Source organism: Amborella trichopoda, chromosome 3, assembly GCF_054954075.1.
Source record: "Amborella trichopoda isolate Santa Cruz 75 chromosome 3, AtrichopodaSantaCruz75HAP2 v2.0, whole genome shotgun sequence".
Classification (NCBI taxonomy): Eukaryota; Viridiplantae; Streptophyta; class Magnoliopsida; order Amborellales; family Amborellaceae; genus Amborella; species Amborella trichopoda.
The window spans coordinates 13351904-13423992 of NC_142338.1; the positions used below are offsets into that span (position 1 = coordinate 13351904).

The 72089-nt window shown below is 36.7% G+C and overlaps 3 protein-coding genes across 6 annotated transcripts; 1 reads left to right on the forward strand and 2 right to left on the reverse strand.

Moving 5' to 3' along the window:
* The first annotated feature begins 1696 nt into the window (after positions 1-1696).
* Positions 1697-27431, forward strand: LOC18430750 (Aldolase superfamily protein). 3 transcript variants are annotated; one of them, XM_006840893.4, is made up of 13 exons: positions 1697-1814; positions 1924-2041; positions 2238-2316; positions 2757-2832; positions 3015-3098; positions 3179-3283; positions 8868-8948; positions 9062-9126; positions 22337-22406; positions 22499-22576; positions 26612-26709; positions 26795-26930; positions 27019-27431. In XM_006840893.4, the coding sequence occupies exons 1-13, from the start codon at positions 1764-1766 to the stop codon at positions 27163-27165; spliced, it is 1188 nt and encodes a 395-aa protein (XP_006840956.1). In that variant the 5' UTR covers positions 1697-1763; the 3' UTR covers positions 27166-27431. The 3 variants fall into 3 exon arrangements, 2 of the variants coding, with proteins under 2 accessions (XP_006840956.1, XP_088719637.1); XR_016053085.1 differs by lacking the exons at positions 22337-22406; positions 22499-22576; positions 26612-26709; positions 26795-26930; positions 27019-27431 and having other exon boundaries at positions 8449-8948; XM_088863511.1 differs by lacking the exons at positions 1697-1814; positions 1924-2041; positions 2238-2316; ... (3 more) ...; positions 8868-8948; positions 9062-9126 and adding an exon at positions 15475-16568.
* A 7371-nt stretch (positions 27432-34802) lies between these two features.
* LOC18430757 (DUF641 family protein (DUF641)) lies at positions 34803-37131 on the reverse strand. The gene has a single exon (XM_006840894.4). The coding sequence runs from the start codon at positions 36966-36968 to the stop codon at positions 35595-35597; it is 1374 nt and encodes a 457-aa protein (XP_006840957.1). The 5' UTR covers positions 36969-37131; the 3' UTR covers positions 34803-35594.
* Positions 37132-60034: 22903 nt separating this feature from the next.
* Positions 60035-66136, reverse strand: LOC18430752 (monocopper oxidase-like protein SKU5). 2 transcript variants are annotated; one of them, XM_006840896.4, is made up of 9 exons: positions 65833-66136; positions 64846-64955; positions 64373-64643; positions 64127-64265; positions 63202-63568; positions 61839-62204; positions 61259-61337; positions 60618-60817; positions 60035-60492 (listed from the first exon to the last, which is right to left on the reverse strand). In XM_006840896.4, exons 1-9 carry the CDS (start codon positions 65971-65973, stop codon positions 60381-60383), a joined length of 1785 nt encoding a protein of 594 aa, XP_006840959.1. In that variant the 5' UTR covers positions 65974-66136; the 3' UTR covers positions 60035-60380. The 2 variants fall into 2 exon arrangements, with proteins under 2 accessions (XP_006840959.1, XP_020520874.1); XM_020665215.2 differs by having other exon boundaries at positions 64355-64643.
* Positions 66137-72089: the final 5953 nt, after the last annotated feature.

Below are 72089 nucleotides of genomic sequence, written 5' to 3' on the forward strand. Positions count from 1 at the left end.
AATGTTGAAAAAATCTCATTGATCATCTCGACATTGAGTTGTACTAATATGAAAAAATAAAAATTTGAGTCCCAAATATAGTACATATTGCGATACATTATTTAGACTGTCCATTTTCAAAATTTTCATATATTTATAAATCTATTTGGTTTTAACTATTTTTGAAGTTTAAAATTTTATAATTAGATATAAAAATAGATTTTGAGATAGTCCTAAATTTTTTTTTGCCAAGATTACATGTTATGATAAAATTTGGAGGTGCGTCTTAATTGGATTGTTTAAAGGTTGCAACCTACACAAACCGTACCCAAAAATGTTTATCTTGTAATACGGTCTTTTGAATTATTCATTTTAAGTGCTCGGAGTTCTACTAGCCATTCCAAGGTTTGTGCCTCCAAAAACTTCATTTTCTAAGAGGATTTGGAGGAGCTGTTCTACGGAATATAGTAAGTGCCACGGCCCCATGACATCAAATCCAAAAGTAAGTGAAAAAAATAAAAGATAATAGGAAAAATATACAATGAAAACATTTATCTTTGGTGCAATGTGGTCATAATTAGCGTTGATCATTTGATGTAAAATTAGATAGTTGTATTTATTTATTGACCAAGCTCAAACTTTAAAATAAATTTTCTCAAACTTTTGTGAGACACCCAAGCTATTAGATTTCACATCGGATGGTTGTAAGTAATTGCGATATCCTTGTATCATAGGTAAATGATCTCATTGTATACAAACCCAAGATAATAAGGCATAGGCTTTATGACAAAAAAAAGAAGAAGTAAAGCCTTACTTAAAATTCACTGAAAATTATAGTTTGGGTGTGAAAAAACTTTCAAATTGATTACCTTAACTTTGATCATTATTGTTGTGAAAAAAAAAGAAAGGATTTCAACTCCAAAAATAGTGTATATTGTAACATGTAATCTAGACGATCTATTTTCAAGTGTTCACATATCCGCAAGATCTGTACTATATTTTGAGCTACAAACTTTACAATAAGTGGTGAAAATAAATTTTACAGGCATCATAAAATTTTTCTATACTCGAAGTGTTTATTGGATGAGGTTTGGAAGTGAAGCTTTGTTTTTTTTTTTTATGGTGTGATTTGTAGAAGGTCGAGGCCCTCAACAATCAAAAGCACCCTTTCAAATAGTATTCAAAGATGTAGTTTCAGTACTAGAAATTTTTGGATGACCTTAAAATTTATTTTCATCTTTAACTATAAAAACTTAAAAACTTTTGAAAATTGATGGTCTAGAAAATGAATTACAAGATGAACTATTTTCAAAACTTGAAAATCCATTTTTTTTCATGTTCATACATCTTGAGGTCGAGATAATCTATTTAAAAATTTTTGCTCACCAAAACAACATTTTCTAATAAATTTTTGAAGTGCGCCGTAATTGGATTGTTTAGAGCCTCACCCTTATATAATTAGTTAAATAATTTTTAAGGCCCAGGCCTTAAAGAAACTGCATCTAACCAAAGCATGGAATTAAGCCGCACCCAAGGCGATGAACACGAAGTCCTCCTATTTTTTATCTCTCCTCTCACTGGGCACTACAACCCCTCTTCGACATCATCGCCTCGACCGCACACACCTGCTACATTGCAATTACAATTGCATTACCCGTGAGGCAATCTCGTAATTTATTCACAAATCTTGGGCTTTATTCAAACATCTTCCTTTGAGTTTAGTTTTGAGTTGCAGTAATTGTACTTGCACATTTATATTTCTCCCTGTTTGTTTCATCATATCAATGGCTTCTTCTTTCTCCCTGTCCAAGCCTCCTCCTCCTTTCTTTACTCAGGTTTCTCTTCCTATTTTCCATTTTCATTGAAGTTTTCAGTTTTTTTCAAGCTGTATCTTTTCAAACTCAGTTAGTGACATTTGCCTTGGTTTATATTTTATCCATCAAGGATTGGAGATGCTGCAGAGTTGGTCTTCAGATCTCTGTAGCTCCCCCATTGAAGTTGCAGAAGGCATTTCCCACCACCATTGTCTCCTCTTCTAACAATGTTTCCTCCTTGGAAACTGGTATGGTACCCTCTGCTGTTTTTTGCATGATTATTCACAAATAATCAGGTCTCTTATGTCTTAACGGGATTTTCTTTAACTTACCTTTCTGGTTTTATCAGAAGCTCGTTTTTTTTTTTTTTCCTGATCCATTTTCGGATTCCTTCGGATCATTTCTTAGTTTTCTGTTTTGTGTTCGAATTGGTTGGTTGTACAGCCCCAGGCACAGAACTTGATGCTGTCTCAACTTTCAGTGAGATTGTACCAGACACTGTCGTATTTGATGACTTTGAAAGGTAATCTTATGTGATTCGACTTCTATTGCTACAGCCATGATGGTTATCTGCTAGAATTGGTTTGCTGTTCTTGCTGGATCAATAAATAAGATTGAAATCTCCTATTGTTATTTGTTATTGTTATTATTTGATTGTTTCCTAGAGACCTGGAAAAGATGTTTGTTATTTATCCATGGAGCAGTAAATGCCCCAGGTCGTCTTGAAAAATTTACACTTTGGTCTTCCAATAATTTTAGTGTCTGTATATGCATGCATAGCTGAATTTGGTCTTCTTTTTTTCTTTGAGGTAAGTCAACCTAGAAGGTCCTATATCCGTGTTTCTTTCATAAAAATTTGGTCGCATCACAGCATTTAGCTGTCACTTGGAATGGTACAGTTTGATGAATTAGGTCTGCATAATCTATGGATCTAGGAAAAATTATTTGCTTTGTGGAATGTAGGTTTCCACCAACAGCTGCAACAGTTAGCTCTTCGCTTCTTCTTGGCATTTGCAGCCTCCCAGACACAAAATTCAAGGTTCAATATCATAATTTTTGTAGTTGAATATGCATAACGTTGGTTGGCCAGGGTTCTTTTTACAAAAATTCAAGGTTCAAAATGATTTCTCCTGTAATTTGAATGAATAGGATGGATTGTATTCTTTTTGTGCGAATTTCATTCTCTGAAGAAGCTGAGGTTTCAAGAATTTGCATATGCAGAGTGCCATAGAAACTGCACTTGCTGACGGAGAATGCTGCACCAAAGAGAATCCTGATGATCGTTTAGCATGCTTCTACAATAAGGTCTGCTTATGTTCCTGGAGAACTATTCTCTGGTTCCAGGAAACTAATGTTATAGGTTGAACTGTCTCCTATTTTTGCAGGCTCTCGTAAATGTAGGGGCAGACCTTGCAAAAGCAGTACCTGGTCGAGTTTCAACTGAAGTGGATGCCCGTCTAGCTTATGATACCCATGGCATAATTAGAAAGGTATTGGCGGACATGATTTCTTTGTTACATGGATACTTTTGTTTGACACGTAAATAGATTATTCTTCTTGTTTATTAACCATTGCTTACATTGTTATGGAGACTTAATCTTCTTTTTTGTTGTGTGAACTTTGAAAATGCCTATAGACTCCTAAAATATATATGAGTTCAGTCAATTAGGGTATAATTGACCATATCTAAATACTCATCATGAAATGGAAGATCAGTAATTTTTCATTTTGGATTTGTTTGTCTTTTCATAATATAGCTATATCACCAAATCTTCTTCATGGCAGGAGTTTGACACCTGTGCCAATGTCAAATGCTGATACATGTTCCTTGTCCATGCAGCATAGCATTATTTGTAATATACTAGTTTGCTAATTCTTTTCATAGTTAATGGCCCACAAATTAGCTTACTCTTGTTATGTAAAGAAATCAAATAAACTAATTCACTCTGGCCCTATTTCTTGGGTCTATTTTACCTTGATTTGTGCTATGCATGAACCTTCATCAATATCATTTATTCATTGCATTTTATACTAGACTAGTTGTATATGCAAGTATTCTCTAAATGTTTACTGCACATACTCTGCTTGCAAAGGCTTTGCTACAATCATTGTCTATCTTTATACCAACAGGCACAAACTCTGTCAGGAGATTTCATTTATAGCATCTGATTGTGGCAGTTTATATAAAACCACTCCTGGATTGATAGATACAAATGTCTTCTAAATACTCTTCCAATGATTGCTTACAATGCTCACTTCTCTTTGAACCATGTGCTATGTGCTAAATCTGGCATAGTGTTGCATAGTTCTTTCTAACTGAGAAAATGACTGTGTCTAGCTACATTTTAGATGTTTGCAAGTTCTTGAATCTTGTGTTTGATTGTTAACAAAACACCTTTCATTGAATGAAGACAAGAATTTGATCGCATTACAACATCTATACAAGAAAATAATACAAGATAAACCAAAAATATTTGGCAAAAAAAAATGAAGAAAGGAAAGGGTGAAAGTTGGAAGAGATGTGGAAAGAGGAGAGTGGAAAGAAAGATCGCCAATGAGTAGACCTTCTTGACAATGGAAAGGAGTCTTCAATGACTAAGGACTCCCTCCCCATGTCTGTGTGAATCTGATTGTTGTTCACCTTTCTAAGGCTAATTGTTGTTTTCGCCAACTTTTGTTACTCCCATTGTTCCAAACAACGCTGGGTGGGGGCATCGAGGCTGCCCAGTGCCTATGCGGGCGCCTAAGCGGACCCGGGTAGAATAAAAAGCATCGGAGATCCAACTGTTTTAGGGTTAGATTCTATGTAAAAACTAAAAAATGCATGTTGAGACATATATCACATTAAGAATAGTAGGAATAGGGTTGAGGTTCAGGTGTTAGCACCACTCAGCTACTAGTATTGGTTTCCATTCCTACCAATGTTAACCCCTTTCGAAAACTATTAACAGTTTCAAAAATTTCTAGGCCACTACTAGCAGTTAATGTTAAAAAAAAAACAACAACAGCACATTAAGAATAATCCATCCATAGTCCATTATTCTATGTTCAAACTTCGACATAGACCATGTGCTGCTGTTGTTGTTTTTTTTTTAACTAATTAACTACAAATTTACAATTGATATAGTATTATTAATTACTAACTAGTAACTACTAATACAAATTAGTAAACTGTAAATTAATAGACTAATCTAAATTACCATCTCAAAAGTATTCCAGTTCCGCTCATAGCCGGATGGGGTAGTGGTTAGGCTCAAGATCCGAATGGGCCAAATTTTGAAAAAACGCTAGGCGGTCGGCCTGGCGCCCAGAACCTCAAGCGCGCTGTAGTACAAATTCTTTAGATATATACATATATGTGTTATCCAAACGTACATATATGCATATATTTGTGTCAATTTTGTGATTTATTGCATTTAAAAATATTATAACATACTTTTTTATATTCAAACATGTGATATATCGCATGTTGGGAATAAACTTGTTCAAAATTTCGAATTTCAAACCATACAAAATTTTGAAAAATTTAAAAGTCTAATAGGCTATGTATTAGTAATAGTCTCCAACTCTGCATATGAGAAAATAATTCCCATGAGAAAAAAAATTATGAAGCTTTTTCAAACCACAAAAATTACTTTTGATTATCAGAAATACGTATAGCTAAGAGATTAAGGGTTTATGCAAGTGTTCTTTTAACTTTGGGAGGTTGAAAATAACCCCCATAACTATTTAAACCTTTTTGGGGGGTCAAAATTACCCCTTTTTCCTTTTTGGGCATCCTTAAAAGAAAAAAAAGGCCCATGTCTCTAGGTGCCCTCCTGGGCTACCACTCAGGTATGGCTGCCCAAAATTGGGTGCCCAAGTCTAGGCGTGTGGCCAGAGGTGTCTTGGGCGTCTTGACGCTTGACAGACCATTTTTTAGAACATTGGAATGGCCTACTTTTGTAAGTTTGGAGCATTACACCATGTTGGCTCCACCACTTAGCTGCAAATTGATTATGAATTGCAATTATACATGAAATTTGAAAAACAAACAACAAACATGAAACTTGAACTTGAGGACTGGGTTAAGAACATACTTGGATCAATTTTGGTCCTTTGTCTCACTGCCATTGGACTCCCAAATGACTTCAATGCGTACTTGTAACTTATTAGCTCATCAACAAATATAATGTCTTGGATATCTTGATTATGGCCTAGCACATCCAGACACTTATTAAATCCAGTCATAATTATGTGATTTGTGCGTATATCCCTATCAGCATAATTAAAAGCTGGGTTCAAAAAATAACCAGGTACATGTAATGGTTGATGTAGTTGGCACATAGCAGCTCACATCATCGTCCAAATTACGAGCAATCTCTCTCTAGCAACTTTTTATTGCCTCATATATGTAGCCTATGGAGGGCTTGTCATTGTTAACCATGCAAAGGACTTTAACAAGAGGAAAAAATACCTTAAGAGCGCCCTTCACCCCTCGCAAAAAAACCTTAAACATGACAATATCTCTCACCTTCTTCCCTTTCTGATCCCTAGCCTACTTGTATGCTCTCTAATCATTAGAGGTAAACATTTGCTTCAACTAGACTCTCCTCGAATATATGCTATCTAGACATACTTACCAGGTAGCAAATCTTGTAACCCCAAGCCTCACAATCACCTTCTTTTTTGTAAATTTGCGCATCATGTTGAAGGTGAGGGTGTGGCTATAAATAAAGCCGTAATTGACCTAGCCTTCTTAATTGTACCTGGAATCTCGTTCAAGCCGCCAATAGCCTCAAGCATGATGTCTATACAATGTGTTGCACTTGGTGTCCAACATATATTAGGCTAGGCTATGCGCAACAAATTAGCAGCAACAACATTAGGAGCAGCATTATCTATGACTACTACCTGTATAACGTGCTGCTCCCCAACCTCCTTGATGCCCATCTCCATCATTTTAAATATGTAATGGGCATCATGGCTACTTCCTTCTTGATTCTATTCTCTATGGTTGTTTGCTTCTTTGTTTTCTATCTTGCAACCTCATGGTCGGGCTTGGGCAAAAAAGAATCCATAGGTCCCCCCAACCCGAGGCCTCTTACTCCCCACCCCCAGAACCAACTACGTCTCTTTTTTCTTTCCCGTTAGTATGGGACATAGCATGCTACTCCACCTCTTCACTCCCCTCCTGATCACTATCATCATCATCATAATTAACATGAACCCCACCCATACCTTAGTTCTGCTATGCATGCCTCTCTTTCGTCTTTTTTCTTCTTTACTGTACTCATATAATTTTTTATCTCCTCCTTAATCGCATCCAAAAATTTTTACACTGGGCAACATGCCCTTGATACCGGCAAGATGTTTCTTGAACCAGTTTATACCCCCATTTGTATCCTTCTCACAATAATTGAATCTTATGCAATTTTTATCAAAAGGATTCGGGTTATAGCCATGTTTCCAACTTGGATCACCACTTCAATTAGATCCCGGAGAAGACATCTCAAATTAATCTAAGCAATCTAAAAAAAAATAAAATTCACTATCCTTGATTGCTCGATCTTCAAATTTCCATATTTGAGATGTTTTCCAATCTCAAAATCTTCTAAGAAACCCTCTAATAGTCCTAAAAATCTCCAAAACTAAGTCTAAACTCAAAAGGTGATGTTTGGATCGATTTCTCATTACTATGAGAAACCCTTCAATCCTATGGAAATCACATTAGTGCCAATTTTTTTGATGTTTCTCTCTCTAAAGTGGTTCAAATGGGGTTTTGGTTGCATATGAACCTAAACCCCATTTTGTAGAAGCTTAAATTTAGCAAAAAAAAACCTAAAATGCCCCTCAATGAGAAGTATTTTTGTTGGCGATGGGCTCCTGCCTAGGAGGGGTCCCAAGCGCCTAGGTGGCCGCCCAGGGACTCCTTGACTAGGATGCCATCTCCTATGCTCCCCTGGCCCACCTAGGTGGTCGCCTAAGCGATAGGCATATCGTTTTTTGAAACACTGGTTTCCCCAAATTCAATAGACCCTGGACGCCTATCTCCTTATGATGATCGTTTTAGTCAACCTACCTCTTACTGATCGGAGAACTGATAGAAACCTGATTTGTTTGAGCTGTAGAAGATATTGAATTGGGACCCAGCCCTAACACACTCTCCTAAACATTACACAATTCTTTGTTTTCATGAAGAAAGGCTAATTGTTCTTCACGTCCAATTTTGGTTTCCATGAGTCAGTGTGGCTTGGACATATCTCTTTGCTGTGATGTTTATTCAACGTGTGGATTTAGTTGGAAGAATATCTCAGTTGAACATGATCTCATTGGCTTGATGGCAATATGACCACCGACTCTGAGGTTATGAAAACTTTGGTTCGGTGGCCTGGAATTCTCCTAAAGCATGTGAAGCTTTCAACACTATATAAACTGCTTCTAAATTCACTATTATTTGGCCATTCCATGGATGCTATTTTGGTCAACATTCTTACCATTCCTTTGGTGTTGCTGTTATGGCAGCATCCTATGTACGCACTCACTTCCTGGTTTCATTTAAGAATTTTTGATTAAGATTTTCAAATCTTTGGCAGTTTTTTAGTAGGATGGAGTTAAGAGTTTATGCTCTGAAGTTCCATGTCCTTTGATCAATATGGGCCTCCCTTTGCACCAGGTTTGAATTTGACGTACATGCCTGTGCATTGAGGATTCTTGAAGCGCTCCTTGCCAAGCTAACCTTTGTAAGCAGATGATGTCATGGAACAGAATTTGAAAATGGGGCTTTGTACCTCCTGCAGTGTAAATTATTTCAGGAAGTAGAAAACCTGGTATGAGATGATTTTTAGGCATTATAGCTGTCCAGTGCATGCCTTTTCTGTGATAATGGTTTCCTTGCATAGCAGCCTCAACATCATAATTTCTTTGAAGCATCTGGTGCCATCAGCGTGACAAATTTAAACACACATGTATAGTGTCTAAATATGCATGGCTAATTCCAGTTTCACATGCTTTCTCCATGAAAGTGAGCGCTGTGAATATGTACGACACAAAGTCCTGTTCTGATACGTTGATCTATGGGCAATATTGTCTTAGGTGCATGAGCTTTTGAAGCTATACAATGAAGTAGAAGTTCCTCAGGAACGCTTACTGTTCAAAATTCCTTCAACCTGGCAAGTAAGCTACTTGGGCACTGAAGTCATCTGAGCTGTATCTTTATTATTTTCTTTATGATAAGTTTAGCACAGTGTGCTTTTCTAATATCAAATTTGTTTCTTTTCTTGTTGTAGGGCATAGAGGCTTCAAGATTGCTAGAATCAGAAGGCATATTGACCCACTTGACTTTTGTTTACAGGTACGTAGACTTGTGAACTACCAAATGGTTGTAGTTCATTAATTTGGCTTGTTTCCCAAAACCATTGCACTTTATTTTTGCATACCTATCTGAAGGTCCATGAATTGAAACATTAATTGAGGTGAACTAGTTAGTGGTCTACCAAGAGATTCTGCTCAAGGATGAATACCATGTATCTTGAAACATCCATTAATGGTCAAAGAAGACATTTTGGATATATATATATACATACATACATACACATACCAGAAGAGAAAAATAGAATTTGAAATTGGGAATCCAAGCTGTATATATCTAGGACTTTGTGCTAGGTATCTGACATCCATCTAGAATTTTCCATTAGAGTTTTCATGTTCTTATCAATATGTTTTGCTTATTTACTGTGAATGTGTCTGTTTCATTGTCTCAACCATGGAGAAGAAAAACTGTCATGTTTTAGCAAACCTTTAATAAGTAAATGTTTATCTAATTTTGTGTAGTAGGATAAAAAGGTTTTCCCAGACATACTGTTCTGCTTCCGTGGTCCATTCTTGCCTGAGAGAAAAAATGATCAATACATGGGCGATGGGTGAATCTCATGGAGACAGAATTATCATATTCCTTGTTGAAGAATGTTAATGTTAAACATGTCCAATATGGTAAGGGCTGGTTTTCTGGGTATAAACCTGTTCCGGAACTTTTTTGGTGTGAATATTATCTCTATTCTTGCTAGTAAGATGTCTCTAGGATAGGCTAGGGTGTTAATTCAGTTTTTTTGGCATTTGACCTGGTTTTAACAACCATGACCTGTTTGGTCATGCAAGGGCACTTGAACAACCATCTCCATTACTTACCATTATTTAGGGCCTGTTTGACAACTCGAAGCTGCCTAGGAATTGGAAATTGGGACTTTTGGAAGCTGGAATTTTTGTCTCGATCTGACAAATGCAATGTTTGATAACTTATCAGGAATTCTACATTGTCTAGGAACCTGTGCTTGATAACTTGGAATTCTAGAAACCAGGAGACCAGGAAATTAACCGCTTTTAAGCAATGTTTAAAAAAACGGACCGCCCGGAGCCTAGGTGCCCAAAAAAAATTTTCTGCACGCCTGGACCTGGGCGCCCCAACACGGGCGGCTGTACCTGGGCGGGCGCCCATCGCCCAGCACAGTTTACAAAATTTTTTTTTAACTTCGCCCAAAGGGGCAAAGGGGGTCATTTTTGACCCCCAAGTTTGTATAAAATAAGTTTAGGGGTTTATTTTCAACCCCAAACTGAAAAAAACAAGAAACCCTCAATCTTAAACTTATTTATGAGAATCTAAAGCAATTGTTGAGAATAAAAAATACTTCTTGTGGATTGAAAAAGTTTTTTTGTCTGATTGAAATTATTTTTAGGGTGCTATTGGTGGTATTAGAAGACTTTTAAGTTGATTCGTAGCTTGACTGAGATAGCCAACATCGAAGATCAGAGATTGGGTAGAAAAGGTCAGTCTGTAATCTTTATTTGAGATTTATTTTTTCAATTTGAGATGTCTTATGCGGGGTCTACTAGGGGTGGAGATCTGAGATGGAAATATTGTGTTAACCCGGATAAGAATGACAGAAATAAAATTATGTGTAATTTCTGTGGACATGTTTCTAATACCGACATAAGTAGATTTAAGAAACATCTTGCCAGTATTGGAGGTGATGGCGCCCCATGTAAGAAAGTCGTAGATCTTGTAAAGAAAGAAATTTTGGAGCACATTGAAGCTGAAAAGAGTAAAAAAGTTGCAAAAAAAAAAGGATATAGCAGAATTAAAGTCAGGGGTTCATATTTTTTATGATAATATTGAAACTGAAGAAGACGATGATGAAGAGGGGGAAGAAGAGGTAGCCATGGTTGGTACTCAGAGCTCTAAGACCAAGAGGGCTTTTGGGTCTAAGAAGGCTCGTATGAGAGGGCCTATAGATAGTTTCTTTACACCTAGTCTTGAGACAGTAATTGAGAAAGGCAAGGGAAAGGGGAAAAAATAGGTGACAATTGAAAATAGGTTTAAAAAGGAAGATAGAGCCAGGGTGATTCAGTATATTGCTCGGTGGTTTTACCATGCGGGCATTTCTTTTAACACTGCTAGTTTGAATAGCTTCCATACAATGTTGGAAGCAATTGGGCAATTTGGGCCAAGTTTGAAGCTCCAACTCCTTGTGAGATTGGAGAGCCACTACTAAAGAAAGAAGTCGAGTACACTAATGAATATCTCAAGACTCATAAGGAGGGATGGACTAAATTTGGGGTTTCTTTGATGATAGATATGTGGAGTGATAGGAGGAGTAACATGAATTTATTAGTAAATTGTCCCACGAATACAATTTTTTTGCGCTCAATCGATGCTTCCAATGATGTTCATGGTGCGCATTATATATTTTATTTCATTGATAAGGGTATTGAGGAGGTTGGGGAGGAACATGTAATTCAAGTGGTCACAGATAATGCTGCTCCCAATCTAACTGTAGGTCATTTGCTTCGACAAAAGAGGCCTCGCATATTTTGGACTCCTTGCGCTGCACATTGCGTAGATCTTATGCTTGAGGCAATTGATGAATTGCTTCCTATTAAAGGAATTATTTGAAGGCTAAGGAGGTTACAATCTTCATATACAGTCACATACTTACCCTTAGCATGATGCGCAAGTTTACAAAAAAGAGAGAGCTAGTGAGGCTTGACGTCACTAGATTTGCCACTGCCTACTTTAGTCTACAGAGCATGTATAAGAGGAGGAGTCTACAGAGCATGTATAAGAGGAGGATCGCATTAAGGTTTATGTTTGCTTCAGAGGAGTGGAGTAGGTGTAAGTGGTTTAGAGATGCCTTGGGAAAGAAGACACGAGATATTATTCTTTCGAAATATTTTTGGCATGGGGTGAAGCATGCGATATTAGTATTTTTTCCCTTGGTGAAGGTCTTGCGCTAGGTTGATGCTGATAAGCCCTCCATGGGCTTTATATATGATGCAATGGAAAGGGCTAAGAATGAGATTGTAGAGAATTTGGGCGATGATGCAGCGAAGTATGCCCCAATTTGGGAGATTATAGATGATAAATGGGATAGGCAGCTCCATAGACCATTGCATGCAGCAGGGTACTACTTGAACCTCAAATTCTTTTATGCAAATGCAGATATTGAGTTAAAAGGGGTTATGGATGGTTTTAATGAGTGCCTTGAGAAATTAGTTCCTGATCCAAATATCCAAGATAAGATATCAATTGAAGAGCTAATTTCGTACAAGTGTTATTTGATGTCATTTGGGAAAGATATGGCATATCTTTCCCAAATACTTTAATACTTTATTGCACCATCTTGGTTTGGGCTTTAGACATTTGGAGTTTGAACGATTTTTATTTAGTTATGTGTTTTGTAATTTTTTTGCCTTTTTGGACTATTTCGCTGTGTGGTTTACTGGTTTTTCTATAGTTTTGGAAGTCAGTTTGTTGGTGACTTGGAGAGTTGGAGACTTGGAATCTTGGATGTTATTATGGTTTATTTTATGGATATGGAATATGCCAATATGGAGAATTTCTGAATTTGAGAGTTAGGAGACCTTACAGTAGTCTATTAGACTTTTAAATGTTTTGTATGGTTCAAATTTTGAAATAAATTACAAATTTTGACACAAATATATGCATATATGTGCATTTGAATAACAAATATATAAAAAAAAACTAAGAATTTGCACCACAGGGCGCCCAAGGTTTTGGGTGCCCGCCTAGGCACTGGGCCTTGGGCGCTAGGCCGGCCGCCTAGGGGCCACCTAGCATTTTTTGGAACCTTGCTTTTAAGCATTCAATGAAATTTTATTAATGAGATGGGGAAGTTTGTTAATGGATGATATTTTGAAATCATGACTTGTCCACGGTAGGTCTAACAAATTCGATGGTTTAGATCACCTAAAAAAGAAAAAATGATGTGGTTGAAGGCTACAATATGGATGGTTGAGTGCATGTATGATTATTTTAGTTCTATTATTGTAATTTTTTTTTCTTTACATCAGATTGAGCTAAAATTTTAGACATCTATTCTTCTCAGCCTCATGCACTTGTAAAAAGTACACAAATTATTTCAAAAAATAAAATGGTCGAAATACCCCTTAAACTATGAGGGGCATTTTGGTCATTTTATTTTGTTTGAATTATTATTTTTTTACTTTTTAGGGATGTGCTAGAACAAAGTGTGCACACACTCTCGATTTGATAATGGAAAAAAGAAAAAGAAAATACCATGGATGAAGACAAGGCCAACCTTTTTTAAATGACCAAATAGTCCACATTGTAGTTCACCTAAAAGGATACCAATCTCAACCGTCCAATCTTGATCAAATGATTGAGAGCATGCCAATATTTGAATTTTATCTTTTGTATATACTTGAGATTGAGTTGAAACTTAAGGAGTCCATTCTTTATGGTTTTTTATAAACCCACAAAAAATATAACTTTTTTTTGAAAAACTAAAATGATCAAAATACTCCTAAAACTTTGAGGGGTATTTATTTCTTTATATATTTTTTTTATAAAATGCGCCCTAATCGGCCCCATTAACTCTCCAAATTTCATGTTGATATGAGTTAAGAAAATGAAATAAAAAAGTATATCCAAATAATTGGAAAAAGATGCTACAGTTTGTACGCCTCATCCCAGCCTTTGTCTTCTATGGGGGGTGCATGGAAGGCCGAATATCTTATTTTTGGGGGAGATAGTATTTGGTTTGTAGCCATTAAAGCCCGTGAGAGCATATAAACATGATAAATATAGTGAATTGTGCCCTTTGGTGGGAGTGTATGTTGGTTGAGTGACTCACGTTTATACGGTCTATTGCCCTGGTCTTGTCCAAAGCCATTTTTTCTTTCCTTGGGCATAGGCACTACCGTCGAGGGTTTCATGAGGATTATCTGTTATTGAGGTCGAAAAGATGCCTAGGGATGGTTTGTAGGCCATGAGAGTTTCGTGGTCTCCTGTGTGCAATTGTAGGCCTAAGAGCGAGGGCAAAAAATCCTCAACAAACTTCTGCATAGAATGTATATGTGACACCTGCATTCTAGGAAGCAACTTTGTAGAGGGATAATGGAAAAGTCTTTATTGTTAGAGAAAATAATGGAAAAGTTTTTAGAAAATATTTTGTGAGAATATTTTGTGGAAGAAGAGAATATTTTGTACTTCAGAAAATATTATTATGATTTCAAAAATAATAGCTAAGTTCTCCAAAGAGTGATTTAGGATAACAACTTAACTTTCTGGACATTATAAGGAGTAAAGCACTTAACAACTATATGATTCTTCGTTCCACCTATCTGCCAAACAGCGGCCAGCATCTGAAGCGAAAGATGATCTCGCTGAAGGAGAGGTAGCAAACTACAGCCCTGATTAGAATGAAAATTAATTCTTCCACCTCAACCTCCACGTTCTCTATCTCTTCCTCCACGATTTGAATTCCAGCATGTATTACTGGTTGAATTACTGTTTGACAATAAATCAGGATTAGAATCGAGAATCTGTAGTAGAAGGCTTTTCCGGTGAGGGTTTAAGATTGAATAGCACTCATAACAATAATGATGCAAATTCACTGAACAAGGAAATTGAGTCTTCTTCATCACAAACAGCTTCAGAATCATCTCCTAAACCTCTCAAAGCATATTGGGCCTTGTCCCTTTAACTCAGAGGATCTTGCACCATAGCAAGCTGATCACAAAGGGTTTGACCTTGTTATAGAATTCTGAGACTAGCATATGTTATTTCTTTTACAAGCATGAAGCTCACTTTGAAGATGCATAATTAGGGCTTTTGCTTCTTGGGAAAGTTAATCATGAAGGGCCTCCCGTAATGCTGCAGCAATTGGTAAATTAATTACTTGAGGAATAAGTTCCTCTGAAAGAGTAGAACAAATCCAGCTGATAAGGTTTTGGTCCTCACTTACTCAATCATCATAATCAGGGTTGGATTGGGCAACTTTCTTAGTTGTTCCATCTTCACGAATCTGTTCCTTTGTAGAAACTCAACTAGAGGCTTTGATGATCAATCAAATTTTCCCCAGTAACCACTGGCCCCTTATAAAGTTACAACTAAGCACTTCTGAGTAAAATAGTTTGAGGCATTAAGTTCAATAGGAAGGTGCTGAGGACTAGAAATACCAATAGAAGTGCAAGAAGACGAAAAGACGATTGACAGAATAAGACAGAGCCAGGGTGCAAGAAATTTAATGGAAGAAGAAAGAAGAGAAATAAACCAGCAGTTAAGTTTTAATGAGCAAGAGAGAGAAAAACATTTAGGGTTTTGGACTAGATTTTGAGAACCGAGAAGGAGAACAACAAATAGGTTTTCTTTTTTTGAAAATTAAGAAATAGGTTGTGAGCATAGTATTATGGATTTTAGATGAGATCTAGGGAGTTAACCCCGATTAGTTGGGAAAAGGCTTTGACGATGATGATGAGATGAGATCTAGGATTTTATATTGGATAAAGAGATAATCAAGAGTCTCTGAAATATGAGCCTTCGAAAGAAAGAAAAGTACTATGAACACTAGAATGAATAGTAGCATGAACATCAACCTGAACAGTAGCTGTACACTAGAATGAAGAGTAGCATGACCAGTAGGTGGCCCCGATGTAGAGGAAATATGAAAGAAAGAGTAGGGCTTAGGAAGGGAGAATGAGGATGATGAAAGAGGGTAAAGATGAAGAAAGAAAGATTAGGGTTTAGAAGAGAGAGAATGAATCGTCAAGGAGGAGGAAATATGGGTACCTTGATTAAAGTTGACCACGCTAAGAGCATATTCAAACCTTGCTCTGATATCATGAAAACAAAGAAAATAAGAGAGAACAGAGGAACACACTGTTCTCCCATGAAACACATGCTTGGGCAATGCCCTAATTCTTGTATAAGTACAGATTTGGGCTTATACATTACAGCAGATGACTTACAATATATAAATCATTTAAAGGACCCACAAATTACAGAACTTCCCTTCATTGCATTCTAACAGTCCAGTGTGCTCATTTTCATCATGATCGATATTAGAAGTGGGTAACATCATCCCAATAAGACCTGGGGATGAGTTGAAACCACTTTAAAAACCCGAGAAGGTTTGTATGGTTGGAAGGTGATGCATTTGGACTTTCCAACACCCCTAATACCTTCATCCGGTGTCCGGGTGATGAACCAAGTTCTTAGACCTTTTATCGGATAAAATTTTGGTTGTTTATTTTATGATATTTGAATTTATAGTTTTACCTTGGAAGAGCATCTTGTTCATGTGACCCGAGTGTTAGAAGAGTTGAGGAGAGGAAAGTTGTATATGAACTTGAAAAATGTTCTTCACTCATGAAAGAACTGGTCTTTTTGAGATTTATGGTGTTGGCAGATGGGATGAAAGTCACCAAGAGGAGGTGTGGCTCATCGTTGGGAGGCGTGCATCAAAAATCCTTACCAAGGTGCTTAGCTTTCATGAATTAGTGATATTGTATCAGCACTTTCTTCATAATTTTAGCATCTTAATTACCTTGTTACTAATTGTATGAGGAAGGAGATTGTCACGACCCCGCTCCATGCTGTCCCCACCGGACCCACAGAGGGCCAGGCCCGGGCCTGCCAGAGGACCATAGGGCGTGGGGCCACAACCACAGGTTGTGAGTGCCACTTTGGTTGGAGTGCTTTCAACACCTTGAAAAAGGAGTTTTCGGTATCAAGCTAGCCACAAAAGAAATGAAAACAAAACACAATATACATAACCATAGTCTGCTGGACAAACAAGTCCCAAAATACATACAACAGTCCAAAATAGTATATATAGGTCTAAGGCACAAAAGGCCCAACATCAAGACATATTACTAAATCAAAATGGACTATATGGCCAGACTGCCAACCAAAATATACACTGCGGAATAGAGCTTCAATAGAAAGGGGGGTAAGGGGCCCTAAACACGACCACCAGGACACCACTCCAATCATGGCTGGCTATCACTTTATATGGAGGAAAAATTAACAGAGTGAGCTGTAAAGCCCAGTAAATAAGATCTAGGTGCTGTGTTTTCATGCTTACAAATATTCTGTCATGTCCATAATCAGGGTTTTATGTAAGTCTTACAAAACATTGACTCGTGTCAAATTCATATTTAAACAAACGTGTCATGCATGATTTATTTCATGGTGGAGTAATAACTAACCAGATATGATTGTAATAAGAAGTCCATCAAATCATCTAGGCATGACCATCAGGCCAATCAAATTTTGATGCTTAGAGCCTCTACCATCACAACCAGGAGAGAAGCACCACCAATGGGTAAATCCATTGTGTAGTACCTCACACACGCACACAACCCCATTGCAATGTGGTTCAGAAATTGATAGGCACTGGCCTTGTAAGACATTGCCCTCTCATATTCCCTTCTTGTGAGAGAGCGCTACACTACCAAAGGGGTCCCAATGAGTAGTGTCTCACCTAAGTTTTTGAGGGAGCGACCACCCAAACACACACACTCCTAACTCTTATCCTATCATTGAGAGCAGGGAAAAAATCACAGCTGCCGGTACAAATATCTCATCAAATCATAACAGGAGCATGTCTCCATGCACACATATCTTATCAGAAGCATGTTACCATGCATAGATCATATAACAGAAGTGTGTCTCCATGCACTCATATCTTATCATAAGCATGTTACCATGCATAGATCATACAACAGAAGCGTGTCACCATGCACACATATCTTATCAGAAGTATGTTACCATGCATAGATCATATACCAGAAGTGTGTCCCCATACACTCATATCTTATCGAAAGCATGCCACAAGTGTCATATCAGAATCATATTAGAAACATATTGTCATACACAGATCACATAATAGAGGCATATCATGAATAATTAGTGGCATGTTACATACACATTCTTATCGAGAGGGATTTCGCCTAATTGACAAGAGTCATGCTTCTTATGCACGCAAATCATATTAGAGGCATGTCATACATAATATGTATCGTCTCGGAGATGTGTCAGGTACAATAAGTGGCATCTCACTTATGCACATGCACTATATCAAGATGGGACGAGAGTGGGGTCCAATCTTGCTAAATTTTATGGATTTCCAAAGTGAGCACAATGTGCTTATTTGGGCATAATTTTCAACCTACCCAACATTAAATTATGGGACTTGTTCTCAGATAAAATAGACTCAAATTATACAACTTTTGTTCAAAAAGAAACACGAAATTATTGACCTAAGTGGGTCGATTCACTTGATCCTCAGGGAGTGAACTTTCTGCTTTGCACTGGTTTGCAGCAGAAACCACAAACCTCTAGTAAAAAAGCCCTAACATTCGGAATATGTGGAATTTACTCATGAGGTATAGCTTTGTGAAAACTAGTCTCATAAATGCATAACTTTCATTTAGGAAGTAACACCAAAAAATGGACCGAGGTTGGTCAAACTATATGATTCTTTAGGGGGTAACTTTTGTTCTATGCAGTAGAAACTACAGAAGACATTCTACTAGAAAAACGACCGTAACTCTCAGATTATAGAGAGTTTTATCATGATCCCAAAACCAAAATTAATCTAGGCTCATTTATCTAACATTTCAAAGTTGTTTCATCACATTCTAGTAAATTTTGGGAATTCAAAAGCTTCACACAAACATGTCAAATCCCTGGATTTTCAATTCACAGATTTGGCATGCTTCAACAAATACTTAATAGCTTTCTAATGACATGAGATATGAACAAGTGTCTTTTCCATGTAGAAAGACATTCAACATCCTATTGATCCACCAAGATTCATGGTCTAATGCAAGGTTTAAGGCACCCTAACAATCACTCAAACTAGGACCACAATTTTGGGAATCAAAATAACCTTTAACAAAATTTTAATAAGCATGCACCCACACACACACACACACATTTGAATTTCACATTTGAATTTTAAAGAAACATGTATTAACATAAGCATGAAACCATGGAAATCTAAATCTACTTACCTTGCTCCAATCAAAGTTCCCAAGATGAAATGTTCTGCAAGCTCCACTTCGGTTGCCAAGCTTCAAATGGATTCGGTTCAAGCTTCAAAGGTTTGAGGCTTATGGGGTTAATGGGCTTAGTGGGGTTTAATGGCTAAGGGAGAAGAAGAAGAACAAGGAGGAAAGAGGGGTACATGAGGGACTGAAGGGGTGAGGAGAGAGAGTGAAACCTAATTTATGAGTAGATGGGGGGGTATATATATGCATGGGAGAGCATGGTAGCATGTGGGTAGGGGTCATGTAACTTATGTGTGTATAATATCTAATCTTGTAGTTATGTGAATATGTGTGTCATGGCATGTATTATGTGTTCATGTGGTCATAGTTCATATCTTAATATCTTCATATAATCATATATTTTTATGCCATGGAGTCATGCATGGGGAACACAATGATGGAGGTGGAAGTATTCATGTGTCACATGGTACTCAAGTGAATATGCACGAGGAGAGAGATGGCATGCATGAGCATGCATAAAGAGAGAGCATGTGAGAGAAGAGAGTGCATGTGTGTAATCATTGTGTGGGGTGGGGGGGCATGCATGCTGTAATTATGTGTATCGGCATTGGGATGGGATTCGTGTACATAAGAGTGTGTGCATGCATGGGGCATGCGTGCACGGCGTATCAGGATGTGCGCGGAAAAAAAAATAATTTCAGTGTACGGATCATGACTTTCTAACGGTAGCTCGGATCTGAGTGATTTTCGTACTGTCGGAAAGCTCGCGATCCCTGCAATAATACGGTACCACGCAAAACTCCAGACATAGGTTATTCAGCTAATCAAAAAAAGAAATCTGAGGTAAGCATTAGTAGGAAACGATTCAGGATGTAAACAGAATCAACGATTAGAAAAGTCCCGGACCTTACAGTGACCTTCCAATGAACGACCGAACCTGAGCTCAGCTTCCATCTCATTAACAGAAAACATGACAGAAGCCCTGGTATTGGCATTGCCTGATTTTTCCCAAGGCGTTCAAGGTTGAATGCGATCGATGCCTTGCATAGTGGGTATTTTTGCTGCCCTGCCCTCAACCAAGAAGGCCAACCAATAACATTTTTCAGCAGGAAGTTATGCAAGGGAGAAGCACAATACTCTCAATCTACCATGCTGAGTTTCATGCAGTCACGCAAGCGCTAAGATTTTAGTGCCACTGCCTAATCCAATGAGAGTTTGTACTCTATTCTAACCACGACAATCTCAATTTCTTATTGCACAATGAGAGCTTAATGTGCATGCAAAATGGGTCTCTTATTTACAGGAATTTGCATCAGTGCTTAGTCACAAGTCAAGCATTCAAAACTGAGTGGCAGATGCACCTGGCTGACGTGCATCATTGCTTGCTGCAATGTCCATCAAGGTGCTCAGGTTTGAGGTGCTAAAGGAACTTTATGAAGATGATACACATTTTGGACCTATATTCACCAATTGTAAAGAAAACCCAGGAAAAATGAATGTTGAATATTCAAGATGAGTTCGTCTTCCAAGGCTCCAAGTTATGTAACCCCTAGAGCTTTATGTGAGAAAGCTTGATAAAAGAGCTGAATAGTGAAGGACATCTTGGATGTAGCAAGACATTGCCAATGGTAACGCAGCAGTATCATTGGCCTAAGTTACGTTATGGTGCGCTTTGATTCCTAGTATGATGCTTTGTATGTATGTCAAATGGCCAAAGGACACAAGATGCCGTGTTATACATGCCTCCCTAACTGGTCCTAATAGCACCATGAGAAGATGTCTGAATAGATATTCTACTTGATTTCCCACTCACCTAGAGGGAGATATGAATTATGTTCTAGTAGTTGTCAACCAATTTTCCGAATTGGCCCTTTTTCTTACATGCAAAAATACTAAGTATGCGTCAGATGTAAGTCTTTATTTTAAGGAGGCTGTGGGGTTGCATGGCATTTCAAAGACTACTACTTCAGATTGCAATGTGAAATTCATGTGTCAATTGTAGAGTTCTTTTGTGGGGTATCTTGGGGACCTGACTCCATTACAGTAGTGCCTACCCCCCACACACCAATGGGCAGACAGACGTAGCGTACCAACGTCCTTGAAACTTGTGTACTGAAACAATGGGAGTGCAATCTCATGCTGAGTTTGCCCATAACTCTTTTAACCACTGGAAGTCACCATTTGAGCATGGATGAGGATGTTGACACCTTCTCAGAACATATGCAAGAGGGGCATACATAGGTCCATGCAAATATACTTATGAGCTATGAAGGCTACAAGGCTGTAGTTCATCCAAAAACTCTCATCTTTTCTTTCAAGTAAGACCTTCATCTTTCTAAGCCTCTCTCTCTCTCTAACACTTCTCTTTGCATTTCGTTTGTTCAGACGATTTGAAGAGCCTATTGTTAGGGCTTGAAGAATGGGGAGAGGCTTAAAGAACAGGGAAAAACAGAGAGAGAGAGAGAGAGAGGGGGGGGGGGGGGGGGGGGGAGGGTGGGAGGTGGTATCTAATAGACTAGAAGAGCCTAAAGACAGGCATTGCTCTTTTCCCATTGGTGTGATTTAGATAGGAAAGGAGGTGCCTCTCCAGTAGTGTGATGGTGTGATTTAGAGAGAGAAAGGGAGGTGCCTCTCCCATGTGATCTAGAGAGAGAGAGGAGGCACCTGATTTAAGAGAGATTTTTTTGCTTAGAAAGAGACTTAAAACCTCCCTAGAACAGCAACTAGTATGTAAAAGCTGAAACAAATGAAAAACGCAACAGACAGGGGCTGAAATAGCCTCAAGTACTGGTGGATTGTTCTAATCCATGCGTTCTGCTATAGGGAATTGCTGGTTCTTGTCAACCAGCGATTCCCTTGTAGTCTCAGCTGGTTCCTGATATATTTAGGGAACCTGCTCGGTACTGAACGATTCATGTGTTGGATCTGGTGATTCCGATCTGATGGCATTTTTTAACGTTGATGAAAGCTAACTGCTTTGAACTAATCAACAATTATGACTATGGACACAAACTTGAGTAAGTACAAGTCATTCATGCTCTTTAAAATGCGGTGCGCTCGTCAAGGCTTCTAGACAGTTCTAAAATAGTCAACATGGCTCCAGCATATTGGCATTTCTATTTGGATTGCTGCTATGACTGAATTTAGTACTCTCATCTTCATCCTGTTTCCTTGTGTAAGATATCTTTATGGTCACCTTTATTGTGGATGAATTTCCTTTTGCCCTGCAGCTTTCCTCAAGCAGCAGCTGCAGCCCAAGCTGGTGCGTCAGTAATCCAAATCTTTGTTGGCCGTCTCAGAGTAACTTCTTCCTTTCCTTAACATTGAATGAAGTTCAGAGTCCTTATATAGAAGTGAAGGGATGGACCTTGATATGATATTCAATTTCGCAGGACTGGGCACGCAATCATTCTGGTGATGCTGAGGTTGAAGCTGCATGCCTAAAAGGAGAAGATCCTGGAATTTCACTGGTTAGTCCTTTAAATCTTCTTCATAATTATTGTCCATCTCTATTTGTTTGTTGATGATCATTTATACAAGATCTGAAACTTGCAAGGAATGGGGTTGAGGTCAAGGTGGTAGCACCACCTGTGACTCAGCTACCAGTCTCGGCTTCCATTCCTATCCATACTAACCCCTTTCGTAAAATACTAACGGTTTCAAAAATTGCTAACCCTCTACTAACAGTTCACAAAAAAAAAAGATCTGAAACTTTCGGGAAAGGGTGATTACTTTGAATTCTGTTGCTCCATATGCCTTTATGTGGATGACTTTCATCTTCTTTTGAGTGTTTGGAGTAAAAAACTTCTTAGTTATTGAACCTATTGAATTATTGGTCCTCATACCCCTAGCTTATTCGCTGACACACTTTCTTAACCGGGGGTCACTCTTTCTGTCTAACTGACAATATACCTAGCTGTGGCCCTCTTCTGTATGTATTTGAATTTGTTGACGTACAGTCAACATTGCTTTACTTATTGAGAGGCTAGTGTTGTTCTTCTGAAGCATATTTAATTCAAAGATCATAGGCCTGCTTCCATTTGTAGTGGCTCTGGTGCAGCCTTATTTCGCTTGAGACCATTATATATTTGGTGATCAACCAAAACGAACACATTCATCAGGATGCAACCTGAGGGATCACATCATACATTGGTCCCATGAGACACACATAAACACATGCACATGTACACACATACCCACCCTCAGACACGTACATACACTCATACAGCATACATACATATATGAAAATCCATAAGCCAAGGGCCTGACCACAAAAAAGGAGTCTATACTGTAGCTACAGGGCAGAGGGCCTTTGGGGCCTCGTTTGACCCCAAAACTTGCGATCAATCTTTAAAAAAAAGAAAAAAGTAATTTAAATTCCCTGAAAGTGCTTCAATGGAGTCTACCTCAAATAGCGAATGCAGACCATCATTTTGATGGGCATTGAGGTCTAGGGTTTTAAGAGCTCAGAATCGTTTTGTTTTAGTAAATTGATGACAAGGTGAAATCGAGTTTGTACTGAAAATTTTCATTTGGTAAAAAGCCCCATATGTTTTGGCCACTTGGCCTACACTTTGCTAATAGCTGCTTAGAAGTTGGGCATAAAATTCTTTTTTCCCACAGACTGACATACAAGAAAAAGATTATGTGATCTAGCCCAACGATATAATGAGGCGGTCCAGCCCAGAAATAAATGGGGAAATTTTTTTGGAACTGCAAATTCTCTGATCTTCTTCGATTCACCTTCATAACAATTTAAAAAAAAAAAAAAAAAATTCTTTTAAGCTCTTGAAAAGTACATGCATCATCCCTCAAAATTCAGAGATAGTCTTGTAGGGCCAATTGATTTGGAGCTTTCTAAATATCCAAATTATTATTATTCCCAATTATTATTATTATTTAAGGGAGTTTATCTTGAGAGTTACTAAAGTTGATATGGAAATTTAAGATTAAAAAAAAAAAACTCTGAGTTATGTGTTTGATGGCCTCGACCATGTGTTTTAGATGGTTGGGCTGACTGGTTGGGCTGACCATGTAATTGGTCCGGTCCCCCAACTGGTGAGGATTTGGTCCAATCAAAATCGGTTGAATCAATTGGATTGGATTCAAACATAATAGAGAAAAAGTGAGAGTAATAACTGAAAAATCAAATATATTACAAAAATCTTGCCCAATCTAGTCTAATTGGTCAAAACCGGTTCAACCGTCCAAAACCAATTAGACATTGGTTTTGATTAATTTGCAAGTCCAGTTTTTACTTTGGACCGGATCAACCAAAGCATTATTGGTAGTATGACCGGTCAAATCGGTTGGTCAAGTCAGATCTTGATACTATATGTATGTATGTATACTTTTTTATTAGGCTACTCCATTTGTTTATTTGGCTACTCCATCTCATGGAGTATTTTTCTAACCTATTGAACACATTACCCATACACTTACATTTCAATACAAAAGGTTTTTGAGCAAGGGCACTTTTTGTTATTAGCGAAGAGTAGGATTGATATTTAGAAGAGAATAATGGCATTGTGTTAGTTGCTAGAAAGCAATTGACGCTCTATATAAGTGATGTCAGTCCTTAATAGTTAATAAATGCTTCTATTTCTACTAAATAATTTCTAGTTTTCCCTTTATTGATAATTTTAAAATACCCTTAGACAAAAAGGTGCTATAATATGGAGCAAGGATAACAATTGTCAGAAAACATTGAGTACGTTATGCACACACCCACACATGTGCATGCATGTAGGGTATTGTTTACATAAGCCATCAATCTTAACAATCAAAGTGAGGCACACCTCCAAACCCTACCAAAAGATGCAGTTTCGATGCTAAAAACCTCTATGATGGATTGAAAATCTATTTCCACCCCTAATTATAAAATTTAAAGCTTCAAAAAAAGTGCAGATTCAACATATATATAAACTTTTAAAAATATTGAAAATGGACAGTCGATACATGAGACTATTTTTTGGACTTTATATCCTTTTTCTCCATATCCATAACCCCTCAAGGTCAAGATGATCAGTTTGAGGGTTTGCAAGTGTAGGGACATGTTGGAACAACATTTTTTTATTAGTTTTTGAGGTGCGGCTTACTTTTACAGTATATGGTGCCTTATATAAATGGGAGTCTATATTGCCAGTGTTTCCTTTGGTACAAGAAGGTCATAATCACCCGTAGATGTTAAATGTCAAATCTGACAGCTACGGGTATGCCACAAAGTTTGAGGAAATGCTTTTTGGACTTTGAACCCAACTAACAGCACATCCTCTGTTGCCGGATTTCACATCTAACAGCTAAGGTGATCGATCTTCTTGTGCCAGAAGTAAATGGTCTTATTATATACTCTCTCTCTCTTTATATATATATATTTCGGGGGTATTTTGGTCAATTTATTTCATGTAAAATATTTTTTTGATATTTTTCGAAGATTCAACTATTTTTGATGAACACATTCCTAAAATTTCAAGTGATTTGGATTTGTAGAAAATAAAATAAAATTCAAACACTACCGGACATCTGTGATCGTCAGATCAGCCCAATTTCAATCTGGATCGTTAGGCTCATATGTTCATATGAGCTAGTGCGCTAATCCTTGCTTTTTCCTATATATATATATATATATATATATGCATGAAGCCTTTACTAGTGTATTCAAGTCACAAGACCCTAATATTTCTTGGGTTTCTTCAAGCCTAAATGCAACTTGGCAGGCAAATGGGACGCTCTCTCTTTTTAGATTTCTATCCTGGAGATTAATTAAAGCAATCTCTTTTTTGCCTAATGTTTTTACATTTCCAGATTCAAACCTTGTTCTCTTTTGTGATGTTTGAACCTTCCATTGTGTCTTGACGACAATATCATCATGTCATTAAGTACAATCTCTCTTGACACAAAACACTCTAAAAGCACCATCGGTTCTCCTCCAAAAATAAAAGGATTTGGAGCTACTAAAAAGCTCTAAGTCTGATTGATCTACTGTCTCATTGAAATGAGGTTTAAATTAGATTTTGAGCGGGTGTTTGAGATAGAGCATTTTTGGGCTCCAAATCCAATTTTCTTTAGAAGATTTTTATGTACGAAAGTAGGCGAAAGATGGAGCTTTTGGGGTCCCCAACCATCCAGAAACATGGTTAAAGGTAAATGAAATGTGGTCAAACGGTTTCAGGTGTTACTGTGGTTATACCAAACCATTTTTGCTTTATGTTTGCTGGCATGTGGCATGTGAAAGTGAAATATCTATAAAAATCTAGACTGATAAAAAGTTATTCTGGTTAAATGCTCCCATAAACTGATTCACATCAGCTCAGCTAAACATTTTTTGAATTAGAATAATTGCTTTATGAGATCTGTAGATGCTTCTCACAGTCATTACAGTACGTGTGTTGTTTTTCCCAATGTCGTACTTCTAATGGATCCAGTATGCTATACACTCCCATCTTTTATCTCATAGGCAAAGAGATGTCAGCAACATCCTAATTGCTGAGTTTTAAGACCTGCAGGTAACCAAGGCATACAATTACATTCAAAAGCATGGCTATAAATCCAAGTTGATGGCTGCTGCAGTTCGTAATAAGCAGGACTTATTCAGCCTACTGGGGTAGGACCTCTCTCTCTCTCAAATGGGGCTCTGAAGATATTGCCAATTTTGTAGTCCTCGGGCTTGACATACTATTTTTTCTCAGGGTTGATTACCTCATCATACCATTGAAGATATTGCTGTCTCTAAAGGATTCTGTCACCTCACCTGAAGAGAAATACTCGTACATAAGGAGGCTATCACCTAGTGCAGCTGCGACCTTTAGTTTCAATGAAGAGGAGGTATGGAACCAACCAGAGTCATAATATGTTAATTATCAGAGAGAGAGAGAGAGAACCTTAGAAATCTAGTGATTTTTTTTCTATGCAGCTTGTGAAATGGGACCAGTTGAGCTTTGCATCAGCGATGGGGCCCGCAGCTGAAGAGCTTCTGGGTGTTGGACTTGAAGGATATGTCAATCAAACTCGTCGGGTGGAGGAATTATTTGGTAAGATTTGGCCTCCACCTAATGTTTGAAGTTCTTGCCAAGTCATGGAAACACTCATTATGGTTAGTGTTTGATCCATCATATAGAGTCAGTCCTAGAAATAAAGAGAGTGCTTTGTAGGTGGTACATTTTAGCAAAGGTTCAATTTAGTCTCATAAACTTCAGCTACATTTGGTTGTCGAGTAGGGTTCCTGAAGATTGATTTGAAACTAGTTCGTTCTCTCTCTCTCTTAGATTGGGCTGTGCTAATCACCCTATAATTTGGGCTTCATATATATACTCTTTTTGGTTCTCACACCCTAGTGAAGTGCATGCAGCCATAAATGATCTTTGAACTCGAGGATAGCTTCCCCCCTCTTGCCCCCAATTTGGATGCAGATGTATGTTTTGATCAAAATGTGGTTGCCTCACCAGTAAATTCTATCAATGCCTTATATTTTACCCACAATGCTATCCCAACAGCACCAGTCCATGTTTTGAACGGGCGTATGAATAAGCAGTGAAGTTTAACGGACGTTTTTTGGCCGGGATCCGATGGCATTTTGTTGACCATATTTCTTTCATTTGGAAAATTTGAACATTTACATGAAGGAAGAGCTACTCACATATCCACAACTTGCAACCACACATTTATCTACACCAGGGGACTAAAGCATGGAGAAATTCACCGTCATGCCCCCCCAAAATTAACGTTCTTATGAAAATCTGGGTTTTTTTTGAACGGTTATGCACTCCTCTCCCCCTTCCCCCACCTTTATTTTTTTCTGTTTTTTTTCAAAATGCCTTCACTTTGGAGTTTGGAGCTTTAAGTGAGAAGAGAATTCTTAGCTTCATATCTTCGATCTTGAAGATCGAAAGTTGAGACTTGAAGTGATGATTTCAAGTTTCAAGATATAGAGCTACTAAGACTTAAAAGAATTGAGAAAATGTGGACATTAGACTTTTGAGGTTTGAAGTCTGTACTCGTTGAGATGACTTTAAATCTTGAAGAATGACTTAAACCATAAAGGCCCAAAGTCGATTTCAGATCTTGACGAATGACTTAAACCATGAAGGCCCTAAGTCATAATGAAACCTTGATTTAGACCTTGGAGGTTCAATGTCATAGTAAAAAAAACTTTGACTTCGGACCATTAAAAAAATTGGTCGGAACTTCGGACCTTGCAAGAAACAAGAATTTGGGGTTGGTGTCTATTCCGTGAGTAATTGCATTTCCCAGGTATCCTTGTCAATCATAGCACACATATAAAAGCCCAAAAAAAGGCCATAATGACACTCCTTTTAAAATGCCAAACACCTGAGTGAGAAAGGGTCTTTTAGAAACACAACTAGCTTCCGTATAAACATGCTATTAATTAGCTAGGGTTTGGAAATTTAAGCGTTCTTTCAAAAAATAAAATGAAACCTTCTTCCAAAAAGAACCTTCGAAGACGACAAAATTATGATTTACGGACGAGTCTAAAATAATTGATTAGGAGATTTATTAGAATGATTCGACGAACAGTTTCCTTCTAAATCTCACTTGTACAATTACCGTAATAGTTCTATGAGACAAGGTCCAACATGACATGTGCGAACCCATCCCCACCATCCATAGCATACCATGGATGGTGGAGATAGACGGTTTGAAATATCTTAGAGAGAATTTTATGGATGTTCAGTTATGGTAGAATGGGATTCTCAAAACGTAATTAATTGGTGCAATAAAGTTGTTAAACCAACTTGGAGATTTTATTCAATTTGGGCAGAAATGTTGGATTTATATCAAGGGTTCATCATCTCTTTTTATCATGTTTATCGGGAAGCAAAGATGATGGTTTGGCTAAGCTTAGGGGTGGTTTGGACTCCTCTACTATAGCTTAGCAGATGACCTTATTCATGTATAACTTTGTTGTAATTCTCTTTGATTAATAAACTTCGTTACATTGTTAAAATAAACTAAAATTGTAAGCCCATCCGTGTTTGACAGATTGCAGTGAACTTTTACGGGGATGCGAATTGCTATAGCGGAGACGAGATGGGGTTGAGAGAATCCAAAAGTGGGTAGAAAGTCTTAGGTTCCTTAATGCTTCATATCCATTCCATTACATTAAGGTTTTTTTTTACCTCTGCTCCTCCCAGTCGTCCCACTTACTGTGAGGAGTATTCCGGATATGTTTATCCGGATAATCCAACCTTCATGGCGAGGAATGGAAAGAAAAGCCTGCACCAAAATTTTAGGCACAAATGCCAGTCAACTTCCTCGAGTCCAGCAGCACTCCCCAATTCTTATTGGAGCATATTTATATGAATCTTCATCAACAACATTTTCATCAGAGCATTTTTCCAACTACTTGATGTCGGCATATAGATATAAATATGCACTAAAAATAAATAGCAATAAGTGTGGTAGATTGTGCAAATGGTGGTGGCAGAGCATTATCTGTTAGGATCAGCTGTGATGTAAAGTGCTAGTTACAAAATATGGCGTGGATAGTACTGGAATGTGAATTAACAAAAGTAATGGAAGGGAAAATATTTCTTTTTTTTGGAGAGATATTTATGCCTTCAAACAAGTAGTGAGTCGCAATATTAGGTGGCTGGCAGGCTAGAGGATTTTGATATGTTTTTGACATCCTAAGTGGTCGGACGATTTGCCTTTAAAATATGCTTATCCCATTTTATTTGAAAAAATCACCACTCCCCAAGCTACGGTTGCAGACTTAGTGGAAGTAAGAGGCGATAAGGTTAGTTGGAATATATTTATCAACCATTTATCAACATGTTGAAGGACCTTGATCAAATAGTTATTAGACAACATCGTGAGGATGAATTGGTGTGGGAAAGAAAAAATGATGGACAATTTTCTATCAAATCTGTTTATAAAATTCTCTTTCATGATAGAGTGCGGTGGAATTTTCTTAAGATTAAGCAGATTTGGAGATGACCTATTTCTCATAAAATGCAAGTCTTCCTATGGTTAGCGGCTCAAGATAGAATTCTTAATGTGGATAATCTCATTAAGAGGGGGAAGATAATTATGAATGTTTGCGTAATGTGCAAGGAGGATGGCGAGTCTAGGGCGCACTTGTTTATATATTGCTCGTTCGTATCCAAAATATGGTGGTGGTGTTTTCAATTGATGGGGATAAATTTAACCCTATAACAATATGTGTTGGATCCGGTTGTTCAATTGGAAGTGCCATTACCAAAAATTGGAGGATATATTTGAAAAATTCTACAGGGAGTTATTTTGTGGGACGTGTAGCTGGAGAGGAACCGAAGAACTTTTGAAAGAGTGGCTTGCAGTTTCGAAAGAGTGTTGATTAACATCAAACTTTTTCTCCGGTCTTGGATGTCAGTTAATAAGGAAGGGAGGAGTATATCTAAAACTGATGTTATGATTAATCTCTCTAATCTTTTTCAACTGGATGTGCCTAGAAATAAACTTTGTTTGAGATGGAAGTCCCCAAACCACGGAATCCTTAAGTTAAATTTTGATGTTAGGTCTATGGGTAACCCAGACCCAGCTGATTTTGGTGGAGTGGTCCGTGATTGGCTAGAAAATGTAATTCTTACTTTTTCTGGTCCTTGTGGTGTTACCACGAAGAATCATGCTAAATTATCTGCATTTATGTTTGGCTTGAAGGTTATAGTGGCCAAAACCTTTGACACAGGGTTTATTATTGAAGGGGACTCGTTGAATGTTATAAAATGATGTAAAGAAAAAACAACGATTCCCTTGGCAACTCAAGCTGATCGGCCTGCAAATCTTCGACTTAATGTTAGGTTTAACGGTGTCACTAGAATATGTGTATGGAAAGGCTAATGTTTTGGCTGATTCGTTGGCTAAAAGGGGAGTTGAGTTGGAAGCTCCGGTGGTTGCTGATGATTTTAAATCTTTGATGTAATTGGTTTCTATTATTAATAAATCTTGAACTTTGTCAAAAAATAAGTGTGGTAGATAGTGGTGCTAATGTGTTTAAGTCTCAAATGATTGAACAAGGTGAAAGGAAAATTTCCCTGCCGTATTTTGACCTCATCCAATCTCCTAAGTAAAGGTTTTGGAAACTCGAATTCCCACCCTTGTGCACGGAAATTGGAACGAGAAGATGATATTTCTAAAAGATAAAAGTTTATATAAGATTGAAACCTTAAAATATAACTAAAAAATCCATTCAAACGATTGTTATGGTGTTGGAAAACCCCTAAATCGATCATCTTGATATCAAGATGTGTAAATATTAAAAATAAATAAAAATTCAAGTTCTAAAAATAGTGCATCTTGCAACATTATATCTGGCCTGTCTATTTTCAAGATTTTTATATATTTATAGATCTCCTTGCTTTGAACTATTTTTTGAGTTGAAAATGTTATAATTACAAATGAAAAAACAGATTCTCAGGCCATCCTAAAAAAATTTTACACCAAAATTATATCTTATGATAAAATTTGGAGGTGTGCCTTACTTTGATTGTTTAAGGTTGCAACTTACAACCACACCCTTTCTTTTCGACTGACAGCCAAGAGGGGGAATACGTGAAATATGATGGTTGATTCAGATTTGAGAGCCACACTAGCCATAATTTTGACAAAAAAATGAACATGCTTGGAGGGTCTCTTTTTTCTCAAAAAAGGGCCCTCCGCATCTTATGGGCCACTATCTAACATTAGGATGTTATGTATAATGCTATTCCTGATAAAATTTGCTGTGGATCTAAATCTTCACCCCATTTTTATGGAAAATAAGCACTTTCCTTTTCCACTCTGAAACCCAGTCCATGCATAGTCTGAAAGTTTGCTTGCTTGATCCCCATCCATTGGGATGACCAAATCAAATGGTCTCATAAACTTGCCATAATGGCCTTAATGAGTGACTGATAATGTTTTAAACAACTCTAGGAAATTAAAAAGAACCATACCAGCATGTCCACTTTCTTATTCTTGCATCTGACAATTATAAGATTGGACAAAGCCAAATAACTCAGCCTTCCAAAGATCATCTCGAGACCCCAGCCTGTAACCTGTCGCACGAGAAACAGATATTTAATACATGAAAAATGAAAGCATCCGGCATCGCGAGCAAAAGCCTGAACAAAGATGAGCTCAGGTTAATATCTTCTTCTGAATACTAATGCAGTATGAACACAAGGTCATCTAACAAGTGCAACAGTTCAATCTTCCATTCTATTAAAGGTTAACATGTTAAAAAAAAAAAAAACAGTTCAATCTTCCAATATGCACTGACCTGTAAATGCACATTTTATCCAGTCTTTTGGGTTGTTCAGATAGTAAGTCAATGATTAGACAAAAGGAACGATGAAGACATGATTGAGGGATAAACTTTCAGAGTTTATTGTAGAATACTAGGATGAAAATTAAAACCCTTCCTCACCAAGAAAATGAATGTGTGTGTGTGTGAGTGTTAGAGAGAGAGAGAGAGAGAGAGAGAGAGAAAGAGAGAGAAAGAGAGAGAGCATTCACTCAAAAGGGAAGCCTCCACTGTTTTTATGATGGTGTAAATTGCCTTGTAATTGATGGACTAAAACTACAGTGAGAGAAATGTAAGCATGTTACAAGGGGAATGAGTGAGAGAACAAATGCGGTGTAGGTTTGACCGTACCAGCCATTGATAATAGTTCTACTGCAGGGTTAGTCAAATCCATAAAGTTGGAGGTGGACGGAAAGAGGCATCATAGGAGTATTTTCATATGATCTAATGGCTTATCATAATGAGAATAAGATCCAATAGCTGAATGGCTATATTTCACACAATGTAGATTTAATTCTAGAAGATCATTCCTAATGTCATAAAATAGCTATCTGATGAACTAGTGGGACACACAAGGAATGGGTGATCATTGGTCAGATGCTTCCAGCAAAACCAATTCCCAGGGTGTGACGGGCGGTGTGTACAGGGTCTGGGTATATATTCACTGTGGCATGCTGATCCGCGATTACTAGCAGTTCCAACATGTTCCCGAGTTGCAGAGAACAATCTGAACTGAGGCAATCTTTCCAGATTCGATCCACCTCACAGTCTTGCTTCCCATTGTAATTGCCATTATAGCACGTGTGTAGCCCAGCCCATAAGGGCTATGCAGACTTGACGTCATCCCCACCGTGACACTACCATATTCTTTTGCAACATGATAAAAAGATTTTGCTCAATTCTTTTAGGGGCTCAATAATTTCAAAAGAAGGCAGTGACAGGATATACATACTACCCTGATATGCTAGTAATGCGCTTCAACTAGAGCTTCATAATCAAGAGTTGACTAGAGTTTCGAGTACACAAAGCCACAACTAAAAACATTAATACAATCAATGAAACATGAGCAATGCAGGTACATGTTGAAGTAGAAATTCAGATGATGAAACCTGAGTGGCAATATAATCAATGCAGCATCTAATATGCATGAAGGACAGACATCAAAAAGAAATTATGATATATCAATACCACACTTTAGCACAAACATAATGATCAGTATCCTAAATCTACACAATAAGCATGGCACATTTAAATCACTTCATTTCTGGGTGAACAAATTTGACTTGCGATGTCTAAAAATATGAATACTTAACTTCGATTTCTCATTGAAGTAAATACCTTCATGCCTAATTTAAAGATAATATTGAGCACCAAAATCATAGCCGCCCTCCATATGTTATTTACAAAGTCAATACAAATAGAAACTTGCAGGTGCAGCAAATACAGGCAGCAACTAACGAAGGAAAAGTAGAACTACCCATCATCATTATCAGAGCTTTTTCCCATCTATTTGGAATCAGCTACACAAATCTTGGTCCCTCATTCTGCTCTATCAAGGGCCATATCCTCAGTAAGGCCGTAAGTCATCATATTTTTTCTTATTACTTCCAACCATGTCTTTTTGGGCTACCCTTGCCTTTTCTAAGCCTCCACTTGAACCAACTCGTACCTCCTACAGTTGTTGTACTGGGTAAAACTACCCATACTAAAGCTAAATTACTCAACATCTACTATGATTCTTACAAGAATCAATCCTCATACTAGAAATTCAAACCCACAACATTGTAATTGCTATTATTGAAATCCCCTCTTCCTCAAAAAAACATCATCGAAATCGCCTCAAACTTTATTATTTAAATCTTAAAAGGAGAAATATTGCAGTAGTTTTGAATTGTCACTCTCCTAGTGTGAGCATCTACCAGTGAGCACAAGTTAATAGCATGGCCAAAGAAATTCATGAGTTATGCCCCGTACCAAAGGCACAGTAGTCCATCTACTACAATTGCCACAGGAACCAATTCTCATACAGGAACGTTATATCTACAATACTATAACTGCTTGTAGTAACAACCCTCAACTGCACGATTGAAATGTAAAAGGAGAAATATGCAATAGCTTTGAACTTTCTATCTATAATTGAGAGCAAATGAATATTAGTCAGAGAGCAATCAAAGAAGTTCATCATTTATGCCATGAACAAACAGCCAATGAATATTATCTCTAAAGCTCCATTAATGATAGATAGGTCAGACATAGAGGTAAAAGCCCAAGAGAAGCAAAAGAACATGATTAATGTAAATGAAATACGGAGGGACCATGGATATCACTCTGCACATTGCAACAGAAAGAGAATTACAAGCACTACAGAATTACATGCAGTAACTACCACATTACCATCTGCAATAACACTGTTATTTGACATATTCAAAGTTCTCGATATTCATCTCTGATAAAATGGTTGTCAAACATTTCTTTGAAGTTGTTACATTGTTACATATATAAATTAAAAAAAGAAAAAGAAAAAAAGAATGGGTATTATGATCAATGACACCACAACAGCAGGGAACTCAAGCATAAAAATATACATAATAGGAAATTAGAGCTTAGGAAGAAATTTGTTGGAGAACTGTACCGCTGTACATGGGTGCCAAACCAAACCCTTACGGAAAAGCTCACAACAAAAGAAAAAAATGCAAACCATAAACTTTCTCAACACCTGAAGCAGGAGCACCACAGAAGGAGTCACAATTTTCACACAGGTCTAGCAACCCAGACAGAGGACCCAGGACAGTCATGCCAGAAGGGCCAATCCCATTAACCCAGCCAGGGCCTTCTCTTTTTCAATTCACTAACTTCATTGCCACTATCGTTCACTTTCATCCACTTGATATGATCAAGGTCCACTCAGGCTAAGCAGCAACTCTTAACCATATAGATAAGAACAACAAAAACAACAACAAAGTATAGTGGATCTCGCTTGCTCTTTCCTTTCCAAATGATAGTTGTCAATGTTAGCCTTAGCATCCAAAATGATTAATAGCTCCACACCCGAGAGGAGTAAGTGTTCAGAACCTTTTTCACTATAAAGAAACATTCTCTTTCAGAGAGACAGCTATTTTCAACAGCAATGGCACCGCTTGAGCTATAAACAAACACAAACTGTAACAAATCTGTACATTTTAAGCATTTCATGGATGTTAAGAAAATCAGACTAGGTACACCTGACACTGAATAATGGTCTTTCCAATCCTGAAACCAGGAACAACGGTGAAAGCAACCTTGGCCCTTCCCCTTCGTTGTTGTTGGGTCGGAAAAACGCCTCTTCGAGCAACGTCTTCCATGTAAACCATAGAGAAATCCAACCCCTTCCTCACTTGGAAGATCCGGACCCTTGGTTCAAATGAGAAAGCCAGCTTATGAAGCAACCAGACGGATCTAGCCATCTTCAAAAATGCCATGTGCAGTGCGGGCATGGAACCCTCCACCTGCTCCTCCTCCATTCTTGGGTGAATGAGTTTCAAATACTTTTCCCTGCAATACCTAACAAACCCAACATCGCAACTCAAAGCTCTGAGGCCCTCATCAACCTCACCTCCATTCAAGCTCATCAGTTCAGCAAAGTATAGCTCCAATTCTTCATCGACATCACTATCAATCTTCTGCTTCGTCTTCTTCATGGTGGAGCAGCAAAAGTCCTCCTTGTCGAACCCACTAAACATCCCCAAGCAAACGTAGGAAAGGAAGGCGTAGCGGTTGTGCCCTCTCTTTGCATAGTTGACATTCTTATGAATCGAATTTGCAGCCAAATCCAAATTCCAGCCCGCCTCTCTCATCCTGTCGATAAGCATCTTTGTGAAGCTGTGAGCCCCTCTGAGGCTCTCTTGCAGCAAAGAATCAAAAACCCCAACCGAGAGAAGAATGCTGTTCTCCTCCTTCAACTTCTTCTCCAATTTTGAGCACAACCCATTAACCCTCTCCATCTCTTCTCTCAGGAAACAGACCTCCGCGTCCTTCAAGTCGATCTCGGACTGCAGACGGTTCACCATCATCTCGTAAGTCCTGAGCATGCTCTGCCTCTCTTGTACCCTCGCTTCCAATTGGGAGCACTCGAACGACGAGGAGGAGGATGGCAGATCCTTCGCATACAAGCGTTTGAGCTCCGAAAGCTTTTGTAGCTGAGAAATCACGGCTCTATCAGCCGCCTTGATGTTATCGACTTCAAACGGTGTGTGCGCCGTCTGTAACTGAACATATGCCCCTTTCACAGCTGAGACATTGGCAAAGATGCACGAGATTAGGGCTTCCAATGCCTGGTATCTATCCTCAATGGAATCCTCCTTGTTGCTGCCGTCCATGTTTTGAGGTAATGTGTTCTTGGGTGTGTCTGGTTTGATCACCACCACCTTTTGGTCTGTGATAAACTCGTCCACAGATTCAGCACCCACGGTGCCATGACCGTCTTCTTCTTCTTGTTGTTCTTCTTCTTCTTCAGCAAAGAATTCGATGGTTCGGGTCTTACAGGCAATGGCGAACCGCTGCAACATATCTGAGATTTGGGGGGTTTTCACTGATTCTTCCATCTCAAATGAGAGGGTTCAAGAGGTTGTATGCACGCTTCACGGTTGCCAGGATCAAATTTGCAGAGGATGCTGTTTCAGGGAAGAATGAAGGAAGAAGACTCACCATCCCTTCCTCTTGACGTTTCTCTCTCTCTCTCTCTCCTGAAACGTCTCTCTCTCCTTTGGTAAGAGGAAATGGAGGGGCGGCGAAAATTTGTTTTATTTTTTTTGGGAATATTTTGTATGCACGGCACGAATGGAGAGTCCACCAAGGAAGACAGTCCAAAATAAATTTGAGACGAATTCAAAAACAGGAAATTTGTTTTAGAGGAAGAGAATTCAGTCAATATCTTTTCAAAAAAGAAAAGTTGTTTTGATTGGAATTTAAAAGTATTTTTTTACCATATTATTTAAATAAAAGAGTTTATATAAGGTCAATGTGCACTTCAAAAATTCCCTAGAAAAATTGTTTTAACCTCAAAAAAAAAAATTTCAAATTAATCATCTCATCCACAAGATGTATAGATATGAAAAGAATGAACTTCAAGTTTTAAAAATAATACATCTTATAATGCATTTTTGGACCATCTATTTTCAAGTGTTCATAAAATCTTTTTGATCATACTATTTTTTAAGATTTAAATTTTATAACCAAATTGATATAAAAGTTTTTAGGCCGTCACAAAGATTTTGCCGTATGGAAACATCAATCTTTCAATACTATTCGAAGGCATGCCTTACTTTGATGGTTTAGGGCGTCGGCCTTATACAAACCGCACCCAATTTTAAAACCTTAAAGAGGGCTCAATCTCGCCGCCCACAGAGATCGGACGGCATGGAGTCGGATAAAACCGTCTTGGGATTATTTTATATTTTTTTGTTTGGAGCTTCTTCATATCATCCTCAAAAGGTTGGGGTATATGGGCAAGTTTGGAGACGTGATCATTCGCTCAGAAGCGGAGGAGCTAGGGGTGGCAATGGGCCGAGTGGCCCCGTCCAATGTGGCCCAAGCGCTAAGCTGGGCCAGGCGGCCAACCCCTCAGGTCCAAGCTGGGCAACAAGTTTTCACCTGCCCGTTTCGGCCTAGCCCTCTTTTTTATTTATTTCGTCCTCAAATATTTGTTTGTTTTTTTTATGTAGCATAATCCGGCGCGGCATAGAGCTACTAGGGTCGGGCCTAAGCCAGGACCTATTTGGCCCGGTCAGGGCCGGGCTGGGCCATAGCGCGCCGTATGGGACCAGGGCCAGGGTAGGTAAAGAAGAGGGCCCAGGCCTAGGTGGAGCCACGGAAACAGTAGTCTATTTAAAATATTAGAAACACTCGTCCGAATGTTGTCCAACACACCCACTCTAAAATATTGCAAGTTTTGATTGTTTCATTCAAAGTCTCCCGAGAATTGTGTGGGAAGAAATAAAGGAGAAAAACCAAAACTAAATTTTGAATTTTCTTTCTTTCACTTCCTAACAAACGTGGAGACAGGATATTCCCACACTACTTTTATATTACATCTGACCGGAAGAAATAAAGGAGAAAAACCAAAACTAAATTTTGAATTTTCTTTCTTTCACTTCCTAACAAACGTGGAGACAGGATATTCCCACACTACTTTTATATTACATCTGACCTGTATTTGTGTCTAACCCGAGAGAGAGCAGCGTCTCTTGTGGGTAACAAAAAGACTTACTTCGATTTTCTTTTTAATGGATACAAACGTGCCATGCGTGAGCAGAAGGCATCATACTCTCTCCCCCACTAGGGATGGCAATGGGTCAGGTATGAGTTCGGTCTGACTGGATCTAGACCCAGACTCAAAAGTATTCAAGTCTAGGTTTTGGATCTGGATTCGACGGGTCCAAAAGTTGGACCTATACCTGTATCCGTTGAGTATCGGGTTTGGTTGGGTCCATTGCTACCATCACTATGAGCTTCTTCTTTTTTGTTTTTTTTTTAATCACATGGCCATATTATTGGCAACAAAGTCACAATCACATCTCATTAGATTTCAAGCAGTCTGATTTGTCGTTTAATAGCTAAAGATGACTACAAATTATTATTCTTAATACACCCAAAAGAATAGGGCTTAAAGTATTTTATCTCCAACAATTTATGGGTATGGGTTGGGTCCAAACCCGAACCTAGACTTGAATAGTGTTCGGGTCCAAGTTTTGGACCTAGATCTGACCCACAAGTCCAAATGTTGGACCCATACCTAGACCCGTATTTTGTATTGCCCGCTGGGTCCTAGGTCGGGTCCGGGTTCATTGTCACCCCTATCCCCCACCTACTCTACTTATATTCGAGTGAGCATTGCATAAGGTTGTACATGTAAACAAAAAGTAGGCCCACTTTCAAACTTTGGTATAAGATGCAATTTTGGTGCCAAATTTTTTTAGGATGGCTCGAGAATCTATTTTCATATCTAACTATAACATTTTAAATTCCAAAACGAATTAAAATCAAGTAGAACTCTGAACACATGAAAAACTTTAAAATAGAAGGTTTAGATAATATATTGCAAGATGTACTATTTTTAAGACTTGAAATTTATATATATATATCAACGTTGAGATAATCAATTCAATGGTTTTCCTATAATTTGGATGTAGATTTGAGGTGCACATCAGTTCTACAATTTAATGTGTCAATCTTATGTATACTTTTCTTTTTAGAATTATTACCCTCTTATCTGGAATCTTGAATTGCTATGCATCGCTTAAATGAAGTAAGAGATCGCAAGAATCCCTCTATTGTATGTATATGGTAAGCCTTCAATTTTTTTTCTAGTGATAAGCTATCGATTTCTTTTTGGTGTTATTATATGCTAAAGGATCATTTATAATACGTATGCATGTGTCAAAAGATTTTATTCTCCCATAGAAGGATATTGTCAGTGATTCGCTCAAGTAAAACCTAATCTAGGAGCATTTTAGGAATGGGTGTGGTCGCAGCTTTAAACAATCCAATTAAGGCGCTCATCTAAATTTTATCGTTGCATGTAATTTTGGTGAAAAATATTCGTAAGGATTATCTCAAAATCTATTTTCATATCTAATTATAAAATTTTAAATTTAAAAAATGGTTAAAATCAAGTACGTCTACAAACATATGAAAATCTTGAAAATGGATGATCTAGATGATATATTACAGGATGCACTATTTTTAAGACTCAAAATCTTTTTGTTTTTCATATTCATATATCTCAATGTTGATATGATCAATTAGAGGCTTTTTCAACATTAAAACAACCTTTTCAAATAGATTTTTGAAGCGTATATGTAATTCTACATTTTAGAGTTGCAACCTTATATAAACTTTTTCATTTAAAAATTCAAAATTTTGGGTGTACCAATACTTTAAAAAAAAAATATCAAATCCGAAGCGATAAAAATTTAATGTAAGGAGATTGAAAAGAGAATCTTCAATTTTTGGAACATGAAATATAACTATTAAGGAAAAAATAAGTCAAAAGTATTTCTTTGGAAATAATCTTTCATTGAATTGATTTTTAGATACATCCTAAATTTCAGGTCAAAAAAATCTCCTCAGATAATTAGTTGGAAAAAGTTTATATAAATACGAGGCTCTAAACAATCAAATTAGGGCGCACCTCAAATATTTTACTAAAAGAGGTTGTTTTGGTGCCCAAATATCCTCAAATTGATCATCTCAACCTCAAGATTCATGGACATGAGAAAAAAAAATCGATTTTCAAGTTTTTATAAGTCTGCTCGATCTACACTATTTTTGAAGCTTTAAATTTTATAATTAAATATAAAATGTATTTTAAAGCTATAACAAAAAAACCAAATTTCTCGATATTATTTGAAGGTGCGCTTTAGATTGATAGTTCAAAACCTCAGCTCCATAACAACTGCACCCTTAAGTTCTTTTGCCGGGGCAATAAGGACATAGTATGGTCCCATGAAACATGGGTGAGGTGTTTTTCTTTGAGCCCCACAAGGGTGCCCAGTGACAATAATCTAAAAGCAAGCGTGAAGGAGAGCGTAGACTGTAAGGAAGAGAAAGGAATATAATAGTGGACACAAATGATGAACCTGTGCACTAAATGGTGGCACTGGTCCCACCATATATTTGATTAATTAATCCTTTACCGCAACTGCTCTTTGGTTTTGGCAGTTTTATAGCCAATCATTCACAGCGAACCACAAAATAAATGAAATTAAGGGTGGTGACAGCCATGGGCACTCGCCCATGTCCCTCTAGGGCTGGCGGGTCGGGCCGGCCCAAAACTAAAAAAAAAGAAAAAAAAAGAGAAAGAGTTGAGCTGAATTAGACCGACACTAGGCCTCGGATCATAATTTGTGGCCTGTGCCCTACGTTTTTAGTTACCAACCTATTGAAATTAGCCGGGTGGATGCATATATTTAAGGAAGAAGAGTAGCAGATTAGATTGATGGGATGGAAGTGAAAGAAAACAAAAATGTTGTAGCGTTCCCTTAAGAAGGAATTTGTTGCAAGAGATTTGAATTTACTAACTTAGAGTTGAAAATAAAGTCAGAACTACAATTGTCGCTTACCTTTCCCCCGACAAACACGACGCGATACAGAGAGACCATTTGGGAAAGGGGTTGGATCTCGTGGTCACCCTTCTTATATTTCAGTTTGACGTTGTGGTTTTTTATTCCTGGAAGCTTTTAAAAATAATAAATTATTTTAAAAACGGGTAGGGTCATTCCTATTTACGCTTTTACAAACAACTCATCATTTTAAAAATGTGTAAGGGCTGTATTCCCCATTGAATTACCCAATATATATAAAATACAATACATAGAGAAATGGATATTGCTAGACCATGAAGAGTAAGTTCAATTCACTTCAGACTGTGGCTAGCAATCTATTGTGATTAAAACTTATTTATAAAAAACATTTGAAATTGTGTGATTTTCAAAATTCCTCTAAAAAAATAAAATGAAGTCTAACATTCAAAAAAAAGAAGAAGTCATATTACTTATGACATCTTAAAAAACTATATAAAGTTATTTACTTATACATGTCTCTTAGTTCATTGGAACAAAGCTCATCATTTGCCCATATCTCTCTCTCTCTCTCTCCAGTTATTCATTACGTTTCATATTACATCATCGTTGATAGAACTATTCATACTTGATCATGGCCTTTGTTATTTCTATTAAGAGATTTTTTTTCCAAATATTCATAAAAGATGAATTATTTAATATAAAAAAAGTTCATATAAGGTTGCAGTCTTAAAATGTGGAAACAAAGTGCACCTAAAAAATCCATCGTGAAATGCTTTTGAAGTTAAAAAACCATCTAATTGATCATTTCGAAACAATATGTATAAATATGAAAATACAAAAAAAGATTTTGAGTCCCAAAAATAATGTGTTTTGCAACACATTATCTAACCATCTATTTTGAAGATTTTCTTGTGTTTATAGATCTACTTGATTTGAGCCTTTTTTGGAGTCTTAAATAAAAATGAATTCTCTGGCCATCCTAAGAATTTTAGACACCGAAATTACATTTATTAATAAAATTTGGTGGTGCCTGTTACTTTGATTGTTTAAGATTCCAACGTCATGCAAACCACACGCTTTAACATTTTATTCATATTTTTTCAAAATACTCATCAAAAGACACATGATCACGATTTGGAATAGTTGCAAAATGCTCCTTAGACAAGTTCATCTATACACACGTTTTTTAAGTTCAAATTTTTGGGGAAAATCTAAACTAATCACATCTTTTTTTTCCAATTTTTTTTTTGGCACTCCATAATTTTTGGTATTTTTTTTTACTAAAATTGAATTAATACCAATTTTGTTGCCCATATATTTATTGTTGTCAAAGATTCTATGCTCCCACACGAGCATTTCCTCCATCTACTCCCACGGGTAAAACCTAATCTAATAGTATTTTCAAGCCCTCGAAATTTGGGGATGTAACCTCTTACAACTAAAGTCCAAGTTTAGGGGAAAAACGTAACTCATTTTATATGTGTTTGAAAAAATAATATCCTAAAATTGAACAGAGACCATCCAATATTTGAACGGTAAGATTTAGGTGTTTAAAAACTCAAAATCCAAACTTTTTATTTAAAAAAATTAGAATTATGGTATTAGTGCTTAGATTTAACTAAGGCTTATTTAGGTCGATGACCAGCCAATCAACTGTTCTTTTTTCCTTACAGATCTTCAAGAAGGTTGTTATGATAGATATTCTCCATAGGATGCTCCCAATTTTTGGTAGGTGTAGGAAAGTCCATTTAGCAAATAACATTCAACTGCTCCTGGACATAACCTCACAAACAAAACATTTTCTTCTTCCCTTTTGCCCATGAGATAGATGATCACACCCCTTTATCATAAACAATCTACAGTTGGTGTACTTTTCCTTAAACCACCTCCTTTACTGTGATTCTGATTTTTTACTTTCCCATGTACCTCTGGTATTATACTTTTAGTTTTACTTTCACTGCACCTCTTGTCTGAAAGTTGTTGTAGTAAGTATTGATTCTAGTGAGTGAATGGAGAGGTGTGCAAGCCCTGATTTCTCTCCTTGCAATTGAGTTTGAGGATCTTGGTGAGCGAATCTTGATATATTGACCATTCTGCCGAATTCCATATTTTATTTTCAATATTCTCCACCGCAACTGTGACTCCGTAGTAGCATTTCGCCGCCACCACCTGGATAAATGCACCTTATTCAATTTGAGCTTTTGAATCCTCAAGCCTACATCTCTCTTGTGGGCACAGACCCTATTCCAATTAATTAGATGGAACTTATTCTTATCTTAATACCCATGCTATAAATACTTTTGCATTAAAGCTTCCATATGTTTAGCCACTCTTCCAAGCTTTCAATTAGGACATAATATATTTGTACACTGATCTCTACCATAGGTAGAGAAAGGCTTTGTTGATGATGATGATCTGCCACAGAACCAATTTTTCTGAAATCTCTACTAAACATTGTCCTAGGATGACACTAATAACCTTCCATCCTTGAACTGGAGACCTAGATATTTGCATGTTAGGCCTTCCACCCCGCACCCAACCATTCTTAATAGATTAAGGACCTCACCCAACCAATCTTAATAGTGTAAGGACCTCATCATTGTTGCAGGCAACCGTAACCTCATAACAATGGATAAACAACCACTGGTTCTACATTTCTCTATTCCAAGCTTCAATTAAGATTTATCTCCTGTGTGCTGTACATGTGACTCCCATGGTCCCCCATTGGCTGCCTGAAAATATATTAGCAGGCTGTTGTTGATCACAAGAGCTACCATCTAATTGAGGAATTCAACAATATAGAATACAAAAAGCGAAAAAAGGTATCCCTATCTGATTCCGCTTATTGGCTTGAAGAATCCTTTAGAACTTCCGAATTCATTAAAATCAAGAAGTGCATACAGGTGAAATGCCCCATAATCCACCCACTCTACTTCTCACCAAAGTTCTTTAACTTTATTTTTGTGAAGAAGCCCCAATCCACACTGTCGTAGGCTTTCTATATCCCTGTCTTGCATATGATACCAGTCTTGTTCACTTGGTTCTTAGAGTGAATACTTACCTCAGTTTTTTGTACACTATCAAGAATTTGACACTTCTCCACAAGGGCCAGTTATGGCCTAGATATAACCAAATGCGATTTCACTTTTATGAACATACTAATAAGGCCGGATGCCTTTTGGCATTTTATATTCTGGCACTGTTTTGAAGAATTTTACCACATGGTAGAGTTAATTGTACCACTGTTTTGAAACCACTAAACCTCTACTAGATTGAGTTAACCTTTGTTTGGGTGTATTTTGTTCCAAAAACTTCCAACTTGGCATCAACCAGTCTAATCAAGTATGGAGCACAAACTGGACTATACTGAGGTTATCCTATACCGGGAACATGGGATTGAAACCTAGTAATGGACATTGTATTTTGGGTTTGATGAGTTGTCAAATACTAACACTAGGAGATTTGGTGAACAAGTAAATCAAATGTGTATGAATGAGAAGGTAATAGTATAAGTATAGACAACCCCACCGAAATTGTTGATATTTCTAGAACTGTGAAGCATACTATCCTAGAAAACCATAGAACATACTGAATCGCAATCCACCAGACTATAATCCAACTTCAGAATATTTCCTAATATTAGATATTCCAAATATCCTAAATATCTCATTTTAGGATATTTGCACCATAAAAATAAGCAGGATCAAAGCTAGAAAGGAAGAAAATAGCAGATCGTTATCCCAAAGAAGCATCTGACTTTTTTCTTTTTTTTCAATGTTAACCACAGGATTCATTAATACCCGAGAAATTACATGTAGAGAGTACAATTAAGACAAGGATGTAACCACCAAAGAAGATTGGAGTACACCACCCTTATGGCAAGAGAATCAGCTTTGACATTAGCCTCTCTAAAGAAACGAAGGAGCTCAAAAGAGTCACAAGATAAAAAAATGAAAAATTTCATCAAACGGGGAGGTCAATCTCTATGACGGCTTCATCTCTCCTTTAGCCCATGCTATCACATTTTTTTGAGTCACCCTCAATAAGTTTATTTCTACTTAATTGTGAAAATAACCGCGACCTTTCCAATAAACCTCGTCTCTGCTTCATTCACAATTGAGATGCCAATTGAACCCGAGAGCGTCAATAAAATGTTTTCCCTTTATAACATATTATCTAGGCGGTCTATTTTGCCCTAAAATAAGTGCTCATGGATCTGCAAGATCTTAGCAATTTTTTGTTTCAAATTTCATAGCTAGTGTTGGGAATTGATTTTAGATTCATTACAGAGATTTTTTCTTTCCAAACAATGATTCAAAGTGACAGTTTATTTTATTTTGGGATCGTATATTATGAGACCATTTACCATTGTTACATGGATGTCACAGTCACTCATAGCCATTAAATATTAAATTTGATAGCTTGGGGTATATTACAAAGTTCGAAAAAAAAAATTTTGAACTTTAATCTAGTCAATGACACACTTGTAACCATCAGATTTAAAATATGACAGATAATAATGATTGTGACATTTCTTGGGGTAAAAGTAAATGATCTCTTTGTATATTTTTCCTTATTTTCATAAAGCCTACGCCTTATACCAACGGTCTCCTTTTATTTTAGGAAAAATTACATAAAACCCCCAATACTACACTTTCTATGCAACTTACCCCCAACTGAACATTTCTCTCACTTTTTTCCCCGAAATACACTTTCCATGCAAATACCCCCAACCAAATAAAAAATAAAAAAAATGCCTAAACTACCTTCCTTACTTTTACCTTATCTCTGCCTCTCTCTCCTCTTAACCACCAAAATAGGGGCTCCGGCACTGTGTAAGTGCGGTCTGGCAATAGGGCTCCAACACTGTATAAAGTGTGGTCCGGCAGTAGGGCTCCAACATTGTGTAAAATGTGGTCTGACAATAGGGCTCTGACACTTTGTAAACTGCGCTCCGGCAGTTGCAAAGGGCGGTCCCGCAATAGATGTTACAGGAAGGGCATTTCTGTCTAAAAAAATGAACTTTTTCCCTTTAGAGGTATTTGCATAAAAAGTTTGTTTCGGGGAAAAAATGAGGGTAAAAGTCAAGTTAAGGGTAAGTTGCATAAAAAATGTGAGTTTGGGGCTTTTTTTTTGTAATTTTTCCTTTACTTTATCACCCAAAACCCTTTGCCACCAGCTGGTCTCCATTACGCTAACTAAATCCTCGGGTGACCAAAGATTATTGTTAAATAAGGAAAATTTTATATAAAGTTGCTACTTTAAAATGTAGAATTAAAGATGCGCCTCAAAAATCCATCGAAAAAGATTGCTTTAATGTTTGAAAAACCCTCTAATTGATCATCTCAACATCAAGATGTATGAATATGAAAAATAAAAATAAAAATATATGAAAAATAAAAATAAAAATAAAATTGAGTCCCAAAAATAGTGCATCTTGCAACATATTATCTAGACCATCTATTTTTAATATTTTCATATATTTATACATCTATTTGATTTTAACTAGTTTTGAAGTTTAAAATTTTATAATTAAATATAAAAATACATTTTCAGATAATCCTAAAAAAAAATAGACCAAAATTATATGTTATGATAAAATTTGAAGGTGCGTCTTAATTGAATTGTTTAAGTTAATGGTGCAACCTTATAGAAACCACACCCTTTGATAAGTGGTATGCCAACTAACCCAAATATAATAAATACAAAAGGTTAAAGTGTATTTCGTAAGGTTGGGGCCGTACATGGCCTTACCTCAAAACTCATTAGAATGGCAAGTATCCTCGAGCGGAATCCCGTGTAGTGCATGATCCTACTTCCATGACCAGGCATCTAGCAGGGTAAAAAAAATAAAAAATCCTAAAATATTCCCTTTTTGCATAATTCTTTCTAAACTAGCAATTTCAAGACTTATATTTGTATAAGACTAAAAATTTTAAGTCATATACAAATTTTTCATCATTTTTTAAGCTCCAAATTCCACAACGGGTGGAACATCACTTGGGAAACCCTTAAAGCCCGTTTGGATACGTAGAGATGTCTTATTGAGACTCGTCTCCCTATGGAAATCTTCATATTATTTGAATCCATTTGGATCGCAAAAACTCATGAAGATGCATCTCCCACGGGGATGTATTTCCATGTTTTGGAGGCAGGCCAAAATAAGGAAACTAGTATTCACCAAAGTAGGTGGAATTGTGGTCATTATGAAACGATTTCCATCCAAACCTGAAAATAAGTGTTTGAATCAATGCCATCAGTACCACAATGGTGACCAAACCGGTGACACCATTCCGGTCGGACCGGACCGGTCCAGCAACCTAACAGAAGTGATTCACTAGTTGAACCAATCACATAATTCAAAAGTTATAAAAAATAGAAAAATGCATACAAAATAAAAATATAGAAAAAAATTCCAACAATTTGAAAAAAAGTAAGAAAATACTAGAAACTTGACATCTATCAAGTAAAAATGTTTTCCATACTTCATAGTTTATTGAATTTGAAGTGTTAAAAAAATCAATGAATATAAAAACCAAAACCAAAACAAAAACTAGTATTTGTTTAAAAATGCATAAAAAGCAAACATACAACAATAAACACAGAAAATGTGAAACGACCATTAACCAGAATAAAAGAAATATAGATTGCATTGATTTGGAAAAAGAAAATCGTATATATCAAAAACCTTAAAAGTTTTGAAATTTTTCTATTTTTTAAATATAAAGCAAAAAAGACAAGAAAAATAGGGCAATGGACTTGGGGCTTCAAATTGGACAGAATGATGGCGAAAATCCTCCCTTGAAGTCGTCGAAAAATAGGCTAAGGTTAGGTGTTTTTGGGTGGATTGAAAAATTGCCCAAGGTTTTTTTTTTTCTCTGTCTAAAAGGGCTTCTAAGCCCGAAACCCTAATTTTAGGCGAAAGACTAAAAAAAAAAAAAAACTCCCAAAAAGGTGAAAGAAATAATAAAAATTGGGGAGAAAATGCAACATTTTAATAGGGAAACTATCACAGATATATATAAATTTAGCTTAATTGGAAAAAAAAACCCCAACTTTCATAAACATTGTCTACACCATTTTTCCTCATTTTCGACTTTTTTTTTTTTACGAAAATAACCTTCACGGTAGTCGTTTTACCGTAATGCATATTGCAAGTTATACAATAATTCAAATACCGTAATAACTTGAAGTAATATTACAGTACTTTAAGAACTTTAATGCTTAAAGTTATTTTACAGTATTTTTTTTACCGTTAGAAGTTGAATTTTTATTAATGCACTCGAAATGTCGTAGTACTTTCACACGCTATATACCCATAACTCGAAGCTATTGTTGGCTTTACGGTTCTGATTTACCGTGGTAGGGCTCTCAACCTTTACGGCTTTCAACTTCAAGATTTGTGGCGCTCAATCTCTCATGGGTCTCTCTCCCTCAATTCCGTCACCTCATAAGATCTTTGAGGTAATAAATCTTTTTCCAAATTTATAAATGAGATTGTATATTTATTTTTTGATTCCACATTTTGAGCCCACCGTGTGATAGTGTGATAATCGATTGTATTGTTTCTATATTCTAATCTTCTTTTATTTGAACTTGTTCAGCATTGTGTTTTTTTTTTTGTACTTTATTCTAATTGTCTTGTGTTCATTTTTCATGTATGCAATAGTTAGGGATTTATATCTTCATCGTTTGAGACTACCAAATTCAGGATATGTACTCACACCTAGGGCTTAAGCTCTTTTGTGCATTTTGTGTAGTAATGAAACCTACTTGATTCACTTTTACCAAAACAGCCCAGTCAACTGTTCGCAAAAAATTGTGATTAAACCTACTTGATTCACACATACAATCTTTTTTATCTGTTAATAAGTAGAAATATTCCTATTCTAACTTCTGAACCAATGGTATTCACTAGAGCAATTGACTCATCCAATTCATAAATTGAATAAAATGAGTGACATGATAATTTACATGTGAGTCCCAATTTGAATGCGAATCATGAATAACAACTTCAATGAGTTCTGCATTTTCAAATCATGTTGATTAAAAGATGTTGCATATCAATATAGTTCTTCTAAATTAGACCCAAAGAAAATTTGAATGTACTAGCTAAAATTTGATCAAGTGTGCAAGCATGCAAAATTGTTGTCTATCCTTGGTCAAGTGTCTGATAGACTAATAGTTCTTTTTATATTATTCTTTTACTTTGAATGTCATTGGTCAAGTGTCTGATAGACTAATAATTCTTTTTATCTTGTTCTTCTACCTTGAATGTCATTGGTCAAGTGTCTAATAGACTAATAGTAATCTATTTACCATAAGTTGTTGTTTATGATGGCTTTTTGAACAAGGATCATGGCAGAAGATGCACCCTTCCCTAGAGGTTTTGAGATTCCTACATTGCTGCATAGACAAAAAGAACATATATCACAGAAGATCTGGGAAGGAGATATATGTACAACTATTTCAAATTATATTCTTTGTCTATCATGTTAGTTAATCAATTTATTTATTTTAGTATCTGGAATCACAAATTCCATTTCAAGATTGGAAAAATCCCCTCAAGGTTGATGAGAAGCCCTATGTAGCTTCTTTGTGGCCTTTAACAAACAATGATCAAATGATTTGGTCCGGAGACCAGGATTGTATCCTCTGATCATAGTACCAATGAATCACTACGACCGTGGCACATTGTCTACTATTATCGAGAGGTGACACGTAGAGACAAACACCGGGCACTTCAATATAGACATCGGAGAGATGATGCCTACTCTTGAAGATGCATGAAAAATTATCCGATTAAAGGTGACTAGTGTAGCTGTAGCTTTGAGGAGAGTAGAGAACTACAGGGATTATTTAGATCACATGATAGGATAGTTGCCACCTGGCTGTAACCATTCTTTTATCCGGTTGACATGGTTGAGCAACACTTTTTAGCGGTTGTTATATAAATATAATCGCACCACCCTTCTACGATGAACATGTGCCTATCTAGTCGGCTGCACAATCTTTACGGATTCCACAGATGGTACAGTGCCTACTATATACTTACAGCTTTTTGAGGATATGGAAGTAGTTGGTCAGTATGTATGAGGTGCAGCTGCCCTACCTTTTTTATTTCGAGGCTTGTAAAAAATTGTTCGTCTTGATGGATCAACCACTATTTTTCTGGTAATGCTAGTATATTATTGTTTTGATAGTTTTTTTAAAGTTTGATAGATATTTTTTGTTGTAATTAAAATTTTTTTACACATGCATTTCAGTACTGAGCATACGAGCATTTCAAATTGTTGCGCCCAATTCCCAAAGAAATAAGGGCAGGGCAACTTAGATCCCTCAGTTGGGTCCCTCCTAGAGAATGGGATAACGTTTACAACTTTTGTCTCGTGGGGCGACAAGACATTGATAACGTGTGTATAAATGATGTTAGTATAGAATATTTATCACTGATTTTTTATTTATAATTTAATTAATATTTGGTGCAAATTATTGAACTTAAAATTTATCTTTTTTTTATCATGGGACATATGGACCCTATACGATGATTATCCTAACTTAGGAAAAGAAAAGAAGAGGACAGAGATTATGAGCTATTGTTCGTCAAATTGCTTTGTGTCACACATACCTCATATGTGGACACATTTGTGAGGGGTACATGCCAGATCATGTGCTTCGATAGTTTGGACTTCACCAAGGGATACCGGTTGATCCCTTATAATGGGAGAAGAGTGAAAGAAGGTAGAAGATGACTGACAACTGGGCATATGAGCTTCGAAGTGAAATTGATATGTGGACGAATAAGTTAGATTATATTTATCAGGCAGATGAAACAGATTATATTTATCAAGCAGATGAAACTATGTTCAATGGGAAGCCGAAAAAAGAATATATTGAGTGGTACAGGCTAAGGACTAGGCCCCTAATCCATAATCCATTTAGGAAATGTCCATCCAAATACGCACCTAGAGGTTATAATGATGAAGATAGAATGGTAATAATATTTGAGAACCGTTGTTGATTTGTACGATATTTGAATTTTAGAAGTCTCAATAATTTATTTTCATATTTCATATGACTTGATGTGGCTTAGGGACATCAGCTATGCAGCTCAACTTGTACGTGAATATTACAATTCAAGGAATTGAGACCTAGTTTGGGAAACATTAGAATTGCTTGAATTTTATGACCGAAAAGCTGCAGGGGATAAGGATGCATCTAAGGATTTGGAATTGGAAGATGAGATGGAAGATAACGTACCACCATTATGGCTTCCTTCTCGACCAAATGAGGGACAAAGTAATACCCAACCCATCCTCACACTGGTTCAACCAAAGGAGCCTAAATGACAGTTACATCATCGTGTGTCAAGAGAGGAGGAGAGCAGCTCACAACATGAGAGCAGCTCAAATACAAAATTGCAATTGTCACAATGGGGTGAGATGTTGTCAATATGACGAAAGCGTTCATGATAATATTTTTTTGTTGTTGTAAAGGGGCTAGTAGTGCTTATATTGTGTAAAGAGACCAGTAGTACCTATACTGTTTTTTTGTGATATGTGTGATATTTATAAAAAAATTGAAATATCAATCTTTTGTGTTATTTGTATATTTTGTATATATTTTATGTTTTATTGGAATGAGGACCTATGATAGCTTGGACCAAAAAGTTATATCAGCACGCACTAGCCTCTTTATAAATTCAAAAAAAGATGAACTAACACTAATGGCCTCTTTACATTATTTCATATATTTGATTTGCATGTCTTTCGGTTATGACCCACGACCCTGCATCGGCTACACTTAAGATGCCTAATCTCTTTATACTGTATTTGCCTACGCCATTTATGTGGTCGACCCACGGTTCGCCTTGCAGCTAGCAGAATTACTGTTGTATAGACAATCTCTAGCAACTCTAGTGCATTAGGTATTGAGTTGAAGGAAAGGAAATATGTACTACGGTACATTTCAACTGTGAAATAAACGTCGAAAAACCCTTTAACATCTTGATGTTTATGATATATAGCGGCGATTGCATGATTGTACAGCAACCCACTAACCTGCTACACCCGACAGCGTCATATATGTGTTGCCAGATTAACAACATATTTATTATTCGCATTGATCTCACATATACTATCATGTGCCCATATGACTGTATGAATGAATCTGGACATATCCCTCCTCATGTCTATTACTTATTGGGCTTTCGATGTAAGCACACCGCTCCATTCTAGGGACATGGTCATCTTCTTTGAAAATGTTCTCATAAGCTTAACTCTTAGGCATTCAAAGAGTTTAATAAAGGGCTTCTCCCGAGCCTTTTATATCCACCGGTTATATGATTCGGATATGTTCCATGTAAGATGATTGTATCTACAACCCCGAAAATATGCATTTGCCCAATATTTCAGATGTTGTAACATGATCCAGTCATAGGCATCAGCATTTGCACTCTTAATTTTTGCTATGTACTCATTGAAGTCTGATATAAACAATGCACGTGCAGCTCACAACATGAGAGTAGCTCAAATACAAAATTGCAGTTGCCACAGTGGGGTGAGAAGTTGTCAGTACGACGAAAGTGTTCACGATAATATGGTTTGTTTGTTGTAAAGGGGCTAGTAGTGCCTACATTGTGTAAAAAGGCTAATAGTGCCTATATTATTTTTTTTGTGATATGTGTGATACATATGAAAAATTTGAAATATCAATCTTTTTTGTTATTTGTATATTTTATGTTTTATTGGAATGAGAACCTATGATAGCTTGGACCAAAAAGTCATACCAACACGCACTAGCCTCTTTACAAATTCAAAAATAGATGAACTGACACTAATGACATCTTTACATTATTTGCATGTCTTTCGGTTATGACCCACGACCTCGTATCGGCTACACTTAAGATGCCTAATCTCTGTATACTTATATTTGCCTACATCATTTCTTTGGCCGACCCGCGGTTCGTCTTGCAGCTAGAGGCATTACTGTTGTACAGACAATATTTGGTAGGCATTGGGTTGAAAGAAAGGAAATATGTACTTCGGTACATTTCAACTGTGAAATAAACTTCGAAAAATTGTGTAACATCTTGATGATCTATTGCGGCGATCGCATGACTGCACAACAACACACTAACCTGCCACCCCCTACAATGGCATGTATGTGTTGCTAAATTAACAACATATTTATTATTCGCATTGATCTCATATATACCATCATGTGCCCATATGACTGTATAAAAGAATCTAGTCATATCCCTCCTCATGTCTATTACTTATTGGGCCTTCAATGTAAGCACACCCCTCCATTCTAGGGACATGGTCATCTTCTTTGAAAATGTTCTCATAAGCTTAACTCTTAGGCATTCAAGTAGTTTAATAAGGGGCTTCTCCCAAGCCTTTAATATCCATCGGTTATATGATTCGGATATGTTCTTTGTAAAATGATTGTATCTACAACCCTAAATATATGCATTTGCCCAATATTTCGAATGCTGTAACATGATCCAGTCATAAGCATCAGCATTTGCACTCTCAATTTTTTCTATGTACTCATTGAAGTCTAATATAGACAATGCATATGCAGCTCACAACATGAGAACAGCTCAAATACAAAATTGCAATTGCCACAGTGGCGTGAGAAGTTGTCAGTACGACGAAAGTGCTCATGATAATATGGTTTTTTTATCGTAATAGGGCCAGTAGTGCCTATATTGTGTAAAAATGCCAGTAGTGCATGTACTGTTTTTTTGTGATAAGTGTGATATTTATGAAAAAATTGAAATATCAATCTTTTGTATTATTTGTATGTTATTTGTATATTTTATGTTTTATTAGAATGAGAACTTATGATAGCTTGGACCAAAAAGTCATATCAACACACAGTAGCCTCTTTACAAATTCAAAAAAAGATTAACTGACACTAATGACCTCTTTACATTATTTCGTATACTTGATTTACATATCTTTCGGTTATGGCCCACAACCTAGCATCGGCTACACTTAAGATGCTTAATCTCTTTATACTGTATTTGCCTGAATCATTTCTTTGGTCGACCTACGGTTCGCCTTGTAGCTGGCGACATTATTGTTGTCTAGACAATCTCTGGCAACTCTAATGCAGTAGGCCTTGGGTTGAAGGAAAGAAAATATGTACTACAGTACATTTCAACTGTGAAATAAACGTCAGAAAACTCTGTAACATCTTAATGCCTATGATCTATAGCGATGATCGCATGACTGGACAGCAACCCACTAACTTGACACACTCGACAACTGCATGTATGTGTTGCTAGATTAACAACATATTTATTATTCGCTTTGATCTCATGCAAACCATCATGTGCCATATGACTGTATGAAAGAATCTAGACTTATCCCTCCTCATGTCTATTATATATTGGGCCTTCGATGTAAGCATGCTGCTCCATTTTAGGAACATGATCATGTTCTTTGAAAATGTTTATATGAGCTTAACCCTTAGGCATTCAAGGAGTTTAATAATGGGCTTCTTCCGAGCTTTTAATATCCATTTGTTATATGATTCGGATATGTTCCATGTAAGATGATTGTATCTACGACCCCGAAAATATGTATTTGCCCAATATTTTGGATGTTGTAATAGGATCAAGTCATAGGCATCAACATTTACACTCTTAATTTTTGTTATGCAATCATTGAAGTCTATTATAGACAATGCATGTGCAGCTTTTCAATAAAGCTTTGTAAGCGTCGAATTTCTATAGGCCTTTTTGAAGTTATCGGCAAGGTGATTCATACAATAGCCTTGTTCACTGATTGGGAAAACTTTTTCAATTGCGATCCTTTTTTACGATCTGAGATAATAGTTAATGCTGGAAAATCAAACCTCTCGCAAAACTGCTCATTGAGAAGCTTTAGAAACCAAGACCAACTTGGTGTATTTTCACTTTCAACCACTGTATATGCTACATGAAATTATTTTCATTCGCATCTACCCCAACTCTAGGGAATAGTATCCCTTTGTATATTCCCTTCAAAAATATCATATATAGTCCCATCCGTGGCCCACAACCAAACATAAAACCATATAAACATGGACGATTACCTATAAACACACGCTCAAACCTATCATGATCATATGTTTGAATAACTGTTATGGTTCTAGGGCTCGTGATTATAATCTTATGAAGATACTTGGCGAGATCTTTGTATGCATTCACATGGGAACCCTTATGTATCTATTGTGTAACCTTTTTGCCCCGCCATGCTTGTTGGTAAGATAGCATGACACCGTGATCACGTTGTATACCATTAGCCACATATCTAGGTATCAGATTAGGCATATCATTCAAACGGTCTTTGATATTGCTTCTCACCCAGTGGCTTCGAGCAAGCGGGTTATGAACCCTACCAATTCCATCGATACATGAATGTATGTTTACAAACTTCTTCACCCTAAAGAACTTTGTTGTATTGACCCTCCAACGGTACACTTGCCATGAACACCCATCTGCAACACATGTCGCTCATATACGTCTCTCCTTGCTTTTTATAAACTTCATATTGAAGTTTTGTGATATGGCATAATCAATAAGGTGATTACAACATGCCTGTATGTCATTAAAATCCTGACCCTATCGAAGTACAACTTCGTAATGATTAATCCTGAGGGGGCTTTCTATCGGATCAATGTCGTCAATATGCTGCTCGATTTCTGAATCATACTCATTTTCTACGGTTATGCCAACAACACCTTCACTGTGAACTACTTGCTCTAGTCGAGAAGTGTTGTTGAAAATAATTTTAAAGACAAGTGAGAATTATCTTAACCCATAACAAAATATTGACAAATAAAAAATAATAATAAATTTCATTGCAAACTTCTTACATGACCAAACTTGATGGACCATTATTGAGCACTGTTGGTGGTCAATATTCAATGCAGTCGGACTTAATAGGTTTGTGTGATGCATACATAGCAATGGGAGAAGGCCTTTCCATCATATTTGCAATGTCGTCATCATCATCAATACATATCATATTACTGTTACTTGGTAACCTCGGATCAATATACCTAATAGTCATGGTACTTGGGGCATAATTTGATACTTTTGACAAATGATCATTTACTTGATCAAATGATGGGATCCCCCTAAAAAATATAACATTCATGTCTTCACCATTATAGAAAATACATCCATCATTAGATTTCCTCTTGAAAAAACTACCAAAATGTAAAACGATTTTCACTATGTTGTCACCCATTATTGTTGCGTACAAGCTCAATCACTGCATATATATTTTAGATCAAAACAAATATAAAATACTACAGAAAATTTTCAAAATACTTACATATAATGAGGAGGTTGCATTATAGAGGAACATTAGAATGCAATACAAGTGCCACAAAATAAATAAAATTACAATGGCCAACCCAACTGCATCAAGTACTATAGAAAAATAATATTTTGATGGCGAACCATTAAATAAATCTAAAACTTATTTATGCAACAATAAAAATACATCTAAAACTTGTTTATACAATATTTTAATCAAAAAATTACAATGGTCATCCTAACTACATCAAGTACTACAGAAAAACAACATAATACTTTGTTGACATACCTATAAAATAGTGTTGGTGTGCATATTTGATGCTCACGGATTAGGAAATAGCTCTCAGATACCTCATTTAGATAGAAAATGGATGAGAGAGAGAGAGAGAAGGCTAAGGAAGAACAAAATATTTAAAGAAATCGTGCAAATAGGGTTTTATGATAAAAAAAAATTGTCCAAAAAAATGGCGGGCAATAATTATGGTTATTTTTGTACCGTATAATCTATGGAAAGTATTATGGTAGTTCGAGTACCGTAATTGGAGATATTACGGTATTAAAAGTGTCATAAAAGCACATTACGGTAAGTAAAGTACCATATAAACAGTGCTAAACATTACGATATTTAAATTATCGTATAAAATTCGCTAATTATTACGGTTCTTAAATTACCGTAATGTTCTTCACGGTAAAATGACTACCGTGAAGGTTTTTTTCATAAAAAAAAAAACAAAAAATATGAAAAAAATGGTGTAGACGAGATTTATGAAAGTTGGGGTTTTTTCTAATTAAACTAAAATTTAGGTATATTTGTGATAATTTCCTCCTTAATATTAGACCGACTAGTTTAAATAAATAAATACTCCATTTAGTATTAATGGATTTAGAGGAGGATGCGGTTAGCATACGGCCAACCCTCATATTGTAGAAATGTGAGCTTGGCAATAAATATATTTTTTAAATATAATTTGATCCTAAATTTTAGAGAACATATAATCTTTAACATGGACAGAAAATAATAATAATAATTACATTAAGAAAACATTTGGACCAGTAGTTACAATTATTTTTAGATTGACCACCTATTTGCATCCGAGTAATGATCCAATGCAACGGTTGTATCATAGTATAATGTAACGACGCTTTTAGAAAACCATGTTTGTGGTATTTGTATGACCTCAAATTTTGCACACATACTCTCTTCATCTCAATAATCAATCCAAAAAAAAAAAAAAAGTTCAATTTGAACCTTAGATATGGTCAAAATGAGTCCCCTCTAAAAACGAATTTGGACCATTCATTTTGTGAATTTCAAGATCTTAGCCTTTATAAACTCAAAATCATTTTTTTTCCTCTTTAACATTGTTCATCTAATGATAATAAAGCCATTCAAAAAAATTGGAAATGAAAAAATCCTTCCAAGGCATAGATCTAAGCATCTCACCAAAACGAACGGCCTATATTAATTGGGCTAAAAAAATACTTTCTAGGTTGTGTTTTCAATTTTTTCTTTTTTTTGTGATTGTTCATTAGAGAGTGTATATTTCAAAATTTAGATCAAACAAATGACTATAAGATGGTTTTTTAAGGTTGTTGCATCGTATTACTATACAACGGTTGCATGAAATCATTACCCTTTGCATCCATTTTTAAGATGGATGCTTTATACCTTTGGACCGCATATTGTAGAAAATGCGGTCCAGCCCGCATGAAACAATTGTTCGTTAGAGGAAATGTTGTTGCAAGAGAGTTTTGTTGGATGAGAATTTCCGAATGTTATCCAGACAGCATACCCATCTTCTAGGATACGCAAATTTGCGGATGTTATCCAAACAGCATACCCATCTTCTAGGATACGCAAATTTCAGAAAAATCATCTCCAAGAATTGGCATATTTGTATAAAGGGCCAGTTGTTCCAAGTCCTTGTCTAGAGTAAACTGAAAAGAAAAAGTGGCCATACAGAACCTCATCCATTCTCTCGTAGCCTAAAAGAGCTTTTATGGATGTTGCAGATATGAATTGTGAGGCAAATTTCACTTGCTTTTTATCCATAATTAACTAAAACTTAATGAGAAGTAACAGGCCAGAGTGTATTCGAAGTATAGTTAGCAATTACGGAAATAACAATATATCGACGAACCAAAATATCAATGATGAATTGGTTTTGCTCTAAATAGTCATAAGTAAAAATCGGGTAAAAAAATACATATTGTTGAAAATTAGTTAAGTTAGTGAATCATGAATATTTTGGATTGGGTTAAACAAAAAAAGTGAAAAAATCAAATCTGAAAAGATAACATAGTATAAGATTATGAGTTGCAATTATTATTGTATACATTAAACCATTAAACTATAATTTTTAGGTTTTTACCTAGTATCTTTCGAGTCATACTTGACAAATTTGTATCTAAACTTTCAATAAATACAATAACAATGCTTACTTTGTTGTCATGACACAAAACGTATGATAGATCTATTGGGTATATAATAAAACAACATCAATATTAAACAGAATAACTACATTAGCAAACAACAACAAAAGGACCGAAGGTATGGAATTATTGTTTGAAAAAAAAATTAAAAGTGACTTCTATAGGATTGCAGGTAACTAAAATCAAAAAATATAAAATAATGGCCAATCCAATTGCTTAAAAAAAACAAAAAACAAAAAATTGCTTAAACAATTCCAAATATAGCCTGCCTAAATCTTTAGTTGTCATTGAATCTCTCTCTTGCTCTTTTCTCTCTCCTGCTCTCTCTTTATAATGATACTATGTATTTAGAGGAAAAAAATATTTTTCATTGAATTACCCTTCTTGTGATATATAGGGTTATTCTGATAGAATATTTTTTGGAGAATATATTGCAGTTTTTTAAGAGTACATAGAGGAAATATTTTCATACAAATTTTTTAAAAAATCATGATTCTTAATTTACTTAAAACTTTTAATATGTTTATCTCTAAACCAAAATTCAAAGATATTAAATCAAAGAAGAGTTAAAGTTATAGGGGTATAATTTTTTGTGAAAACAGTGAAATGCAGATTTATATAGATTCTATTAAAAAACACGATTTTTTTAAAATCCTTTGAAAAGAAAAGAACAATAACATCAGAAAAGGGATTGATCCAATATCACATAAATGCTGCTGGACTTTTACTCACCAGAAAAAAGAAACCCCTGATTTGTGGGAATTGGCAAGCAAAATACTGAAATGTTGGAGGCTGACGGTCAAGACATCTAGACCCATAAAAATTAGATGTAACAGGCAGTAACTTGAATCCACATTCATTCACTACAAGCTCACCATTGGGTGATGCCAGGATAAGAAGTTGAATTGAATTGAATCTTCAGTACATGAATTTCAAGGAAAAAGAAAAGAGAAAAAATAGGTAGCACTGCAACCCGAATAACCCCAAATTACATGGGTATCACAATGGGATGTAGAACCAGACAACCATTGTAACAAACGCGTCAAAACCACCAAAGAAATCATATCAACAGGCCTCTCTATCCGCACATAACATGAACAGTTAAACACTCAATCAAGCCAAGTCCATTGTCTTCCCTATCATTCTCTCTAATCAATCAAAAGGAAAACTCTTTTCTGGAATCAAAACATAATGACAGCCCCAATGAGCAGGACAAGCACAGGAAACAGTATCTTTTCTCTCCCATTAGTCATCAAAGACGACCCCAGAGACTTGGAATGGTGATCTTGGGGCCTGCAAACAGCCGGCATAACAAACTGAGTTAAGGAAAGCAAACCAAGAGAGAAGACAATGATGGAATCCAAAGTTCTAAAGAATGAGGCTCCATTCATAATTTGTAACAAGGCAGGCAAACGTACTTTTGCAAGTGTGCAAGAGCCCCACAATATAAGGCATTATCAGGAACTGGCAACTCTGTCTTGTTGTTAATCTCTGGGTTGAAAACCCTGATATAAACTTCCTGGCCAAGGTACCATGTGTCCAAATTCTCAGCACGTAGGTTCCACATGCCAACATTATCAAGTGAAACTAGAATCGCTGTCCATGCACCTGGGAACACCTGAATGAACAGTATAAACAGTTTTGGTTAGAATAGAGTCTTAATCGGTGAATTACAGATACTAATCAAACTCCTAAGACTATCAAAATACATGTTACACACACATGGAAAACCATACAAACATGCATACAACATTCAGGGAGAGAGAGAGGGAGGGAGGGAGGGAGACAGAGGTACATGCATGCGTGTGGCATATATATTTTTTGAAATGTGGCATACATTCAGGCAATCATGATGTACAGAATGGAATGCATATAAAACAAAATATATAAACGGTAACTGATCGGAAATATTCACATATACAGCATCTTGTGAAACTCTTAGGTGGATATGAGTATATCGGCACCTTCAAAGATAGGTGCATGTTCACACATTCACAACTAGTGACTTTACTCTATGAAATTCAATTATACATGCATGGATACAGGCCTGCAGGTTTACCTGGGTAGTGCAACGAGCAACTCCATCCCACTTATTATATAATCCTCTGCTGTTCTCTGTCCACTCTCCATAGTCCATCCTGCAATTATCCAGATCTACATCATCAGATGTGAATCAAAAGGGTGTATCAAAAGGGTACATGACGCTTTTGATAGGGCACATGATGCTTTTGTATCAAAAGGGTGTCTCCTGCAATTATCCAGATCTACATGATGCTTTTGTATCAAAAGGGTGTCTCCTGCAATTATCCAGATCTACATCTCCCCTGCCCACTTGAAAAGAAAACCTCTGTTTCCTCTAAGTAATGTTAGCCGTTAATGTAACTACAGGAACTTCAAACGGGCCCTTAGTTTTTTATATGTTAAATTATAGAAAAGAAAGAAGAGAGGGACAGAGAAACAAGACCGACATGTGAACAGCAGGAGCAAAGAAATCCTAAAACTATTTCAAGTTAGCAGGGCAGAAAAAGGGATGTCTAAATGGGTTTCAAGTTAGCAGGGCAGAAAAAGGGATGTCTAAATGGGGTACGTCCAAACTGGCCTTTAGTACAAATAAGAAACAAGAAGCAAGGTTAACCTACCCAACAACAAAGAAAGCATAACCATCCATGTGATAATTTTGAACTGAGGTATCATTATTTTGTAAGATGATCTCCATGAATCCCTTGTAATCACCATTAATGATGGATGTTCCAATCCTTGGTGGGCCATTAGTGGGCCGTGTTGGGAAATCCATCTTATAGACACCTGAAATGTTATAGCGGTCCGCAAGCTTAAGAGGAGTGGGGGGATAACTGAACGATATCTCATTCAATGTAGTCCGACGCTTCCCTCCTATCATAACGGGCGGTTTGTTTTTTAACACATAGAGTTGAGTCACATTGATTGAACCATATCTGAAGGAACCCTGAGGATTCGGTCGCGCAGCACCAGCAGAAACATTCCACCTGGTATATACAAAACACAAACCATATTCAATAAACAAATGGCACAGCCATGGATCCAAATTGAATGAGAAAATGAGGGGTTTCTTCATCGAAGCTGAAACTGTTCCAATAATGCAATCACATGATTAACTCTTTTAGACTCATGCAAGCTGCCAATTTCCGACAAGATATAGCCTTGCCAGCAGGATTGGATTTAGGAAATTTCAAAGAAAGTAAACTTAAGACACATTACCAAAGAGTTGGCACCAGAACATTGGGTTTCACACAATACAGGTTTCAGACGAAGACAGGAGTTTTTACACGCATAAAGCAAATTCGGTAAGGCCTCTGGCAACGTTGAAACTAATCATGAAAGCTGAATCTAACAAAGTTCAAATAATATAAGCCCTCTGATAGAGTTGAAGCTAATCGGGAAAGCTGAACTTCAGAAAGTTCAAATAAGAGAGTGGACAAAGAAAATAAACAAAAATGAAATACAAGAACCGCTACAAAAAAAGAACCCCCACCTTTCCTATTTCCATCATACATGCCTACAGGGTTAAGGACCAATCCTTATAGAGGAATGCTCAAGGGAGTTACAACGTGAGATAGTGTAAACATAACACCAAACTGGGGCATCAGCTCTGATGAGTGCTTGCACTCACACTCTGAGGATTTAGTGTTAGTTTGCATTTTTGGTTGTTGCCTTGCCAATGTATCAATTCGTCGAAAGGAATGCTGATATAGTTACATAGAAAGATCATACTGGACCAGATAAAACAAAACAACCAAATAATGACTTGGCAGGTCTTAGGCTTTGGTCTAGTTGCAAGGAAAGTCGTCTGCACGAAGTATCACTTTGTCCTAAAAACAGAACAAGCTAACCTACCCTTCTTTCTAAAATATCAACATTTACAAATTTACAATCTTAAGTTGGTTGTCAAGCAAAGGCCTTGTGCCTAAAATGAAAATAAATACATAGAGATATGCAATTGAATTAAGAAAGACATGGCCCAACCTGACATTTCTCGCCTGATTCATTGACCAAGTTTTGTCATAAAAATCATTAGGTGGATCTGGAAGAGGGCCAGAGGCGGGACCTTTGGAATTGGAATAGTGCAATATAGCTACACCTGTAACTCTAGCCCATGTTGTTTCATTCACAAACCGAGCACTCGCCACGATATAGTAATCACTACTAGCATTCTGATCCATAGTGACCAAGAAAGAGTAAGACTGGCCCACATGTATATCCATGGTTGTGAAATTCACTTGGTTTGTGTATGAGCCTTCTGTCTCTACAAGAGCCATGTTGTGATTCTGGATCCTGAAGTTGAGACTAGTGGAGACTCCAACATTATGTACCCGAATTCGATATGTTTTACCTGTACAACAACCAGACGAACAAATCTTTGATCAAACCAGAGCTCAGGCAAGCAACCATTCTCATTCTTCTGTTTTTTTATGAAAATTGTACTAGTCTGGTCTCCTTATCAGTGTGTGTTTTCCTCTTTCTTCAGTTTGATGCAAACCAATGTCCAGAAAACCAGTCATATGACGCTGACTAACCTGAGTTGATTTGGCTCAAGCACTTGCCAAGAACTCAACCAATTAATACCAAATCCTATTCAGCATAAAATGGAGGGAAGGGGGATTGAGGTATGCGGTATACGGTATACGGTAGTTTAAGCAAATTGCAAATCTTTATCAAGATCTTTGTAGTCATCCTAGCTCAAGAGCAGGCCGAGTCCTAAGAGTCCATGTTTTTGAACATTGGTTCAAACACACTGAAGAAGAAGTAAAAAACTTTAGCCTTAAGCCCTTAACTAAATGTCAAGTCATAATAACACATTTCAAAAAAAAATGCCGATAATAACAAACAAAAACAGTTAAAAAGAACCTCTCTCCATTTGTAAGAGTTTTACAAGGAGTAAGTTGAGCACCTGGGTGGACAAGTATAGTCTCATAATCAATGCCGGCTGGAACAAGTGTATCATTGTAACGATAGGGACCCTTCCCATTAATGAGAACACCATCTGGCATGCCCAGGTCTTTACCATCATCAAGTGCTTGTCTCAAATCCTATTAGAATCGTTGAACATCAATATAAGGATAGCAGACAGAGCAAAAGGAAAGAGCATAGACGAAAATATCACAGGTTAGAAGTATACATGGTTGAGGTTACCAACCGTGTGATTTCGTGTATACCAATCACCAATAAAGATGGCAATATCCCCATCTGGGGTGCCAAAAGGTACCGCTATAATGGCCCTGTTATTAACGATAATCCCTCCATATCCTCCTGCTGCTCTTTGGAAACGAGTTGACGGGAAGTAAAAAAAGCTCCCAATTTGGTCTTTAACCTGAAACTGGTAAGTCCAGTTCCACCCAACAGGGATTGGGCAATTTGTACCCAACACCCCATCTTGCCAAGAATTCCTCCTGTGCTGTATGCCATTCCTAAACCGAAGAAACCAAATGTGAACATATGCACAACACAAAGTTAATGGAGAACATATTATAATTTCCTTAAATCAAATAGAGACAATGATGGGGGAACGAGATGATTGTAAAAACTAAATGATAAGAGAAGGAACTGCTTAAAAAAAAGAGTCACATTAAACATAAAATACAGACAGAGTACAGAGCTTTCAACACTTACCATGTGATTAGTAAAGGCTCATCTAAATTGTTATTAACATTCGCAACCACGTTCCAATTCGTAGTCCAATTGACAGTAGGGCCAGGAAACTTCCCATTAATCCCAATCACCTGGAAGGAAGTAAAGACACATTCATGATCTCACCAAGAGAGAGAGAAGGAGATGGAAATATTTGGGGTCGGGAGAGAACACTTGTAAATTTAAAATGAAAACCAGTTTATTCAAAAATAGGCCCAAAAAATAATTTGGGGGAGAGTTTTTATTTTAAAACGTTTTTTTACAAGAGCTCCAGTTAATTCAAACACTGAGAAGCATAACCCAAAGTAATACTCATCAAACCATGCTACAGTATATATAAAACAGTTAGCTCATATGCTCACTTAAAAAAAAACAAAAAACAAAAAAAACACGTAAAGCCATCTATCTCTTAAGGAAAGAAAAGTAATAACAGGAATTAAAAGGGGGGACAAACTCACAGAGATCCATTTATCTGAACACTTCTGTCTAAGTTTCTATCTCCTCTTCACTATCATGAAAAGCCTAACTAAAGCTTTACCCAAATCCACTAACCATTCTCAAGAATCGAAAAACATAAATCCAAAACAGGAGGAAAGACAAAACCAAACCAACTACATTCATTTCAGATAATCAAACGAAGAAATCCTTTTGTCCAAAAATAAAAAGAAACTACATTCCAACTATGAAACATAGAAATGGGTCAGTTGAGATCGATAGAGAGAGGTAAGTACATGCGGATGACAAAACTGAGAAATGGGTTTATTAACAGGCATAGATTGGAGAAAGGCTAACAGATCTACTCAGAGAATCTCAGTAGCCCTGTATGAGACTTCCTCAGATAATTGCAGAGAAGAAAGAGAAGCGATGCATATCCATACTGAAACCAGAGTTTCTACATTGCTCAGAAATATGCCCAACATGCCCAAATAAGCAAAGAAACAAAATGCTGGAATCAAAAAGAGAGTGAACCTGCTGCTTGACGCCTAGAGGAGAAGCAGTGATGTAGGAGAAGTCCCAATCAAGAAAATCGAAGGGGTCTCCGCCATGACTGAGACCAAGTAGCAGAGAAACAGAGAGAAAACTCACAAGTACAAATCCAAACTGCGCCATTACCTTTCCTTCTTTCTCTTTACATATCTCAGAAGAGAGGGAGGAAGAAGCAGATTGAGAACGAGGAAGATCAACAGTGAGAGGAAAGGAAGAGAAGGCGCACGAAGCGAGAGACAGATGAGAGAGAAAGAGAGAGGAGCTAAGAGTGAGTTGGAAAGCAATTACAGTGTTTCAGAACGGGAATGCTAGTAGGTTAATGCATATTGTCTTATAATGACGCAAATGCCCTTCTGTAAAATGACCGTATTGCCCTTGACAATTTTTTTGTCCGAAAGTACTATTTAAGCTGCCTCGCGCAGTTTCTAACAAAAATACTTGTACTGTGCTCCCCCAAGGGCATACTGTCTCTTTGCTCCCTCGGATGAGAAAGCTACTTGGGGATTTTTTGATCCAAAATTCGGGATCCACTTAAGAGCCAGATAATTATTTACAAAACTAAATTTTGATTTTCTTAGCACTTTATTGAAAATTAGACAATTTATGTTAGCAAACAGTATTTTCATAGAAAATGAGCTTTAATTTTTTTAAAAACTTTTTGCCTCTAGGTTATTCTAGAATTTAACCACCACTTTAAAGAGGCTTCCTCCTTTTTTTTTCTTTCTTTCTTTCTTCTTTTTTTTATTTATTTTTTAATGGGATAGTTTAATCGCCTAGTAAGTTTTCTCTATACAATCTTCACAAATCAATAAAATGGATGGGGTATTGCTCAAGCTCAAATTCTCAAACTTTAGAGAAAAACAACGGTGGGTTTTATAAAAATTGTAACTTACATGTAGAAAGTGCTCTACACTATCCATTTTAGTTAGACGATATAAGTTTGACACATCATTTAAAACATTATTAAAAAGTGACACATGTTTTACGAATGTATTGAATCTACACCATTCAAATAAAATAAATAGTGTTGATTAGTACAATCATATTTCTACAAATACGATTACGAACCTGATATACTTTTTTTTTCAAAAACGAAATTTGAACTATATGAAACCTTATGAACACCTTAAAGCCCAAACCTTAAGTAGCATTTTCGTGGTAATTCAAGTGTTCACGAGGATTGCTTGGAGCATATAGGAGACTATCTTTTGGGGCATTGATAAAAGAAAGTTTGCGGAATTTTCGCATCATATTTGGCATGAGATTGCGGCTCCAACGGTTAAAAGTCAACACCATGATATATTATTATTTTGAAGGTGTTCTCAAAGGAGCATTTGACCAGGTATGTAGTATTATTATAGTATGCTACAAGCTGGAGAAAACCATAACTTGTTCACCCGTTCATCCTTTATTTCATCAACAAGGACAGGGGGTATGAACAGGATGAGTGTCGGTGGTTGAAACGAGGAGTTTTGTCTCTATTTTTTTTTTTTTTTTGTATTTTTTATAGGTTAATGGTGAGAATAGAGGGCGGGACATTATGTTTAGATGTGCTCCACCCCATTTCCAATTTTGTCTTTGGTCTTTTTTGAGCCGTATGAGGACCAATTTGGATTGCCCATTCAGGCTGGATGAACTAATTCTTCAATGGACAAATTGGTTCAAAAACAATTCAATTACATTTTCAAATTTAAAAAATAAAAAATAAAAATAATAATTATAATAAAATCAAATAGGTGGGCAATAAGGGATTCCGTTGACTACAATTACTGACATTCTCACCCAAATCTTTAACAACACCAGTGTTCCAAAGAACGAATAGGCCAACGAGTCGGTCCTAGCCCAATCTGATTAGTCAGATCGATTCCGACTAAATCGGCTAATTAGTGCCCTAAGTTTTACTAAAAAATATAATTTGGGTAAAAAATCTCAAAAAATTTGTGAAAAAAATACTTAAAACTTAAATTCATTGTTTTTTTTATATTTTCACATAAAATAAGCAAAACAAAAAAATATTATAGGCATAATTGGGTTTCGGAGAAAATTTTTAGGCACTTGAAGCAATATTTTTTTAGTGAACTAATAATTGAAGGATATCACATAATATTTCACAATAGTACAAAAAATTGCTCAAAAGTAGTAAGGTCGGCGATAGGGTTTAGGATTTTCTTGAGTTTCGCTATCAGGGTTGAAAGAGGAAAAAATCGTCCGATGAAGTCTGTAGGACCGCAGCAATACCTTTATGCCAAGTAGGAATACTACCTTGTAAAGTTCATAAGCCATTGTCACCTAGATTTTAAAAACTGTTCATGCTCCTCACCTCCTTGGCCTGTGTTTTGCCCCTCATTCTCATTGTCATGTTTATGAATAATTAGCCTATGGTGTTCGTGACATGCACGCCACTGTCCAGGTGTGTAGCTGTTGTGCTTGGCTCTATTGACTTCTTCCCGAACTAACATAAGTCCCTCTTCTTCCGCAGTGCAGGTCCTAGTACCTTGTGGCACCTCACACTATATGACTATTGGCTCATGCCAATCATCTCGCATTTCCCCATCATCACTGCTGTCGTCTTCATCGATGCCCTCATTGAAATCAACTGTGAGCAAAGAAAGAGCACCAACCAAACATCCATTGTTGGCATCTAATGGTCTGGGACAACTAAGCAAAATGTAAAAATCCCATATGAACATCTAATATACTTTCTCATAGTACACTTGATATCTACTACACGCCTAATGATGGTTACTTAGCATATCAATGGAGAAATCGGGCTTGGGCTTGATTAGTTAGTAGTGCTACATCTCAAGTTTGATACCTACCGTTGAACTAACCAAGAAAAAAGAAAGTCGATTGACCTATTTATTCAGCCAAAAAAAAGGAAGGACAACTTCGAAGTAATGGTCGCACTTTGGTCGCATACTAGTGGAAATTGAATCCTGAATGAAAATAACAACAATTGAACTGATAAAATAACTATAATAAAATGATTGACACAAGCTATTCGTATGTAAGACCTTATGTCTTTGATATAAAAATATTATCATCGTCCTTAGTCGTTAGGCGAGAAACCGGTAGGCTAAGGGTATGCCACAATGTTAAAGAAACTTTTTCTTTGACTTTGATGGTAGTTAAAGGTATGCCTCCTAGTCACCCAAATTTGTATCTAATGGCTAGGGGTAATTGTGAGCATACTGTACAAAAAGTATACGCTTTTATCGTACACTTAAATAAGGGAAAAAATCATAAAAGGGTAAGACCTAAACAATCAAATCAAGGCACACCTCAAAAATTCACTAGAAAATGTTGTTTTGATGCTAAAAAATCCTCAAATCGATCATCTCGGCCTCAAAATATATAAACATGACAAAAACATGATTTCTTGTCTCACAAATAGTACATCATGTAATGCATTTTCTGGACCGTTAATTTTCAAGATTTTCAATTGTTCATAGATATGTTCAACCTACATTATTTTTCAGCTTTGAATTTTATAATTAGATGTAAAATTAATTTTTAAGGTCGTCACAAAGATTTATAGTAATGAAACAACACCTCTCGATACTATTTGAAAGTGTGCCTCACTTTGATTGTTTAGGGCCCTAGCTTTATACAAACCACACCCCTTAAAACCTATAAAGGAAAAAGTTTATTTAACGGTGAGGTCCTTAATAATTAAATTAAGGAGCACCTCAAAATGCCAATAGAAAATGTTATTTTGAAGCCCTAAAAATCCTCAAATCGATCATCTCAACGTCAAGATGTTTGGACATGAGAAACAATGGATTTCAGGTCTTGAAAATAGTCCATCTTGTAATGTATTTTTAGACTATCAATTTTTAATATTTTTCAAGTTTTCACGTATTTTTCACTATAACAGTGCACAAATTGGGTAATCTTTACAACAAATCGCTAATTCATACCAATTAGTACAATATCAGCCAATTGGTGCACTATTTGAAAATTTTAGAATACATAACCTTTAGAATCGAGCCAACTTGGGATCAGCCGGTGACCGATCCCGATTTAGTTGGCCAATTTTTGAAACATCGGCCGATCTTTTGATCACTGAACAAAAACATGACAAGTATCTATATATCGAAAAAAGCGGTTGGGATTATGATGATAGCACCTCTCACCCTAGTCACCACGTTGTGGTTTCTATTCCTACTAACTTATTCAAAAAAAAATCCAACTCCTAAAACTATTTGAAAAAACCAGTAGGGGCGGTCTTCCTCACTCTGGATTAACCCCCAAAAAAAAAACGAAAGAAAAAGAAGGGCAAATTACAAAAAACTCCCTAGACCACACTTTCTATGTAATTTACCCCCAACCTAAGTTTTTCTCTCACTTTTTTCCAAAAAATACACTTGCTATGTAAATGCCCTCCCAAGGAGAAAAAATCATTTTTTAGAAATGGAAATGCCCTTTCCATACACAAAAATCAATTTGGCCATATTTGACATTGACTTTCGAAGCTCATTGCTGGAGCGAACTACCGCAATGCCGGAGTGCATGATCGACTGCCGAAGCGCACATACACATTGCTGGAGTGTTGTGACTCCATATTGCACTGTCGGAGTGCACTTACACAATGTCAAAGTGCATGATCCACTACCAGAGTGCACATAGACAGTGCCGGAGTGCTGTGACTCCAAAGTCATGCACTGTCGGAGCACATCATCTACTATCGAAGTGTACATACACAGTGTTGGAACGCACTTACACAGTGTAGGAACGCATGATCCACTATCGGAGCGCACATAGACAGTGCAAGAGCGTTGTCTGCAGAGTGTTGCACTGCCGGAGCGCACTCACGTAGTGTCGGAGCGCACATAGACAGTGCAAGAGCGTTGTCTCCAGAGTGTTGCACTGCCGGAGTGCACTCACGTAGTGTCGGAGCGCACATCTATTGCCAGACCGCACATATATAGTGCCGAAACGTTATGACTCTAGATTCCAATGTCGGAGCACACATAGATAGTGCTGGAGCGTATGATCCACTGCCGGAGAGTACATAGATAGCACCGAAGTGCTGTGACTCCATAGTGTTGCACTGCCGAAACGTACTTACACATAGGAAAGAGAGGAGTGGGTAAGGTAAAAGTAAGGGAGGGAAGTTTAGGTTTTTTTTTATTTTTTATTTGGCTTGGGGTATTTGCATAGAAAATATATTTTTGAGAAAAAAGTGAGAGAAAAAATTAAGTTGGGGTAAGTTGGAGAGAAAGTGTAATATTGAGTTTTTTTTTTTTTGTAATTTTTTTTTTTTTTAAAAAAAAAGTGCTTAAAAATCGAACTAAGTTATGACAAATTTGAGGGTCGCCATTTCGTGAGATGTTTGGGGTAATATATGGTCTGGGCCCGTGGAAATAAATGATGCCGAGCGATAGAGACGCATAGAAATATATAGAAAGGGTAAAAGGTCGGGAAAGGGTGGGGGGGGTTGGATAAGCTGTCGGCCATGTGGGGCCCACGACCGTGTGGGGCATATGTAGCATACGAGAGTGCCAGCCAACGTTACTAATTTCGGCCTTCTTCGCACGCCCCCAACGTTACGATTTCCCGCTCTGCACATGCGCTCAAGCTATGTTGGACCCACCAATTAGTTTCAAATTCCCTCCAATACCAAAAGATTTCCTACTCCTGCGCGAATGTGATATCCATTTACGCCCCACATATAATAAAAACTTTTAAGGGATATAATTTCTACAGCATATAATCTAAAGAAAAAGTTTATACAAAGGTGAGGTCCCAAATTAAGGTGAACCTCCAAAATTCCCTAGAAGATGTTTGTTTCAATGCTCAAAAATTTCCATCTTGGACTCAAGATGCATGGACATGAAAAAAAATGTATTTCAAGTATTGAAAATAGTGCATTATGTAATATATTTTATGGACATTCACTTTTTAAGATTTTTGAGCGTTTATAGATCTCATTGATCTGTACTATTTTTGAAATTTTAAATTTTATAATTCGATATAAAAATAAAATTTCATACCATCACAAAAATTTCTAATACTGAAACATCTTTTGATGTTATTTGAAAGTACACCGTGGTTTGATTATTTAGTACCTCAACTTTATACAAACCACACCCTAAACTAATCTCAATAAAAAAAATGTAAAATAAACTCGTTACATACTAGAAAAAAAAAAAAGGTCTAAACATTAAGTAGAGACTGTCCAGTTTTTTGAAGAGTTAGATATAAGTGCCGCAAAACTCCAAAATTTAAATTTTCTA

Bases quoted from the DNA above. Each gene is read 5' to 3' on its own strand.
- LOC18430750 (XM_006840893.4), top strand. From the start codon at position 1,764: ATGGCTTCTTCTTTCTCCCTGTCCAAGCCTCCTCCTCCTTTCTTTACT. The intron at 9,127-22,336 runs GTACGTAGACTT...TTTGCCCTGCAG, and splicing joins CACTTGACTTTTGTTTACAG to CTTTCCTCAAGCAGCAGCTG. The intron at 22,577-26,611 runs GTTAGTCCTTTA...TAAGACCTGCAG, and splicing joins AAGATCCTGGAATTTCACTG to GTAACCAAGGCATACAATTA.
- LOC18430757 (XM_006840894.4), bottom strand. From the start codon at position 36,968: ATGGAAGAATCAGTGAAAACCCCCCAAATCTCAGATATGTTGCAGCGG.
- LOC18430752 (XM_020665215.2), bottom strand. From the start codon at position 65,973: ATGGCGCAGTTTGGATTTGTACTTGTGAGTTTTCTCTCTGTTTCTCTG. The intron at 62,205-63,201 runs GTTGGGCCATGT...TGTATATACCAG, and splicing joins AATCAGGCGAGAAATGTCAG to GTGGAATGTTTCTGCTGGTG. The intron at 61,338-61,838 runs GTAGGTTAACCT...GGATAATTGCAG, and splicing joins TATGCTTTCTTTGTTGTTGG to GATGGACTATGGAGAGTGGA.